Here is a 72089-nt window from a genome sequence, read left to right on the forward strand (position 1 = left end):
ATTCACATCTTGTTCTTCAATGGGTTCTCTTCTTTCACTGAAGGGATTTTGCTCAGGGCTGACTCAAGTCCTCTCAACAGCCAGGCCCTCAGAACCCACTCAAGAAGACTTTATGTTCTGACACGCTGTCAGTCTACCACATTAGAAATCATTCTGGGACCTAAGTGAGGGGGGAAAAAATCTCACTGTTAATAACCAGTTCAGTCAAAGGTATGACCTCTTGTATCCCAAAATTCAATTTCCTGCTGTTTTTAAGGACTTTCAAGAGAGATTCTACACACATACAGACACACATGCATACTTACACAAACATGTAAGTGCACAAAGCATATGTACACAAACACATACACAAACAAACTTGCTCATCCATTAGCCAAAATCATGTGTACACAAATATATACTTAAACACACACACAGATATACATATGCCAACACCAAAAAACATCACACATGCATATACATAGACATACAAATAGGTATACTTCCTGCAAATGTAAAACACAAACACAGATGCATGCACATGCATACAAATGTATGCAAACACAAACATATATATGTAAAAACATGCAAAAGGGCATATGCAAAACATTGTACATGCATACACGTAAGCATGTACACAGATGTGTACCCATGTAAACGCACATCACACAGACACATAGAAACAGATGCATATTCACACACAACACACAGGTAAACATTGAAATACACATTGTTTTCTTCTTTCAAGTCTGGTGTGACAGTCCTGGCTGGACAGGCAGGAAGATGGGCAGACTAAGAAAGCACTGCATACACAGAGCGATTACTGTGCCCCTCCCCTCTGTGCCCCAACTCTGGGACGCTCAAGTTTGTCTCAATCCTCTCTTCATGTGTTTCATAAATGTGGGATTATGGGATTTCCAGAGGAGCCAGGTGAGTGTCCCTGCCTGGGAGCTGGTGACAGCCAGGGTGTTGCAAGGGTTCACCTGGCTCACCAGTCCCCTCCTCATAGAGAGGTACGGAAGGTATGGTGGTGACTTTCCTGACCTGTTCTCTGGGGGAAACTGTGCCTGCACCAGCGCTTTCCTGTTACCCAGCCTCTGGGTTCTCCTCATTTCCTTGCCTTTGTTCTGGGGTGTCCCTACCACACACAGCTGGCAGATGAGGTAAATGTGAGCAGAAACTGAGAGAGGCAGAGGCAGACAGGCAGAGGAAGCATGCCAGGAGGGAGTCCAAGTGCCTGTGAGCGGGAGCCATCCTCAAGTGGCTCGTCCCTTTGCTGAGCAGAGCTGGCTCCACTCTGCTTTCTCCACTTACCCAAAATGTGGAAGAAAAGGAGAAAGCAATGGACATACCCTGTGCAAGCCCCACACTCAGCCAGGCTGGCCTGGCACCCAGTTTCCTAACCAGCTGTCTGTGGACCCAGGGCTTCCCTAAGGCTCCATTTTCTTCCTGTGGGCTGTGTGTGTGTGTGTGTGTAGGGGAAAGGGAGGTAGGTTCAGTTCTAGAAGAGGGCAGGAGCTGCCCCAGCCCTCGTTCTCCAGCTGGGCTCAGACCCACCTGTGCTCTTGCCTGTCTTAGGCCTAGACCAGAAACTGATTCCCTGCTGTTTCAGCATCTGCTCAAATCCTGGGAACTTTCAAAGGATCAGTTTTCAAATTTGACCAAGAATAAATGGTAAAAGACCAAAACCTAGAAAGAAATCATTTAAATGAATAAGCCTGATCCCTGCCTCCCCCCAACACACACGGAAGGGGGATTGGCCATTCATACAGAATAGAACCATACACACAGACATACACCTACACACACAAGTAGGACCATTCACACACACATAGTAAGACCATCCATACACACAAACACAGTGGGACCACACACACATACACACACACACCATTCATATAGTGAATCTAAATTCAGATCATATAGTGAGACTAAATGCTTTTTATATCATTCTCACTCTGACCTGCTTGGTCCTCTCTACCAGGCTAACTCCAGAGAAGCAGAGGAAGGGATCAAAGATGACCCAGGCAAAGGGAACAAGAAAGGACAGCACTGTCCAGGGACAGTACTCCAGGGACAGTACTCTCTTGGACCTACCCAGAAGTGAAGATACAGCTAGCTGGCTTGGGGACATAGCCACTAGGGATAGATGGCTTGGGAGCACCCCCACTGGAGAATGGTCAGCTTGGGAGCACTTCTACTTGCAGGTGGATGGTTTGGGAGGATTTTCTCTCGAGGCTGGCTTGGTTGGGAGTACCCTACTGGTATTCACTTTGGAAGATTACACTACTGCAGGGACCCAAGCGCCAGAGTAGTGTGGCCCAGTTCTCTCAGGGCCAGAGACTCCCTAGCTGGCAGATTCTAGGTCATAGAGCTTCTGGGATGTGGGTGCTAAAGTTGGAGTGTCTGGAACCCTGGACATAGTGTTCCGTGTCTGCAACTAACAGCCCCTGGGAATGCTGGTAGCTCTCTCTTGGGGGAGGTGATGCAGATGCCAGGAGGTGCTAGATGTGGGTAAGGAGCCAGGGTGCCTTCTGACACTTGAGCTCCAACTACCACCTGGCCCCAAATGTGGTGCAGAGCCTGTAGACCAATAGTTCTCAACCTGTGGGTCGTGACCCCTTTGGGGGGGTCAAATGACCTTTCATAGGGATCACCTAAAACCATCAGAGAGCACAGATATTTACATTAATGATTCGTGACAGTAACATAATTAAAGTTACAAAGTAGCAACAGAATACTTTTGTGGTTGAGGGGGTCACCACAATGTGATGAACTGTCTTGAAGGCTCTCAGCGTTAGGGAGGTTGAGAACCATTGATAGAGACAGACTTACCTGTCGACTCAGCTGTACCTGCTCACTACCTGGTCCTCTTAGACCTGGCCACAGACGTGGGCACACACGAGAAGGACAGGCATCCTGAGCGTGCTTTCTCTTTGAGCGTGCCTGCATGCATGTATGTGTTTCCCACTGTCAGCCAGAGCACATGCTGGAAATGCAAGCAGAAAAGAGTGCGTGGATGTGGCCGTCATCGGGGATAAATTAATCCCAGACATGTAAAGCGCTTGCTTTCTTCATTCTCAGCTCAGCTGCAAATTCAATTACTACTCCTTGCCAGCTACTGAAATAAGGGGACAAGGAAGTACGTGGCTGGGTCTGGAAAATGGGGTGGGGCAGGGGACCCTTTTGGATCTACCTCCTTGTCCCCCCTGCTGTTGTCCCAGATCCAGGAAAGAGTGGCAGACATTCCCTAGTTCCCCAGTCAGCTCATACATGCTGGCCTGGAGGCCTGGGGGAGGTGTGGAAGTGGCAGAGACAGGCTAAGGGGCCCCAGGGCCCAGGGAGGCCTCAAAGCTTATGTGCTCACCCATCAGGGAGGAAAACGTGGGTCTCTCAGATGGTGTATATTATCTCTGCAAAGCTTTCCGTGGGCCTCCCTGAGTTCTGCTGAGAACAGTCTGGCTTGTCCTTAGATCCCTCTAAACCGAGGTCTTAGTCTACAGACAGGCCTGGGGAAGCTCCTTAGCTCAAGAATGTCCCTCAGAGATCAAACTGTCTTTGGAAATCCCCTTTCTGTGGGTTGTGTTCATGCCTTCCCTAGACTAGGAAGGGAGTATCCCCCTCAGGCGGCTGCATTCCCTCTCCAGCAGAGACGTGTTATCTTCCTGTCGGGACCAAATGGCTATGGTTGTGCTCAGAGAAAGTGGGTAGTTTGAATATGATTGGCTCGTGGGAAATGGCACTATGAGGAGGTATAACCTTGTTGGAATAAGTGTGTCACTGTGTAGGCAGGCTTTGAGGGTCCCTCCCGCTCCAGCTTTGCCCAGTGCAGGAAAGAGCCTCCTTCTGGCTGCCTGCACAAGAGAGTCTCTCTCCTGGCTGCCTTCGGATCAAGATGCAGAACTTTCAGCTCCTCCGGCACTGTGTCTGCCTGCATGCTGCCATGCTTCCCGCCATGATGATAATTGTTCTGAACCAATGAAATGGTTTTCCTTTATGAGAGTTGCCTTGGTCATGTGTCTTCACAGCAATGAAAACCCTAACTAGACAGTAGTGCTTGAGTTTGGAAGGGGAAGTTTGGGTAGATTGGTGGATGTCATTCTTGTGCATGGAGAGAATGTGGGTTCTGAGTGGTCATTAGAGACAGCAAAGCTCAGGGAAAGGAATGTGAGGGAAGAATGGTCTTGGTGACCTCAACATGAAGTAAAGCTCTTGCTGAGGAGACCTTGGAAGCTCCACTTCAGGTTGAGGTAGGGCTTCGGGGACCTTGCGCTTAACCTTGGCCTCACCTCTTGATGGTGATTGCCCCAAGAATAAGAACAGTGCCTAAGGAACACTTCCAAACATGGAGGATGGGAGGAGGGGAGAGTGGAGGAATAGAGACTGGGATCCAGGGAGTGTGTAAGTAGCGGGTGGCTGTGGCAGTCCTTAGTCCCAGTGCTAAGAGGAGGCCAGCTCCTCCTTCTATCCCCTCTCTTCTCCTGTCTTTGGGAGGTGGGCAACCTCAGGAAAGAGGCCAGTGAGCTTCCAGAAACCCAGCCTCCTTCACCTCCAGAGCTGCTTTACTTTAGGGTGAGCCTGAAGCTGGAGGCCAGTTTCCCTGCAAGGCAGGAGGTCTTAGAAGGAGCCTTGGATCCCTTGAACCACTATGGCACTAGGCATATCTATTACTTAACTGGCATTGGCATCAGGTAGCCTGTTTCAATTAGTTTGTTTCTGAGACAAGTTCTCTAGCCCAGGTTAGCTTCAAACTCACTATGTGGCTGAAGATGTCCCTGATCCTCTGGAGCCTCCTGCGTCTGTCACCCAAGGGCTGAGAGAATGTTCCTTTCCCCAGTTTTGAAGGAGCTGTTTTTTTTTTTTTTTTTTTTAGATATTTTCTTTATTTACATGTAAATTTCTCCATTCCCAGTTTCCCCTCCAAAAACCAAAGAAACAAACAAAAACAACAAAAACAAACCCCTGTTGCCTCCCCCCTCCCCATGCCTGCCACCCCGCCCTCTCCCACTTTCTGGCCCTAGCATTCCCCTACACTGGGGCACAGAACCTTCACAGGGCTGAGGTCCTCTCCTCCTATTGCTGATCGAATTTGCAATCCTCTACTATACACATGCTGCCAGAACAATCAGACTCCTCCATGTGCAGTCCTTGGTTGGTGGTTGAGACCCTGGGAGCTCTGAGGGTACTACTTAGTTCATATTGTTGTTAGTCCTAAGGGGCTGCAAACCCCTCAGCTCCATTGGTCCTTTCTCTAACTCAGAAGGAGCTGCTTTCAGATGAGAAATGTTAAACATGAGGATGTCCCAGAAGCACACATAAAGGAACCCAACTCCTGTGTGGTGCCTGAGCCGCTCTCACACTGTAGCTCCCAGATGCTCTTAGAGCTCTGGTGGGGGTAGAAGCGGGAGGCACGGGACCACTTAGCAGAAATAGGCAGTGTTTGCCTTTACTTGACAATATTTATGGAGTGGCTGCCACGCTCTGGCTAAGAGTTAAGCATGGGAGACTTGCCTGTGTGAGGAAAGGCCTCTCTGGTCATGGCGCCTGAGAACAAGGACTTCAGGTGGACACAGGCTGAATGATGGCTGTAAAATTGAAGGGAGGGGAGATTTTAGAGTGACTGTTCTTTTCAGAGGGGAGACTGAAGTGAGAGGTAGCCATGTAAACCTGGGGTGAATCTTCCCAGCAGAGGCCACAGCGTGTCCAAAGAACCCAAGGAAAGAGTAGGTGTGGGCTGTGGCCTCTGTCTCTTGTGTAACTCACCTTAGACTTCTGGGCCAGTGTCACTTGTTAGTCTCGATTGTCAATTTGATGGGGTTAAGAGTCGAGTGGAAGCAGATCTTAGGCTAAGCCTGTGAGGAATCGTCTAGAGGAATTCGCTTCAGTAAGGAAGGAAGGCCCACCCTGAGTGTGGACATACCATTCGATGTACTGGGGTCTCAGTCAGAATAAGAAGGAAAAGGCTGAGCTGAGCACCGGCTTTCACTTCTCTGCTTCCTGACTGTGGATGCCATGTGATCAGCTGCTCCAGGCTCCTGCTGCTGTGACCTCCCTACCAAGATGGACTTGCAAGCGGAACAGTGAGCTACAATCAACTCTTCCCTGAGGTACTCCTGTCAGCTATTTTGTTTCAGCAATGCACAAAGTAACCAATTCAGCCAGAGAGGGAGCCTGAGCTCTATCCTATGGCTCCTTGTGTGGTCTTTGCTCTGACTGTGACCCATGTAGATGCCCTTGTCTACTGTAGGCTGGACTGGCAATGTGGGTACAGAAGCCCTTGACTGTCTCCTTCCCCATGCTTGGCTGCCTGGAACCCAGCCTGAGCTCTGGGAAGTGCTTTAGAAGTTGATGCTCTTCATTGCCTACTCTAACCCTCACTGGGGATTTGAGCAACATACTCTTTCCAGATGGGCAAAGGGGTCATTTATTTTATTCTTAAAAATAGTTTTTATTGGTTTTTGTCTTATTATAAAAGTAATATATGTTCATTATAGAACTTTGGGGAAACAGCTAGCAAAGGGCAGAGTATAAAATAGCCCCTAATCCCGTTACCCAAAGAGGAGTGTGACTGGCACTTAATTCTAGAATTTCCCATATATAAAGTACATGGTAGCAAGCCTGCTATGGAGGCACCCATCTGCAACCCCATGTGCTGGTGTCAGAGAAAGAAAGTTTTGAGTTTAAGGCTAGTGTGCGCTTTGTGGGGGCAGGAGAACTATGTTTCAAGCAAGCAAACAAGCAAGCAAACAAGTTAGTTTTTCCCTCTGAAAGTTGTTTTATTAAATCCTTTAAGTGGGTGGGCCAGCATGGTGGTATATGCCTTTAATCGCAGCAGAGACAGGTGGATCTTTGTGAGTTTGTGTCTAGCCTTGTCTACAAAGCAACTCCAGGATAGTCAGGGCTCTGTTACACAGAGAAAACCTGTCTCAAAAACAGTAGTGGCATGTTTTCTCTATTTTATTTGATCATAATGAATAAACTTATGTCATTTTTTTAAAAAATGGATGCAGCCAGAGACAGTCATATTAAGCAAATTAAGTCAGACTCAGAAAGACAAATCCTGCATGTTTTCTCTCATTTGTTTTTTTTTCTGTATTTTATATAGATACATAGAATCATGTGTATATGTAACATGATAGTGACACTCTTTAGGAGACAAAGGGGGCCAATGGGATTGCAGAGGTGGAGAAAAGGAGAGTAGGAGAGGGTAGAGCGGAATATGGTCAAAATAATTATATACTTGTGTATATGAACATGGCTCTAAAGCCTAGGGCTACATACGGGGAATATAAATTAACACAAGTAGGGGCTAGTAAGATGGCTCAGCTGAAAAGGTGCTTTCTGTACAACCATGAGGACCTAAGTTTGGATCCCAGTCTAAAAGTCAGGCATGGCAGTAAGCACTGGTAACCCCAGCACTGGGCTGGAGCACTGGGCTGAAGCACTCAGGGCTGGAGCACTCAGGGCTGGAGCACTCACTCAGGGCTGGAGCATTCACTCAGGGCTGGAGCATTCACTCAGGGCTGGAGCACTCAGGGCTGGAGCACTCAGGGCTGGAGCACTCTCTCAGGGCTGGAGCACTCACTCAGGGCTGGAGCACTCACTCAGGGCTGGAGCACTCACTCAGGGCTGGAGCACTCAGGGCTGGAGCACTCAGGGCAGGAGCAGGGAGACAGAGCCAGGCTAGCCAATCACTGAGTTCCAGATTTAGAGAGACCCTGTCTCAAAAAATAAGGCAGAAAGTGGTTGAGGAAGATACCGGATGTCAATCTCTGGCCTCCATAGCCATTCATACACACCCACATGAACATATACATGCTAAATCATAGGCTTGGCCCTTTAAGATACTGGTCATTCAAAGCTGGTCTTATCTTCATAGCTTGAAGAAACCAGGATCCCCCACCCCAAACATTCAGTTCTCTCTCTCTTTCTCTCTCTCCCTCCCTCCCTCTCTCTCTCTTTCTCCCCTCCTCTCTCCCTCTCCCTCTTTCTCTTTCTCTCTCTCTCTCTCTCTCTCTCTCTCTCTCTCTCTCTCTCTTTCTCTCTCTCTCTCTCTCTCTCTCTCTTCCTTGGGCAGAAAATTAAGAAGTGTGATGTGCTGGCCCTGATGTATCTATCCCAGCCCTAACTTATGGTCCTATCTGTCTTCTTCATGCTTCTCATCCTGTAGGCTAGCCCTGATTAAATCACAAGGTGTGGGAATTCCTGCCATGCCCTGAAAGGGTATGAAAGGCAGGTATTTTCCTTTGTTCTGAGGATTTCTCTGCAGGCTCCTCTTCTCTGCACCCCCACCATCCTGTCCATCATGGCTCTCGTTCTTGCTCTTCCTGTAAGCCATCCCTCTTCAGTGTTCCATTTGGAGTGGGCAGAAGATGTCTGCTGGGAATACAAGCCTAGAACATCATTTATAGCCCAGGATGCCTCAAGTTCGAGGTGAGCCTCCTGAATTCTGGGAGGACAAGTGTAAACTATCATGCTCAGCACTGCTTCCCAGCTTCCATGTCAGGCTGGCCCCACGGCAGGACCTGGGAAGCCTGCATGACCCAACCGGTGTGAATGTGAGTGTGCACGTCTATAAAAGGCTTTTATAACTAATTGTTCAACACTGCCCCCACCCCATCCAGAGCACCTGTATCCCTCCACCTCCTCTTCCTCTCCTGCCTATGGCTGTCCTGCCTGACCCTCATTAACTCAAAGTATAAAATCTGTCTGCAGCCCCCTACCCTAGATGAATGGTGGGGGCAGGGGCCAGGCCCTTCTCTCCCATGGAAGTTCAGAGCTTTTATGATCAAAAATCAAATGGCTTGGCCCCAAAGAACAGGCTGGGCTTGTTAGGGGAATAGCCCCAAGGCTCTTCAGAAGCCCTATAAAGAGTGAGTGCTTTCCTGGAAATCCCAGCTCTTCCCCCTTCCTCCTCTAAAGCCAGCAGGACTCCTCTATAAGGTGGTACAGGTTGTCCACTGCCTCACCGCAAGGGTCTCAGTCTTAAGGACAAAGGTGAATGGCAACCCATCCCTGGGCTGTATAGGACAGAATCCAAGCAGCTAGAAGTGCTCAGCTTCACCCTCCAGAGTGCCTCTGTCTCCAGGATCTGACCCTACCTTCCTATCTTAAAGGGTAGATTAATCCAATAGTATAAAGGAAGGGGACTTTTGACAGAAAGGAAGAAGGGGAACATGGATCTGGGTTGAAATTGCTAAGTGTCATAGATTCAGAATCCTACAGGAGTGTTTAGATGCTAAGGATGTGGTGGATGAGGCAAGTGCTGCGGAGTGGGGTCAGGACCTCAGAGTAGGACATGTCCTTTGATGAGAAGGCCTTCCCAGAGTGGGATGCAAACTGCTCATGGGAAGGGAGGCATCCTCCTCTACAGCCCAGGGCTCCTGAAGGCCACACAGAGTGGGGCACTGGGCCTCACTCTCTCTTAGCTTCCATCCTGAAAGGGTTGGTGGTCTGCCTCCTCCTTTCCTCTCTCCCTTCTTCCTTCCCTCCTTCCTCCCCTCCCTCCCTCCCTCCCAGCAGGGCAGGCAGAGGTGAGTGGTCATATGCTGGCAGGGGACCAAAGGAAGCCAGAAGTCAGAAAGGATAGAGGTTGGTGGCACAGAGCCCTGCTCAAGGAGACATTTGCTTTTTTATTAGTCAGGGAGAGCCACAAATGGTTTTGGTGAGTGTGGCTGGGCTTATATAACGTAAGCACCTAGGCACAGAGTGTTCTATCTACTGTGGGGACAGGTGGGGGTGCCCTGTGCTGGCTGCTGGAGGCAAGTAGAGATGGCTTTGCAATTCTCTCCCCCGTCCCTCACATTAAGGCTGCCCAGCCACCACTGCCAAACAGGGGCCCCCAGCAGGTCCTGTGAGGTAAGTGGGATCTTCCCTCTGCCCTTCCTAAATTTTAATACCCAGCATCCTCGGGAAAGAAGACAGAGAGCTGAAAGGAGATGGTCTGTAACTAGAAATGGTGGACAGAACTTCATGTGTCTCCAATTCTGGTCCAGACCGACCCTGCCCACACAGCAAGGATCAGTGTGTGTGTGTGTGTGTGTGTGTGTGTGTGTGTGTGTATGTGTGTCAGAGAGAGAGAGAGAGAGAGAGAGAGAGAGAGAGAGAGAGAGAGAGAGAGAGAGAGAGAGAGAGAGAGGCTCAGCTGAGGATAGACATACCAGTGACCCTGCTGGGGTCTGTCCCTGGGATGTCTTTGCTGGCTCCTAGCAGGACTAGCATACTGTGGCAAAGTGGGTTGCCTGGATGGCCCTCAGCTGCTCTGGCCTGTGCCCTTACAACACATACACACACACCCACATACTCACACACCCCCACACACCCCCATGCACACACATGTACACACATGCACACACACAGACATGCACACACACACATACACGCATGCACCCACACCCCCCACACCCCTCCACACGCACACACACACATATGCATGCACACACACGCACACTCACAATTACACACACACACACGCACATGCACACACGCACGCACACCACACCCACACACTCACACCCCCACACCCCCCACGCACACACATGTACACACATGTACACACACAGACATGCACACACACGCATACACACATGCACCCACATCCCCCACACCCCCCGCATGCGTGCGCGCGCACACACACACACACACACACACACACACACACGCACACACGCACACGCATGCACACACACACGCACAATCATACACATACACACGCACGCATGCATGCACACACTCACACCCCCCACACCCCCCACGCACACACATGTACACACATGCACACACACAGACATGCACACACACACATACATGCATGCAACCACACCCCCACACCCCCACATGCGTGTGCGCACACACACACACACACACACACACACGCACACGCATGCACACACACGTACACGCACAATCACACACACACGCACACACACACAGGCTATCATGGCTGCCCCTGCCTAGGCCCTCTCTAGGCCCTGTGGTAGCTGCTCCAGGACTCACTCTACTCTGACCTGTCCTTGCCTGCCAGGGTAAAAATAGCTGTTTCCACGAAGCTACCTCAGCAGCATCAACTTTCTCCCACTTGAGCACCAGCCAGTGCTGGGCTCAGAGCACGGATTGCAGGGCCGGGCCTGGCATTACAGCCTGCCTTGCCTGGGAGCCAGGCCGCTCATGAATGCCTCGTTGTTCAGGAAGGTGACCCTGGGTGTCCTGCCTCTGGCCTAAGGCCTGCCCTGCTCACCTCCAGGCCTCTGACCATTCCCTTTGCTCTCTGATCTGCCTGCTGCTTGAGACTTCAACTTCTATCCCACTGGGAGGTGTGTGGGTCTTCATGGGTTTATGCTTTGAACAGTAGGCTGGGATCCCATGCTCTATCTACACCCTGCTATAACCATCTTGAATAAAAGCTCTTACATTTGTCCTAGGCTTTGTGACTTATATAGCTAGAGTCTGATGGAGGAGGCCGACTTTGCCTCTATCAGAGCCCCGGGTCTGATAGGGGAGGCAGAACTCCTCCAGGTTGGAGATAAAAACATGACGTCCCTTCGAATGAATCTGCACTGGTGGGAATACAGAGCCATATCCCCTATGAATCTCTGGGTGGTATGAGTGATTGGCTTCTTCCTTGCTCCTTAGGGACCCTCTGTCTGAAGGTAGCCATAGCTCTTGGAACTGGGCATCTCAACATAAACAAGACATGCCAATTTCCTCAGAGAACACTAATTCTGAGGAAGGACAGTGCTCTCAGTAAGCCCGTAATAGTATGCTGGAGACCCTTAAGACAAATGGCTAGATAGGTGCTTTGTGTGGTGGGAAGTCACAGCAGGCATGGTTTCCTTAGGGGCTGGAAGAAAGAGCTCTGGTGAAGCCAGGCAGGAAGGAAAGAAGATAGAGGAGAGGAAAGCAGCTGTGTTGTCCTTGCCGGGGACAGCCTGAACAGGGAGCAGTGCTGGGACAACTGGGAGACTCTTGATGGATTCGGTGGGTATGATACTTGGCTTCTTGACAGTAGCCGTCCTAGAAAGGCAGAACAGCCTGTAGCCAGGGTCAGGGCAAAGGTGGGGAACACAGCAAGCCTCAGGACAGAGTCCCTGCTGGACTCTCCTGGCTTCCCCTTCAGTGGTAGTGCCTGCTATCTGGAGTCTTCAGAGTTAGGCTCTGACTGGTGGCTTGAGTCCAAGGAAGGCAGGTAGGATGGGAGCAGCCCCACCTGAACCTCAACACAGGGGGCTTCCAGGATATGACATACTCAGAAAAGCTGCAGAAAGCTCTGAGAAGGTTCTGGTTGGTATGCCAGAGGCCTCTGTACAGTCTTTCTGGTGAGATAGTCCCTAAGAATGGGAAGAGTGAGAGGTCGGTCTGTTAGATGGGGGGCTGTCCCCCCACTGATAAGCTGACCACAAGAGGTGGTGGAGTTCAGGTGTCCTGTGTGGGTGTGGGTGTTCCACTCTGGAGGCCTCTGCATGGAACTGGAGGATGGCTGTGTGGATACCTCCTGACTCTCCCTCTGGCTGGCTGAGGCAGTCAGCCAGCTGGTGCTCATGCCAGAGGCAGCCAGGCTCTGGGGAAGCTTCCCACAATCCTTTCACCATGAGAATGCTGGCCAGAATCTTGAGGGAGCACCCTTCAGGTGGTCTGGAAAGAACATACTCCATTATGGTCAGAGGCAGCATCCACATCTGTGTTAGACGGGGCTGTGGGCAGCTCACTGCCTTCCTCAGTCAGCTTCAGCCAGCCCACAACCTTCAACCCCGGTGAAGTCAGTGAGAGGCCACAGGATGGAATGGTGGACCTCGTACGTGTGCGGGGAGAGCTTTATTTAGGGCACGGGGCTTAGAGTGTGGACTGGACACCAGTGGGGTGAAGCTATGGCATTTTCACCAGTCTGGCTGCTGGGGAAGAAGGCTGTTGAGAGAAGCCAGGGCTCAGTGTGGTGCCTAAAACAATGCTTATACATTAGCATTATTTCCATCCAGGGAGGTGGAATTAATGGTCTCAGCCGTGCTGTCCACTTAGGTCTTCTGCTCTAAGGAGATAGTGTCTTTCAACCAAAATCCAGGGCAGGACCTGTGTTATGCACAAACACTGCCTCTGCTGGAGTGGTGAGTGGTGTGTCCGACATTAGTAGGGTGGGAGTGGACGGGGGAGTGCACCAGGGCCTATACTTTGTCTTTGGCTGATACTCTGAGCTGCAACTTTGGGGTCAGGCAGCACGAGGGAATACAGCCCAGTAGCAAGAACTGAGCAGTACCACCAATAAAGAATCCTGCACAAGAAATATAGGCCTGTGTGAAGTCTCTCATTCCTGGATAGTGAGAATGGGGCAAGCCCTAGCCATGTTTAAAGCTGTTATGGGCTCGGTGCCATCCCCTCAGGGCAAGGCAGAGTCCTCTCCTTCACCCTGGCTGCTGGCTTTAGGGCTCCAACCTCTGCAGCCCCATAGATGTACTCACCATTCTTATCCTGTGGGAAGTAGTTTTGAGGTGCACCTTGCCCATGCGAAGAGCGGTACCCCACCTTCGACTCATGTACTGGTATCCCTGAGGTCAGAGACACCAAGAAAACTGCCTAAACCTGCATGGTAACCTGGGGCAGGCAGTCAGCAGACCTGACACTTGCCTCTCTGGCCTGCCCTGCCTGTAAGGTCATGAGGTCATTTACTCACTGGGTCAGCGGAAGATGAGCTAAGTGTGGGCAGTAGGAGAGGTAGAAAGCAGAGAGGACAGGGTTGAGCCAGCAGGTGTCCTTGTGACCTTCAGAGGAGGGTGGTCAGTCCTGCTGGAGGATGCAGTCTCTAGAAAGGGTCATTTTGGGGTGCTTGGGCCATGTGGGATGAATCCTGGTGAGACAGCCACGGAGGCCTGTGTGTGCTTGTGTGAGTAAGGGTAGCCGGTGTCCAGCTCTCTGAACTGTTCCTAGGGCTGTTCCTAGGGCTGTGAATCTGACTTTCTGTTGACCCTGAAGGGCTTCCCCAGGGAAGAACCCCCTTCAGAGGGTCCACACAGGCTCTCAGTTCTTTGCCTTTCCTTTCTCTTTCCCTCTCCCCCTCACCTGCTACTCACCCCAATCCCAGCATGTGGGGAGACACTTGAAGGAACAAGGTTAAGGCAAGAGAAAGGAAACTGCCTTCACGGGGCCTAGCCCACAGCTGGATGGAAACCTGGATCTCATTAACACCCTAGTCAGGGACCAGCATGGGGGTGTCTCGCCTCCCTGTCCTCCCACAGGGACTGGGAGGGGCAGGGCATGCTGGGAGACAAAGCTTTGTTATTGGGAGCAGATGGGAGGGGGCAGGGCAGAGAGACAGAGTTGGGGGGGACAGTGTGGGCAACAGGGCAGCCAGGCTAGTGGGTAGGGAACTAGAGGATGGGGAACAGACTCTCTCCCCATCTTCTGGCATCCTGAACCCGTCACAGGAAGGTCCCTGGGCGTGAGGGCACTGCTGAGGATGCAAAAGAGGGAGCCAAGTGTGGGAGGCACATTTGAGCCTAGATGAGACATGTGGAGGCCAGTGTCTGCTGGACTAGACACCGGGTGTGATGGGAACAGAAGAGAGTACCAAGATACAGGGGCATTCTTAAAGCCTTGCCGATCACAAGTTGATGGAGGGGTGACTGAGTTCCCAGTGACCTCGTGTGGCAGCAGTGTTGGGAAATGTCTTGCTCAACTGACTTTTGTAGGGTCCAGGGGGATGTCAGGTTGACAAACATTCACCCCAGCTCATCTCCTCCCCTCAGAAACACCTGGGCTTTGGAGAAGAGCTTACATTGGAGACCTCGTTTAGAAGCTGTTGAATTCTGGGTCACAGTCCAGTAAAGGTACTCCAGCCCCTGCCCTTGCTCTCAAGGGTTCAGCAGAGTGTGGGACCCACTTGCCTACACATCTGTCCAGGAAGTGGCTACCAGGCCAGCCAAGAGGGCTGGTGTCAGGCATGGGAGACTCTGCCCTTTCGCACCTATTGGAGGCAGGGCTGGAAGGCTAGGGCTAGGGCTAGGGCTGACCCCTGCTCTTTAGCCAGGTACCCCTCCCACAGAATCCCCGCTGTTCAGGCAGCTCCAGCTACACTTCCTGTGCCACATGGTGTGGACCCTTATTCCTCCTCCAACATTTTAATTAGATCCCGCACTCATTAGACGCTCAAATGCCTTCCAGACACCCCACAGCTGCTGGGCCCTCCCCACACCTGCCCTGCCAGCTGGGCCTCCACCACACCTGGAAGCCATTGAGTCTCCAGCCAGGACCTTCTGATGCCGGACCCTCCCGTGGCTGCCACCAGAGAGAAGCAGAGATTTGCTAAGGAAGGGTGGGGAGCCTTAGAGCTTTGCCTCCTTAGGCTGAGAAGTTCAGCTTAGCCACAGCAAAAGAGAAGGAAATCTCATGTACCCTGCCTGCTTCAGCCTGGTCCAGGAGACCAGTTAGGGTCCTTGGTCTCTTTCCCCTCATGTGCCTTCCCCCTGCCCCCCAGCAGGGTCTCCCAAGAGGCTCCTCAGGGCCCAGTGTTTGTTATCTGTTTTAGGCAAAGGGGGACAAGCAGATTTGATCTAAGCAGGGCCGTGGGATTATTTGACCATGATTCTCCTGTTGTCTGTCAAGTTGTAGCAACCATCTCCAAGGTTTCCAGTCACACAGAACCAATGAATAAATCCAAGATTTGTTCTCAGTGCTCCTGAAGGACAGCGTGAATGCAAACCCTTCTAACCCTTTGGCTGATGCTGCAAAGGGATATGGTCACAGATGCCCCTACTTGGGCTGGGCATCAGGTAGTTGACAACCTGCTCAAGTCCATTCAGGAAGTTGGTGGCTAGCTGTAACAGGATCCTACCCCTGCCATCAGTCTGTCTCTTGCCCTGCTGCTCCCTGGAGTGGGTAGTGCTGAAGGTCTGCTGCTACTCACCCTGTGGAATAGGAGAGATTCTGATGGTGTGGTCAGAACTAGGCAAGGAATTCTTTTTTTTTTTTTCCAGTTTTCAATGTAACAAATAAAAAAAAAATCCTACTTAGACCTTAGAAATACACACACACACACACACACACACACACACACACACACACACACACACACTGCCCTGAGCATACATTAAGTAAGGGTCAGGGTCTGCCCACCTGTGGCCTTATCCTTCTGACCTTGCCTGGCCCTAAAGAGACATGAGTGTCCATGGCTCCCCGGCTGACAACCCAACCCCTAAGGTGGCTAGTTGCTGAGGAGCATGGGGACCCTAGTTTGGCATCTCAGGCGGGAGCAGTGAGTAGGGGTATGGGGAGGTGGTGCTGACCCCGTGCCCTCTCCTGTCACATGGTGATTGATTCTGCACTGTGTGGATTTGGGTGAACACGTGGCTCTCTGAGCCTTGGCTGGAGTTCACTTAGAAATGGGGAGCAGATGCTGAGGAGAGGCCTGTCCATCAGCCACCTGTGCAAGCGATGTGGGGGAAGTGCGGTAAGTACTATTCCACCCTGCCTCCCTCTCCAGGTTATGCGCCCCCAGCAGAGGCTAGGAGTGGCTGGCTGCCAGGTCCTCCATACTTAAAGGCCTGGAAAATTCAGCCTGTGCCTAAGGTCCCCATGCCAGGTGGGAAGATTGTGGGGCTGGGGTGCAGATGGTGGGAACTGCCTCCACGGTCCACCTCCTGCACAGTGGCTCTCCTGCTGGATGGCCCCCAGCCCTCCCAGATCCAAGCCCTTCCTGGCCACCTTCATATCTCCCTTAACTCTAGTGCTGTTGGGTTGGGACCCAGCTTTATGTCACCTTGAACCTCAGCTTCTTCCTAAACGGACCCTGTATCTAAATCCAGTCACACTGGAATACCAGCAGATGAATTTGGTGGGGTCGACTTAATTTAGTCTACACCAGCTAGAAAAACAAGATGGGTGTGGTGGCTCAGCCTGCAGTCCCTGCTGTCGGGTAAGATGTGGTAGAAGGAGGATCCGGAGTTCAAGGCCAGCCTGGGCTACATAAGTAGTTGAGGTCGGCTTGAGATATATGACAGCCTATATCAAAACAATAACAACAAAAAGAAAAAGGAAGGAAGGAAGGAAGGAAGGAAGGAAGGAAGGAAGGAAGGAAGGAAGGAAGGGGAAGGAAAAGAGGAAGAGAGGGGAGGAGAGAAGGGAGGGAGGGACAGGTTTCACAGTCAGCAAGTTTGGGAACAGATGACTAACTTTGATAGGCAGGACTCCTGCTTGCCCTGTGAACCAGGGTGACCTGAAGGAGGGGATGAGCTGTGCGTGGCCCCTGAGCTGCTGCTGCTGCTGTTGGAGTCCTCTGTGCAGATAGTGTTCTCCATCTGTGGGACCTGCTGTCCTGCCGGGCAGCTGCACAGCTCTGGCTGACCATGTCCTCCAATCACCGCTGCACATGGGGAATGGGCAGCAGCTGGAGGAGCTCTGCCTGGCTGATTCATGGTCACTGTCAGCCTCAACCTGCTAGTGTCATCCTATCTGCTGGGGTGCAGAGCAGCTGGCAGGCTCTACTCTCCTCCTCCCTCTCCTCCCACTCTTTTCCTCCCTTTCTTTCACCTCCCCCTCTCCTTCATTTTCTTTCTTGGGAGGGCCCCAACGCTGACTGGCAGCTATGCTCTCATTTGGCACTCCTGGCTGATAGTCCCTTGGCCTCGGAGAGCAGCTTTGCCTGCAGATGTCTCCATGCTAGTTGGTGTTTATGTCCATCTGAAGCTTGAAAGCCTGGTCTTTACGGCTCACACTTCCCACAGCATTCTGGTCTCTGAGCCCTCAGCAGGTGGCCCCTTGGGCCCCCTCCTCTGAATGTTCCTGAATTCCTCTGAGAACCAACTTTAAAGTTCTGCCCCATCCAGGCATTGCTGGAGACAACAGCCCCATTTCTCAGTAGACGTGTTCTCTGTCAGTCATAAAGACAAGTTTGTCTTAGTTCACAGGGTTGGAGTTCCACTCTATGACAGGTTTGTTCTGTGGCTTTGAGTTTGTGGTGAAACAAAGCTACTCATGCCATGATCCAGGAAACACACACACACACACACACACAGACACAGAGACAGAGACAGAAAGAGACAGAGAGAGATGGAGAGACACAGAAAGAGATGAGACAGAAAAAGACAGGAGGGAGTGGCTGGGGTCACCATCCTCCAGTGACCTGAGGACTTCCCACAGCAACTCTCTCCTCAGAATTTCTAAGGACATTATCATCCAGGGACCAATCCTCTAGGGGACAGGGCAGGTTTTCACAGAATGCTCTTCAGCCTTGTCTGGAAGCCCAGAGAGAAGAAAGCTCACAGCAGGGTTACCCTTCACATTCCTCAGTGACTTTTCATTTGTTGTCTTCCAAGATAATTGGTTCTCAGAATGTCACTCACCTGGTAAGGGCTTTAGATTTTTGAGGTTGTTTGAAGGGAACTTTATGTATTCTGAGTTGTGACACCCTCATCCAAAAAGTAGGAAGACACTGGTCTCTGGGCAATCACAGATGGTGAGACAGGGACTGGCTGTCGTGACTTCTGTCTGCCCTCTCCACTGGTCCTTCTCAGCCACCCTGGGTGTCCCGTCCCTGACCATACACACCTTGTCACTATACCCTGTAGTTTGGGCTTCAGGGTGTGGTGAGGAAAGCTAGAACCTGAGGGTGACACTTTGAGTTGATTCCTCTGTAGCTTGCTTCTCCTTTGCCCTTCATTTTGATTCCCCTGGGCCCCACCCCTTCCCCTCTTTCCTCCTAGGCTGGAAGGCAGAGCTAAGGCCGGCTCACTTGGGGATGGAGGTTTCTTCTGGGAACACTGTGAAGTTTCCTGCTGAAGGTCCCTTCACACCAAGGACTCAAAAGAACCTTGCTCACTCTACACTGCATCAGGCCTTCCTACTGCTGGCAGGGGGCCATCAGCTCTAGTCTGCCAGAAAAGTCTATTTGATCTTTGAACCTAGGGCTGCCCTGGAGACAGACCTGAAGGCTGCTAAAGGCATTAGCAGGACTGCGGTCACAAAAGGTGCAGGGAGAGGGCAGGAGGCCTGGCAGGGACTGGAGGGGAAGCTGTCAGGCCCACTGGGGGTGGTTCCTGCTTTCATTCTCAGCCTCTGATCCAGCTCAAGAGCAATACCTGAGAACAGGCCCTTCCCTATTGTGTGGCCACCATGGCTCACCTCTATGGATGACATGAGTCAGCTGGGTTATCCTACGGCCCACTTTGCCTGGAATGGTTGGAGTTCATCCCTACAATCTAGGGAAGGCCTTGTGAGGAAGCCGTGCTCGCCTCCGCACAGCTCTTGGGGGTCAGCTGACTCTCTCCCAGTCCCTTCCAGGCTGCTGGGAGCTGAAGGAGCCCAGGGTCTGAAACCTTGGCTTTCCCCTCCCAAGGTCATTTCTGCATGATGGGCAGGGCTGAGCTGAGGGTGGGGTACTGCCCTGGGATGTGGGTTCCTTCCTCAGGGTGGTCTTTGGTTTTGTCCTGTGTAGGCTTGCTCAGACCTCTAGCTATAGAAAGCTTGAGCTTTGTGAGGGTGAGAGACACAAGCTCCATTGTCTCAATCCCAATGAGGGTCTGTGTAGAGGGAGGAGTGGGCCAGCGGGCTGAGAGGTAGTAGGGGCCAGGAGTGTGTGTGCTTGGCTTTTATCTGGGGCCAGAACAGCATTAACTGTAGGTAGTGTGTTCTCACAGGGACTTCGTGAATGTGAACTTGGCATTAAGGTAACGATTTTGAGACATAAGGGTACCATAGAGGCCCCAGGTATCCTTGTTCTTCTAAGCCACCCATGAGCTTGAGACTACTGACAGGCTTCTGGCTCTGTTAAGACAACCTGAGACCTTGTCCTTTCAGACCCAACAAGCTCTGATGCTTTGTTCTTTGGACACTGAAGCAAAAAAACCAATCTCACAGGAATTACTGGAGGTAGCAGAGTTAGGGCAAGTGGGAGGGGATGCTGTGCCTGACAGGAGAGCCAGTGTGGAGGGACAGAGGCCAAGAGGGGATGGTCGCCAGCTGCTTGCTTCTGGGATAGGTAATATTGATTGTCAACTTGATGGATGTCCAGTAACCCTGTAGACAAGCTCTGCATATGCATTAGTCCAGGTGAGTAGACCCATCCTAAACATGGTGGTGCCATCCCATAGGCTGGGGCTCCAGATTGAATGAAAACAGTGTTAGTTCTGGGGCCTTGCATTTGCAGGACAGAGTCTTTTCCTCTGAATCAGTGTGGAGTAATGGTCAGGGATAGTTTTGCAGCTGGCCTAGGGATGGCCTTTGGATAGGGTCATTTCTGGGACCAGTGTCAGGCATGGGTCTGTGGCCTTGGCTGAGGTCAGTCTGAGGTTGCAGTTTGTGACAGAGGTGGCTGAGTGTGGTTGTGAGCCATTCATTCTCACTGTGACTGAGGTAATGGAGATTGGCAGCAGGATTGGTACCCGCCCCCTATGTCCAGACAATTAAAGGTCTCCTTGGACACTCTACCACGGCTCAAGGACCCAGAGTCAGCATCAATAGCTCCAAGCTCTCAGACCTTTCTGAGGCCTGGGAAGGGCACAACAGGGCCACCGAGGCTTGTGTGTCAGTAGACAGAAGGCCACAGCTCCCAAAGGACAGGACTCCTGAATTTGGCCACAATCTTAGGGTTCTGGAGGTCAAGCTTCAGCTTAGCATTGCCCATGGCCAGAGCTCTTCTGATGGCTATGGGCTGAGTGGCATCCTGCATCTAAGCTAGAACTCTCCTCAATCCTTAAGACAACTAAGAAGCCCACTTGGGTCCAAGTCAGAACCTATTTCTCTGTCCTAAGTACATGTTGGCTTGGAAGCCGCCTGTTCTGGCTGTAGTGGGGACAGGGAGAGAATTGGAAGCCTGTCATAAAGCCAGACACCTCTCTGCTCTGGATTGGTCTGTGTCAGAAAAGCTTGCTAGGGAGGGAAGCTTGGAATTATGGGTTTCTCAATTGTGGTGCTGGAGACCCCTTTGAGCGCCAGGTCTGACCTGGACTCTGTAGAGAGTTCATAAGCAAAGCTACTTTCTATTCTCTGGGCTCCATGTTCAGAGCTTGAATACTACAATCACTGTATGGGCTGACAATTAGCAGTGTGCAGAGCTCTGAAGATGCTGGAGATGCTGTGGTACCCTGTAGTCCTTGACCCAGATGGCATATTATCTTTACTAGCAGAGATTAAAACAAACAAACATAAACAAACAAACAAATCTAGGATATCCAGACATTGTGGCTTGGTCTTGTGTCTCCAGTCGCAGGATGGTGAAGACATGTGGATTCCTGAAGTCAGCCAGCCTAGCTTACTTAGTGAGTTCCAGGCCACTGAGAGACCCTGACTCAAAATCCAAGATAGACAGTGTCTGAGGAACGACAGTTGAGGATGACCTCTGGCTTCTACACGTAGATCCAAACAAGGCCACACATGTACATGGACACACATACACATTTGCAAGCATACCAATCAACACATGTATAACCAATCTATACTTGAATACAAAAATACACACACTTGTGCACACACATACATAACACACACACACACACACACACACACACACACACACACACACTCACACACACCTTAGTGACATCTGCCCAGATGTGGTGCTGCACACCTTTAATCCCAGCACTTGGGAGGCAAAGGTAAGCTGATCTCTGTGAGTTCAAGTCCAGCCTGATCTACAAAGCAAATTCCAGGCCATACAGGGTTACACAGTGAGCCCTTCTCTCAAAACAACAACAAAAACAAGGGCTTGACCAGTTTGTAATAGCACCTGTTGTCAACTGACCCCAATGGAGGAGGCAGGATGTCTCCTGAGCTCTGTGCGCAGTCTTTTGTCAAGCATCATTAGACATGATGCTGGTGAGCAACAGTGGAGATAATAAAATAGTCACTCTTCAAAGAGTTCCTGCCATGAGCCCCCAAATCTTTACACCTGTGGTGTATAGAAAACATGTTTGCTGGATTCTCTAACCTTGAATCCAATATGTCTGCATCCCCCTCCCCCACCTCCTAGCCTGTGCTCTGTAACAATTAGCTTTAATATGGTTGTGATAGTTAATTTGATCGTCAACTGGACACAAACTAGAATCACGTGATATGAAAGGGTCTCAGCGAGGCATCAGGTTGGCCTGTGGGCATGTCTATGGGGGATTGTCTTGATTACTAATATTAATTGATGTGGGAAGACCAAGCCCACTGTGGGCAGTCTCATTCCCTAGGCAAGGAATACTGAAGTATATAACAGTAGAGAAAGCTAGATAAATATGAAGAGGTATGCATCTATTTCTTGGCTCTTGACCATGGATAAGATGTGACTAGCTGCTTTAAAGTTCCTGACTTGACTTTCCCCAAAGCTGAATTGTGAGCCAATTAAACCCTTTCACCCATAAGTAGGATTTTGTCAGACTATTTATCCCAGTAATAGAAATAAAACTAGAATAATGGAAAAGTAACACCTCCACTTGTGCTGGTCTCAAAGGCATCTTTTTAGAGTAGTAGCTCCTGCTCTTTTTGGTTTGAGAATGTTTGTCCTTGGGATTCAGAGGTCATGGTGTGAGGAAACCACCAAGTCACACAGACAGGAACTTGTAGGTGTTCTGCCAACAGAAAGCCTTAACTAAAACTAGACAGACAGTGCCTACCCTAGACAATGAGGCAATATATACCTTGATCCAGCTTAGAAGACACTAGAAAGAGCAGTGGCAACACATGCTGAAAAGTTTTTAACCAAAAAGACAGTGGCTGTTGTAAACCTGGGGTTGGCAAACACCTCTGTAAAGCATGAACTAGTAGTTGCTTCATGCTTGGTGGGAATGAGTGGGTGTGGCCCAGTTCCAATGCAGCTTTCCCCCTGTACACCAACATTTCAATTCAATATAATTTTATATGTCACGAAATTGTATTCTTCACGTGATGCTTTTCCTCTTGCAAATTTAAATCATGCCTAACTCATGTGTTTTACAAAAACTGGGCAGAGCTATGGTTTGCCAACCTCTGCTCTAAGCCATTTTGATTAGTAAGGTCATTTGCAACTGGAGGCAACTAGACCAACAGCCCATCATGGAGATGGCTGAAAATGAAGTATGGGGCATTAAGAAAGCCTTTTGAGTTTATAGCTGCAGCACTTGTCTATGAGGGGCACAGGTAAGGTGGGCTGGATTGAGTTAAAATGGAAGAGACCAGAGAAACAAGAGATGTTTAGTGCTTTCTAGATGTGGTCAAGGACAAGATACATGGGGGCCGATGAAGGAGTTTCTGATATGGAGTTGGGTTGTTTTACTGAGTTTCTCTAGAGCAAAGTAAAATCTCTCTCCAAACTACCCTGCCTCCCTTCCCAGCTCCAGATTCCCTAAGCAATGTTCAGAATCATAATTTATCTCCCTGGAAAGCAGCAGTTGCTCCTGTCAATGGTTACTGGGTGCTTAGCACAGGTCATGAACCTAGAATCTTTGTGTGAATGGATTCTCTAACTCCTCTTGATAAATTATTGCTACAAATTTATGTGAGGAAATTGAAATCTAGAGATTAGAAATTATCTTTGGGGACCTAAAATATGGACGCAGAAAAAAATTAAGATACAAAAAAATCATTAACAAATCAGAAACCCTGGACTGGAGGAGACAGTTCATTGCTTAAGAGCTTGTAGGACCAGAATGCATTTCTCAGCACCCACACTGGGCTGCTTACAACCACTTGCAGCTCCTCCTCCCAGAGGAATCTGATGCCTCTGGCCTTTGCAAGCACCTGAACTCATAAATAGATATTTTTTAAAAAATGTTATCCTTGTATGAAATCAAGGAGGCAATCAATTCTGTGATGGGTGCAAAGAAGATTCTGGAGGAAGAAATTTAATCAAAGCTTTGAGAGATACTCTGTAATGAAAACTATAGAACACTGATGGGAAAAAATTGAAGAGGACACAAAGAGCAGAAAGACATCCCCTGTTCATGGACTAGAAGAATCAATATTGTTCAAATGTCTACACTTCCAAAATGTACACACAATGTCAATGCAATGCCTATCAAAATGCCTATGACATTCTTCGTAGAATTGGAAAAAATGTTACAACTTGTTTGGAACCATAAAAGGCAACCAACAGCAACACAATTCTGAGCAAAAGAACTAAGCAGAAATACTACAACACTATAATAATCAAAACAGCATGGACACTGAGAGAAAAACAACCAGAGGCCAAAGAATAGGACAGAGACCGTAAAAGTAAACTCTGTGCACTTGTAACTGAGTTTTTACAAAAAGATCTAAAGTAACAGCATAAATGTAAGATGTGAAACTTTAAAACCATGAGGAGAAGCCAGAGGAACAATGCTGAGGAGTGCAGGGGTTTCCAGATAATTCCTCAGAAGAGACAAACTCCAAAAGAGACAAATGGGGTCCCATTGCATGGGGAGTTGTCTGAAGAGGGGCTCTGAGAAGGTGGGAAAGTTTGTAGGTGGTCACATGGCAAGGTTAGGAAGTCTGTACATGATGTATCAAGAGCCCAAATAGCTAGTTAAAAAGAGTAAGTAGATATCCACAGATATTTCTCAAAAGAAGACAGAGGGGTGGCCAGCAGGTCCTCCTTCCCCGCTAATCAGTACTGTGTTATTTAGTTCATTGCTGTGATACAAGCCTGACAGGAACAACTTAAGGAAGGAGCAGTTGACTCTAGCTGTTGATCTGAAGGTTTAGTCTACCATGGAAGGAAACTCACCATGACAGCTGGTCACATAGTGTCTGTAGTCAGAAGGCAGAGGAGGACAAAAAAGAAAGAAACTCTCTGTTTAACTCACAGCCACTTTTCATTTAATTTTATTAATTATTATTATTATCATTATTTTTGAGATGGTCTCGTAGTATAGGCCAGGATGGCCTAGAAGTTGCTGTATAAACCAGATTTATTTCAAATTCATAGAGATCTGCCTGCCTTTGCCTCTTGAGTGCTGATATTAGAGGTCTGTGCCACCATGTCCTGGCTCTCTCCTTTCTACTCTGTTCTAGACTTCATTGCATGGAATGGAGCCGCCCATACCTAGGGTCTGTCTGTCTACCTCAATTAGCCTAATCTAGAAACTTCTTCACAGCCATGCCCAAAGATATGTTTCAGTGGTGATCCTAAATTTGTCAATCAAGGTTAACCATGATAATCTGAGAAATGCAAATCAGAATTACAATGAGTCACTATTACCACCCCCCCCGATGGACAGACAGACAGAGACAGACAGACAGACAGACAGACCAAGCACTATCAAGGAGATGGCAACAAGGTCACAACACTCAAACTCTGTGAGCCGGTGTGTAGATTAGCACCCCCATGAAAAAGGTCCCTCAAAAAGATGGGAACTAGCCCTTTCTCATGGCCCAGCTGGCTGTGTGCATCATTATGTCTGCCCTTCATTGTTCATTGACTACTCACAGTAGCCAAGCCACTGAAGCAACCTATGTGTCTGTCAACTGTCCAGTGGGTAATGAAAAGGTGGGACACGAACACAACAGAATACCCTTCATCCACAAGGGGAAGTCCGCAACAACAGGGCTAGAATTAGCGATACCATGTTAAGTGAAATAAGCCAGGCCCAGAAAGGCAAGAATAGCTTGACCTCACCGCGATGCAGAAGCTCCAATCCTTAATCTCTTACAAGCTGATAGGAGGGTGGTGGTTATCAGAGTGTACAGAACAGCTGGCAGGGAAGAGGAGGAAAGACCAGTCAATGGGCACTAAATCATATGTAAGCGAGAAGCAAGCAAACGATGCGGTGTAGTTGCAGAGTAGGGTGAAAATAAGTAACAGTTCTACACTGTGTACTTTATAAAACAAAACATGCAATGTTCCCATCACAAAGAAATGACCAATGTACAAGAGATGGTCATGTTTGACCTGATTTAAGTATGACATAATGAGCTAGACCTGGTGCCTTGGGAGGCCGAGGCAAGAGGATCACAGTTCAAGGCCAGCTTGGATAACTTTGTGAACTTGTACTTCAAAAAGTAAAATGAGGACTGGGCTGTGGCTCAGTGGTGGAGAACTAGCCTTGAGTGCATAAGGATTTAGGTTCAATCCTTAGTACCATAAAAAAAATTAAATTGAAGCACAATGCATACATATCCCAAAAATCACATGGCACCCCATAAATATGTATAATGTTGTGCTTTATGTAGCAGTTATGACAAATTTAATATAGAACTGTTAAATAATTCATGTAGGGCAAGGTTATGAGCCCAGGCAGACTGTCTCACAATACCATAGACCTAAAGGACTCTGCTGTTCTGTTCCCCCAGGAGAGTGTGCCCCACATGAGGACACATCCCAGGCACTAGGAATGACAGGCAGTCATTGCAGTACTGAAGAAGAGCAAATAGCACCAGGCTGGCACTCTGGCTAGTTTGAACTGAATTCATTCAAAAATCTGTGCCTAATTTGTTCTGAGACCCTTCTTCCCTGAGCCAGGCCTGTAAAGTCAGATCATCCTCGAGGGAGGTGGAGCCCTTGAGGCCTTGCTAGCTGCAGGGGATTGGTGCTGGGGGGGACAGGCTGCTGGTTGTCACCCTGTGCTCCTAGGAGCCCCCGGTTCACTTGCATTTCACTGGGATGTGACTTGGCCTGTGTAGTGTTTCTCCTAACTTTTCCATATCTTCTAAAACTGACTCAGCATGTGCAGAGAGTCATTTCTCACCCTGATGCAGGCTGGGGCTTCAGGCCCATTTTCCCTGCTCTCATTCCCAGGAATGGATGTCAATTTTATTAGTTTTTAAAAAGAAGACTCAACGCTTGGCTCCATCACATCAACTGTGCTTGCTTCATCATTTTGTGAGCTAACTTTTTAACTTCTAACTTTCAACAGTGTGTGTTTGTGTGTGTGTGTGTGTGTGTGTGTGTGTGTGTGTGTGTGCATGTATTCATGTGTGTAGGCATATGTATGCCAAGGCACATTGTTGTTAGATGGTTAGATGACAACTCTGCATGTCCGTCTTTGTCTTTCACCTTGCTTTGTGACAGACTCTTGTTTCTAGCTGCATAGATGGCCTGCAAATTTTCAGGCAGTCTCCTGTTTCCACCTCTCATCTCACCACAGGAACCCTGGGGTTACAGATGTGTTTGAGTTTATATGGGTTTTGGGAATCTGAACCCAGGTCTTTATACCTGGATGTCAAGTGCTTTGCCCACTGAGCATCTCCTGAGCCCTGTACTGTATCTTTAGAACCCTAGCTTAATCTATGGAAGGCCTACCAGTTGTGGGGAAGGTTCTAGACTTTCGTCCTTCATGTGGGTCTGAGATGTATGAAACTCATAGCTTGGTTTCCGAGCTTTCCCTCAGACTGACAAGTCTTAGGTAGGATTGGGAACTCCCCATGACCCCACCCATGGGAAACCTTCTGGATTTGACTCACCATTTCTTACTGTCTTGTGAGCTAGTCTGTGCTCTTATACGCTTTGCAAACATTCTATGGGTTTGTGTGTGCCTGCTCACCAACAAGTTCAGGTGTTGTGGAGACCAGGGAGGCCAGGAACCCGTGCAGCTGGAGTTCTGGGTGTTTGTGAGTCACCCTCCAGTCACTAGATTGTGTTCTTAAACATGACCCATATTGTTTTCGTTGTCCTCAGTGTAACTGATCCAAACAGCATGGCTCACTTCTGCAGACCTACTAAGTCTAGTTGAATACTCTGCTCATTTTGCAGGCAAGGGAGCACAATTCACTCATTTTTGAACTTGGCCTCCCTAGGCTCATGAGGCATCCCTACCTCCAGGTCTCTGCTGTCTCTTTTCTGTACACTTCACAGTTACCCTGGCTTAGGCCTTGGATGTCCTTAGATATCCATGGTACAGGGACATAGGCCCTCTGTTGCTTTTCTTCTTCCTCCCTGTGTTCCAGAAAGCTGTCTTCTTGACTTCTACCACTGCCTCAGACACTTCAAGCTCCTATGCCAACAACACCTTCTCCCTTGGCCTTCCTGCTGTGAGCACAGGTGCTTGCTTGGGCATTCCTCAAAATCAGGTTCAAAGCTGAACTCATCTGCCCCTTCTGTTTGTCACCAGTCAAAAGCATCCCTACCATAAGTGTCCACAGGCCCAGGAGGTAATTCTCTGAGATTTCTTGCATCAAATTATGCTCTGCAAACAGGAGATGGAGCTCACCTTCCATTTCAAGCTTAGCTTTTGGGGGATCTTATCTTCTAGCATTTAGAATGTAGACTCTTTTGAAGGGAAGATCTTAATTAAGAGGGAGTCTTAGGATAGACCCAAAGCCGGTGTGACTGGTGGCCTTATTAAAATGGGAAGCATGAGGTCACCTGGAAAGGGCTTCTTCCTCCAGTTGGAAGGAGGTTGAAGGCAAGGTGCATGGAAATAAACTAAGTGCAAATGGCAGCTGCAAGAGAAGGTGTGGGTTCTGTGGAGCTGAAGCGCATGGACAGTGATGTTGTGGGTCACGTTCAGTATTAAGGACAGGATTCTCCAGGGCACCCCAGTGAGCAGTAGCAGACACTGGCTGAGCCTTCCATCTCTTGCTAAGGCTTCTATAGAAGAGACCTTGGTGTTTCCACAGATTGAGGGAGGAGGGCACTGGGATCCTGTCAGCTGGCTTGAAGAATGAAAGGACCTCTATTTCCTGTCCCAGCACACAGCTACACTCCCTTCATCATACTAACAGTTCTAGAGAATGCCATCTGAGCCTCTGTCCTTGCATCTTGATTTGTTTGATGACTTCTCCAAAGCCCCAGGGCTCATGGTCACCAGGGTCCCTCTGGTTCCTCTAGACCTGATCTCTGTTCTCACTTCCATTGAGAACAAGGGATCTTAGCCCATCTGGGAAGGGCTTGTGGCAGAGGGGTCTGGCATAGCATTAAGTCTGCATGATGTCCAGGTCGACAGGGCTATATTTAACTGTCTATATTTGCTGTCCCAACTCACTTGTCCCAACCCAGCCCCTCCTACCTCCAGCCTGCCCTGCATCATCGGGTCCCTGTTGTCCCTGCTCACCCTGCTCCAGCTGTACAATTGTGGTCTGGGCCACAGGCTATTTTTTGCTTGGTGCCAAAGATTATTCAGTTATCAGGAATGTGTGTTTAAGTGGCCGTCTCTGGAATAAGGATTATAAATAGGAACTTGGGGTCAAGGCTGGGGCCCCAGTGTCCTCCTCTTTGTCCTAGTTCCTGTCCCAGCTCTGGGATTTTATGTGGGGTGGCCACCATAAGGGCTGGGTGAGATGGACAGGCCCAACATTGTCTAGGGGAAAGCACCCAGGGTGGAAGGCCAGGGGCTCCTCCCAGAGAACATCTCCTGCAGGAAAGTTGCCTGGCCTCTCAGAGACCAGATTTCTCTCTGGTCAAGAGGGACACTCAGAACCAGTAGCTCCGTGGCAAACAGGTGCTGGGCCTCTGTCCATGAAGCAAAATCCAAGTTGGATGAATGGCTGTCTGGGAGGAGGGCCTGTCCATTGTCAAAGGCTAGTTCTTTCTGGGAAGAGATCACAATATGTTAAAAAAGAAAGGAACAGGAGGAAAAGAAGCTTGGGAGAAAGGATTAGAGTGGAATTTGCCCCAGAGAGCTCTCAGTCTGGTGGTAGAGGCCAGGCTCATGCTTTACCTCAGCACCAAGGGGGCATGGTTGAGCCCAGATGTTCAGAATGAGGCTGGAAGCTTCCCCAGAAGAGGGAGAGAATGCTTCCAGAGGTTCCAGGTCTCCTGGAGAAGATCTAATCTCAGGCTCAGGTCAGGCAGAATAGCAGATGGGAATGGGCAAAGGAGCCTGGGCAACAGGGCTAACCTGCTTCCTAGTGCCCTTTCTGCCTGGAGCTACCTTCTCAAGGCCTGGGCCATGGCTCCCTCTGATTTCCTTCATTCCACCTGGGGGGAGGGGAGAAGGACAGTCTTCTACTCCAACATAGCTGAAACTAGGCTTTGGGACACCACACACGCAGTTCTCGCATCAACTTCTCTATGTAGGAACCATCACTAACTTTCCTCTGTGGATTGTCATGTGTGAAGCTGGGTCATGCATTCCAGGATAGCTCTGAATGCAGCCAACACGTTTGCAGATGGTAGCACCTTTTTATGATGTCAAAGATTAGAGATCCTTACTCTAAAGAAGGGTTGTAATCAAAAATGGTAACTTTCTGCACAGAGTCGTATTGTCACTTGACCTATTGCCAGTCTCCTGATGCCACCAAATCTAGACAAGCTCACCAGTTCAGTGGCCTCTAGCCCCACATTCTGTATGTAGGTCTGTCCCAGGGACCCAAGTTTCTTCTGATTTCCTGCTTTGTCTCTGCTCTCTCTTACCTTCCCCTCACCATTGAGAAGTCTCCGGCACAGACGACTAGTTGTTCTAGAACATGGTTATGGATTTGCTCCATCCTCATCACTGAACCTTGGAGACACTTAGCTGCCCCTCCTCTTCAGGGAGGGATGAAGTGTCTAAAGGAACATGGAAAATGCTCAACATCATCTTGATTGGGTCTAGAATCACCCAGAAGCCTGTATTGGTTACTTTCTGTTGCTGTGATGAAATACTATAACCAAGGCAATGTACACACACACACACACACACACACACACACACACACACATCCAAGGAAGGGGTTATTTGGACTTACAGTTGGAGAGGAAGAGTCCATGATGAAGCATGACAGCAGGCAGTCAGAGCAGGAAGCTAAGATACCACATTGCCAGCCACAAACATGAAAAAGAAAAGTGTGACTGGAAATGGCTAAGAGTATAAACTTGAGAGCTGCCCCAGTTATGTACTTCCTGCATACCCTACCTTATGAAAGCTCCCTAACTCCCCAGTGCCACCAACTGGAGACCAAGTGTTCAAATACATGAGCCTATGGGGGACATTTCTAATTCAAACCACTATAAAGACTTAGCTCTGCCTGTAAGGGATCATCTAGATTAGGTTGGCTGAGTTTGGGAAGCATACCTTCACCATGGGGATGACCATCCCATGGCCTGGGGCTCTGGACTGAATTCTAAGGCAGTAGCTGAGCACTGCCATTTGTCTCTTTTTGCTTTCTGACTATGGATGTTTTGAGACATAGTGCCTCATGCCCCTGCTGCCATACCTTCTACCATTGACGGTCTATGAACCCAGAGAAACCATCCCTTCTCTCGATTCTTTTGACAGATATTTTGCCACCATGGGAAAAAAAAAAAAACCTATACATCTGCACAAGTCCACACCTTAGTTCCTTCCACTGCAGAGATAAAAGGTGTTTGTTAGGGGCCTGAGTCGCTAACTTGGGATGTCTTCTTCTAACTGCTGTAGCTCCTCTTATGTAACTGGGGCTGACCAAGGACAGCAGCTCCTAGCTGGGATCTCTAGAGGTTGGAGTGAAACCTGGGTGGGCCCTGTTCTTGTTTCTTCTACTGATCTTCAAGCCCCATGTGTGAGGTCTGCCGTATGCCATGGAGGGTGGGCCTCAGGCCTGTGGGGTCCTCGTGGGGCCTATAGCTACACTTGGTTCTAGCCGGGAGTCTGGTGTGTAGATGGCTCCCCTGGTGGGGTGGAGTGTTCTGCGTGGGTGTTATCACACGAGACTGGGCTTTCAGAGTGGCACTGACATCCTAGTTTGGAATGACTCAAATTGTTTATATCAGCAGGAGCTTGGCAAGGAAATTCTTCTTGCTCCGATTCCAGTCACCCTAGGGGTACTTCTGTCACCCCCTGACATTAAGCCATCTTGCTGCTTATTGTATTAATTGATTTTTTTCTTAGTTGCCTTAAAATCTCTTTTAAAAGACCCACACCAAGGGAGAGCTCCCAGATTCCCTTTATTACCCCTTCCCGCCATGTTTCACAATCCTTAGATTTTAAAATTGGATCCAGACTTGCCTCCCAAGCCTAGTCCTCTAGTTGGAGCAAGCTCCTTTTGTCTTGGCCCAGCAGACACGATTTTGTCCCTCTCAACCTGTAACCTTCTTGAAAAAGAGTCAAGAAGACAGCTAACACCCCAGGGTGTTCATGAGACCAAAGAGGTGATCATTCTGCCAGGGGCCTTAAGATGTGTGGAAGTCAGAGATGGCCAAGGGAAGGCCTTCATTCAGCACAGGGCCTCCCAGGCTAGGCATCCTTTTCACCAACTGTCTGTTCTTCTACTCTCTTCACACACATTTGCCCAGGACCTGACCCTCTGACTTCATTGAAGCACACATGCTGGCTAGATCTCCCAGTGATGCTGGAATGCTGGATTGGAATAGAACGGCCAAAGGTCCTACATCTGGGCAGTGATTGGCCTCTGGGAGTTAGAGGTGAGCAGACCACTCCATGGCCCAGAGGGGTCGGTGCTCTGAACATTTCCTTCCCAGAAGCATCTGCCAGGGGGCCTGCTCTGAGCCTCTTTGTCTCTGCCTTCTCAGCGGGGCTGTCAAGAGCCCAGCCTCACAGGTTGTGACTAATCACTAGCACATTTTTTTTCCATCCAAGAAGAAGAAAAAGTCGAAGGAGATGAAAAAAAAACCCAACAGTGAATAACTCGGAAGACTTTCCAACATGTGGGTGTTTTTCTGGGACCAAAGATCAGGAAGAGTCCAAATGTAAACAATCCCAAAATAACTCAGTTCTCCCAAACCCCAGGCATTCCCAGGACTGGCTGTCCGTGCTCCCTCCCTTCCCCACTGGGAACCGGGGTCAGGAAGAGGTGGTAAGGCTCAGGCACTTCGTGAGGTTGCTGGGGTAGGACCTTCAGAAGTGTGTGAGCTCTGTGAGAGCATACATGGGTCTTCTCATTAGAGAACTTTGGTGGCCTTTCTCTTGGGAGAGGGGCTTCTTCATGGCACCTTGGACCAGCTCTCCCTGAGATAAGGGGTTTCTTTGCCTGGTTATATCTCATTGTGCTTAAACCAAACTCTTGGGACTTCTCACCAGCTCAGTGTAATGGAAAGAATATGGACTTTAAAGTCACACAGGGTTGGAATCTTGGCTCCACGGCTTATTAATTGTGTGGCCTTGCCTGCGAGTTATTTCGCATCTGGGAATCTCAGTTTCCTCATTTAAAATGGGGGTAATATTCCTTATCTGAAACCTTATCCGAAAAAAAAAATGAAGATGAAGTGTCTACTGTGCACGAAATACCTGTGAAGGGCTTGCCATACCATTTCTTTGCCTCTCCCATCTTGCATGTAGGATGCTTGAATTGGAGACATCATTTTTAGCCTTCCCAGAAGAGTACTGTATATGTTCAAAGACAGAATCATTCCTCCATGTTTTTGCCTACCCCTCTTCACCATCCCTCCCCGTGTTCTCTCTTTTCCTTTCTCCCTCTCTCTCATCTTTTAGATGGAATCTCACTATGGTTCCCAGGGCTAGTCTCACATTCTTGTACTCAACCAATCTTCCTGCCTCAGCTGTCTGAGTAGCAGGGATTACAAGGCCCACAGCACAGCACCTGGTTGATTATGGACCCTGTGAATAGAGAGTGTATTACTATTTCATGTAAAACATCTTTTGGAGGGAGATCACTGTGGGAGAGAGAGGAGATCTTGGTGCATATATCAGAAGCACAGCAGGGTTGATAAGACTTGTGATGATGGGGTAATGACAATGGAGGGTGTGGCTGTGACAGCGGAGGAGATGGTGGTGATGGGAAACATGAAGAAGCTGATGGAGAACAAGGTTAGGGTGATGGAAGAGGTGGTGGTCGTCATAGTGATGAAGGCTAAGATGGAAGTACTTGTGATGTGAAGGGGAGGGTAGCAGTGGTGATGGGGATGAAAGCCGTGGTACTGATGTTGATATAGGCCACGTGGAGGTCACAGTACTGGGGTTGTTCAGCATGACAGATTAGGTTAAACTTGATGTGGCCTCATGGTGACAGATGGTGCTACGTGATGAGATTGCTCCCAGCCAGTCATCCACTCAGTAGATGAAGGCATGGAGGAGGCAGGCAAAGCAAGGTAGAAGAAGGCTATATGATTAACTGTTACTTTGGCTCTAAGCTGTAATAGAGAACATTAGACTGCTTAATCATAGTTGATTGAACACACATGTTTATCTTGGCTACATCCAGAAGTCCCACTAAAATGTCATTAATGGAATGTTAAAAAGAAGAAGAAGACATAAACCCACAAGGAAAGAGAACGGGAAAGGAAACGGCAGTGCAAGAGGCGTTAGCAGTTTGGGAATTACAAAAGTATGTGGATGTATGGCGCCAGACTTAGCAGACCACAAGGAACAGAGAGACCCAAGCCACAGAAGATGGAGGAGACCCCAGTGGATAAGGTGTGGGAACAGACATCAGGACGAGACAGGTAGCAAAGTCTCTGGGGCCTCAGAATCCCAGAGTGGCTGGGAAATGAGGCTGGAAAATGGAGCGCCGGTAATGAGTTCTTACAGGAAACAAGAAGAATGTCCCTGTCCCAGCAATATTCTTCACCCTACCTAATCAGTCCTATGTAAGAAGGTACCTACATAATCAGTCCCTCTCATGCTCAGAAAGCAGAAAGGTTTTCTCTGAGACATTGAACCAGGAAGGTTCTTGACACAGAGGAACTACGATGAATGCATTTCTTGAAGGCCAAGGCTTTGGGATGCTGAAATCACATAGGAAGACCTTGAGAGAGTTCTTCCTGGAAAAACTAACGTTCTCAAAGTAAAAGGCACTTGATCCCCTACTAATAATATGTCCTGCTCCACCTCTTAATAACAAAGTCCACACTTTTCTCTCCTCTGGCCACTTCCACCTGGAATTTTAGCACCTCCCATGCAAGTATAAAAGGGCAGCTGAGAATCATTTCATAGTTAAGGAAAACCTTCCAGGGATCACAGAAACCAGAGGAGACAGTGAGGAGAAAAACAGCACAAATGAAGATTAATATTTTCAGGATGATCAAAGGTGGCGCCTCCTTTAAATGAGAACTGGAGACTATTTTCTTAAAAGGAATAAGAAAAATAAAGTTCCTGGAAAATATACATATAACATCCATATTTGATTTAACATCAAACCTAAATAAAATAAAGGAGATAAAGTAAAAATAATTTTTCCCAAAGAAGAATAAAATTCAAAAGAAATATGAGTTCATATAAAAATTAGATGTTTGATCTATGAGTAGCATCTAATCATAGAATCTCTAGAGAGATATAAAAGGAAGGATCTAAACTGCAAAAAGGGGGAGGGGAAGGGAAACGGGACAGGGAGTAGGAGATTGGATAAGGAGGAGGAAGAGGAGAAGAGGAGGAGGAGGAGGGAAAGAGGAAGGGGAAGAGTATTTCTTAGAGCCAGAGACCATGAAATTATAGAATGAAACTTTTCTGTAAGTAAACTAAATTTTAAAACAAAAAGCAAAACCAATCTAGTCAAAACACACTGAAGTAAGATTTTCAAAACTAGAGAAGAAAAATTTTAAGTCTTTCCATATAAGAGAAAAATAGTCTACTTAAAAAATATTAATTATACAAGTTGTTTCAAAGTTTTCTCCTCGACTGCCATATAAACTAGAAGAAAGTGAATGCTACTTCTAAGTTCTGATGCTAAGAATTATCATACTCATGCATTATCACACTCAGCCACTGTGTCAAGAAAGGTTGGCAATGAAAACAAATGTAACTTTGGACACACATGATTTTTACTTTTTAAATAGTTTTAATTTAAATGTTTTATTTTATGTGTCTGAATACTTTTTGCATGTATGTATGTACACCATGTGTGTACAATGCCCTCAGAGGCCAACAAAAGCCCTCTGGAACTGGAGTTACAGGCAATCGTGTGGGTGCTGGGAACCAAACCCAAGTCCTTGGCAGGAGAAGTCAATATTCTTAACTGCTGAGCCGTCTCTCCAGTCCCTCAGAAATTTTTCAAGGTGTAATGCCAAAGTATTACCTCCCAGTCAGACCTTGGGAGAATGTTGTCCACTTGAGTTAGGCAGTAACCAAGGAACAGAAACAGACAAGAGGTATAGAACTCTAGGTGAATTCAAAGAGAAATCCAGGAGTCACCCCATGAAGGAGAGCTTTGGAAGGAAAATCTTTGAAATGTGCCCAGAATAATTTTGTCTACATTGTCCTAAATACAGAGGGCTCTAGGATTAAGGTCCCCTAGAAAAACAAAGACAACATCAATGTATAGTCAAAAGATACACAGTTTTAGTTTTTTGTTTTTCTGCTTTGCTTTGCTACAGTGGTTCTCATTCTGTGGGTTGCAACAACTGAATGACCCTTTCAATGGAGTCGCTTAAGACTACTGGAAAACACATATATTTATATTACAATTCTTAACAGTAGCAAAATTAGAGTTATGAAGTAACAAAGAATATAATTTTGTGGTAGGGGGTCACCACAACATGAGGAGCTATTTTAAAGGGTTGAAGCATGAGGAAGGTTGAGAACCACTGTTTTAGAGTGCAGGGATGAGTGAACCCGTTCATATACAGTACCCAGTGAGGACAACACAAGGCAATCACTAAGTGAACCACAAAGCTGTAACGAGAAAATGAATTACATGCATGTAGGGTAGTACGGTGGTCAGAGCTGAAATGGTTATGCTGACATTCACATGTGTGTTACGTGCAAGGGGCACTGTGATGGTTTGAATAAGAATTGCACCATAGGTTCATATATTTAAATGCTTTGTCACAGGGAGTGACACTATTTGAGAAGGATTAGGAGATGTGGCCTTGCTGGAAGAGGTGTGGCCTTGTTGAGGAAGTGTGTCACTGGGAGTAGGTTTTGAGGTTTCAAGCCTATGCCAAGCCCAGTCTCTTCCCTCCCCCATCCCCCCAATAAGTAGCTCGCAATTACTTTTCCAGCACCATGCCTCCCTGCATGCTGTTAAGCTCCCTATCATGATGATAATGGACTAAGCCCCCAGGTAAATGCATTCTCTTGGAAGAGTTGTGTGGTTATGGTGTCTCTCCACAGCAACAGAACGCTGACTAATACGGGCTCTGTCTGGAGAAAGGTGGTACGACAGGGACCTTCCAACTGATAAGATCCACAGAAACTGGTGGCAAGATTTATGACAAATGTCCACTTCACCACGATCCTTGGAAATATGGAAATAAAGACAAGATGAGGTTAAAATATTTCAAAGTGCTTGTCAGGAAAGGACCCAGAAGCAAGCAGGACTGGCCAGGAACTGTGCTTTTCATTAGGAACCTTGTAGAACATTTTACTTTCAAAATATGTACATGTATTGCTTTGATAAAAAAAAAACCCTAAGATTTAAATAGAATATACAAAGAGAACGCTAGAGAGGCATTCTAGATGACGTGGAGAAATGTCCTGACCAAATAAATCAGTCCAAATGGCCCAGAACCAGAATCCTCTAAAGACCTGCTCCATCTACTGCCTTCAGGTCCAAACCCAAGTCTTGGATGTGTCCACACTCCCCAGAAAGCCACAAAAGGAGCTCCAGAAACACAGGAAGGTCTTACTTTTGCTCCACTGTTCAGACCATTCCAAGACCATGTGGCTACCACATGGGAAAGGGGGAGCAGAGGGGAAGGCTCAAGACCAAAAAAAGGAGAGAGAGATGATTAGGCTCTCTGTAGGGGAGCAGGCCTCCGCTCTCCTGTAGCCACATGAGCCAGACAGACTGCCTCAGTGCACCACAGAGATGCTTGGGCTGGGTAACCATTCCAAAAGCTCATGAGGGGAGAGCTGTGAAAGATTCCCAAGAATTCAACAAGAATAATGCTAGAGAAAGGGACAATGGCACCTTTTCTAAGGTGTGTGTGTGTGTGTGTGTGTGTGTGTGTGTGCAGGTGCCTGTGAGGTCCAGAAGAGGGCACCAGATCCTTTGGAGCTGAGATTACAAGTGGTTGTGAACTGCCTAATCTGAGAGCTGGGAACTGAACTTGGGTCCTCCAAAAGAACGTAATGTGTTCTTAACCATCAAGCCACGTCCCCAGACCCATCAATATTACTTTTTGTGTATTTGTGAGTGCCTACATGAGCATATTAGGCACTGTATGTGTCTAGTGCCTGTGGAGACCAAAAGAGAATGTCAGATCCATTGGGACTGGAGCTACAGAAAGTTCCAGGAGGATGCTGGGAGTTGAGTCCTGGAGCTCCTAAGTGCTGAGACATCTCTGCAATCCTGACAATAGTATTTTGTATAATGAGAATATAATGAAAATCATGATGGGGTCAGAATGGGAATACTGAGGAAATGGCAAGAGAAGGGATAGTGGAGATGCTGGTGCCAGTTACAGTAACAGAGGCTGGAGGGAATGGCAGAGGTGCATTGCCATGCAAAGATGAACATGGCTGCATGAATAAAGGCAGAAGTGGAGGTGGGAGAGCAAATCACATGGAGAATAGGAGTAGAGGTCCTCTGGTGTGGAGATGGCAGTGACTGGGGTCACTAGGAGAATGTGATTGTCCCCATAGAGCAGGTATCTAGGAGTGAGATCCCCAAGAAGGAAATGAAATTGAAAGTAATTGAGTTATAGGAAATATTTTCTTCTATTTGGGAGTTGAAGGGGTGGACTTGTTCATACACAATATATAGAAAATGAAGCAAGTGATGGGGAAAGGGAAGGAAAGGAAGGCACCCACTAACTCTAAAAGAACTGAAAATTTGTAAAAGAACAGTAGCTCAATTATGAATGACAGCTGTGTGGAAATGGGAAGGACACTTGTGATGATGGTAGTGAGGGCAGAGGTAAGGAGCATCCCTAGTGGTGGCTCTGGTGGGACAAGAGGCATCACTGTGACGTTGCAAGTGGTAGGAGAGAGGTGGTGGCAGAGATGATGGATTCTGTGGTAGTGGGAATGATGAAATGGAGGGTGGGTGGGGAGGGATGTTGTCAGTCTGGGGACTAATTAAGATAAACGATGGCCACATAAAGAGCATCTGAAGATGTTAATCTGGGTGGGCTAGTGTATGCTGCAGTAACAAACAGCCCCTAAAGGAGCTTGCATAGCAATAGCTCTGTCTAGCTTTGTCTCCTTCTGTCTCTGTCTCTGTCTCTGTCTCTGTCTCTGTCTGTCTCTGTCTCTGCCTCTCTCTCTCTCTCTCTCTCTCTCTCTCTCTCTCTCTCTCTCTCTCTCTCTCTCTCTCTCTCTCTCTCTCTCTCTCTCTCTCTCTCATAGAGGCCAGAGACCCATCTGGGGTTTTCCCTTTTAGCTCTCTGCCTTACCTTTTTGAGATGAGATGGTGTCTCAGTGAATCTGAGCTTTCCATTTCAGCTAATCTGTCCTGTCAGTGAGCTTCAAGGATCGTCCTGTCATAGCTGCATCCCCAGCCCTGGGGTAACAGGTGTATACCACTATGCCCTGTTTTTTGTTGGGTTCTCAGGTCCTTGTGTTTGTGCAACAGACACTCTTTTCCACCATCTTGTTAGCCCTCTCACAGACTCAACTTTTTACACTAGAGTCTGAGATGGCCTGGAAAGAGCCGATAATTACTCTTGAGCGCCGTATTGGTAGATGATTGCAATCTATGTGTTTTCTGATTGCCAGGGCAATTGGAAGGTCCCATGATGTCCTCTGTGTGGCATCTGTGCTTGTCTGCTTGGGTTGGGTAGGTGGTGGCAATGGTGGACTTCAAAGTTCTATAGTATGTGATGACAGAATGTCTCACTCATACTCACTCTCCATGCTTCATGGATTGGCTGTGGCTTTGCTCTGTGGCTTTTCCTTTCTGGGATTCAGGCTAATGCTGGGCCCTCCATCTGTACCTCTGCCAGGTTTGCAGCAGGGAGGGAGACTGGTTAAACATGTGCTGCTTTGTCAAGCTTCTTCTCAGAAGTCACCATTTGTGACAGCATCTTACTAGAAAATGTGGATGATTTGGACCTAATTATTCTTTCTCCCTCTCCTCCTCCTCCTCCCATCCCTTCTGCCACCCTGATCCTTCCTTTCCTTCACCTCCCCCCTGCCTCCATCTTTATCTTCTTTTTCCCTTGGTGTTCTTTTCCAGGACCCCATCCATGCTTACAAAACAAGCAGTCTACCACAAAGCTATATTTGGCATCCCCAAAACTAATTTAAAAAGACCCAGGGGCATGCGGTCTTCTTATTTGCCTGAGAAGAGAACAAGGTTATCCATGACGTCCTCATAGGCTTTGCGAGGCACTATTTGCTCAGAGCATGCAAAAAGCACAGAGAAGTAGTGAGGGGAAAAGCATATGGTCACATGGGGCCTGGGACAAGGGAGGACCACTGAGAGGGAGGGAATTCCAGAAGCAAGACGCAAGGACCTGCTTGCCAGTGGTCCTCTCCTGGAATTTCTGGGTTCCCAGAATTCTGACAGACTTTGGGAAAGTTAGTTTGCAGCAGGAGATGCGAATGAAAATGCTATCAAGCAGGGCACAGAGGGCTTGGAATACCACACTGAGAGATTTTGCAACATGAACCACAAATGAAACTGGTCTTAGTCAAACAAGCTTGGGGGATACCGCATGCCTCTTGGATATTAACTCTCTACCCGAGGCCATCTATGATGGTAACTGCTTTCTTCAGCACACAGCTTCCAGAGTCGTCCTGACTGCCAATGTCTTGGCTGGTAGAACTGGAGAGAGGATAAGGAGCCTCATAGAGGATGCTCAGATAGGAGGGAGGCAACTTAGCCACGTGGAAGTCCCTTGCTGTAAGAGAAGCTGGCGAGGGTGGTCTGGGTGTTTGTCTTAAACAAGAGAGATTGGGCATTTGGAGGATAGCCAAATGTCCAAGTCTGTGCCAGCTCTTTCAGACTGAGTGTGGTGAGGCACACCTATAATTTTAGCACTTGGTGGGTGGGGCCAAGAGGATTAGGAGTTCAAGGTTATCCCTGACTCCAAAGCAACCTGGACAACATGAGACCCTTTCCCATATGTATATGTATATATGTGTGTATATGTGTGTGTATATGTGTATATATATATATATATATATATGTATACATATACACACATATACACACATACACACACATACACACACACACAAACACACATACACATACACACATACATATTTGAAGAGCTTGAGTGAGGTTAAGACTGAGCTGTTCCCAGAACTTCTCAGAGGGAGGAAGCCATCAGAGGCAGACACTGGCTCAGTGACATGAAAGACTTTCTCAGCTACCTAAAAAGAATGATGGGCTCTCAGGCATGGGAGTGGCCTGGGGGGGTCCAACCCTCTTCTGAGATTTAAATTCTGATTCCGAGGACACTCTATATGTACCTTTCTACCCATGAGGAACTCCTATGGGTGCCTACTATATTTTTAGAAAGTTCTAGTGGCTAGAAATGTCAACCACCAACTTCCCACAGGAATCTGTGTGAGGAAGTGAACAGACTCATTAGGTCAGTGTCCATAACTCTTTCAGGCACCTCACAGGTAAGGTTTTGTTCATGGTTTGAGGCTACAGTCCATCACAGTGGGATGGCGTGGCAGCAAGACCTTGAAGCAGCTGGTTCCACTGTGTCCACAATCAGGAAGTGGAGGGAGATGAACATGGATGCTCACCCTACTTTTTTTCTTTTCTTTTTATTCGGGCTGGGACTACAGCCTGTAGAATTGACTGACAGTCAGATTCAATCTAGAGACTTCCTCAGTGACATGCCCAGAGGTGTGTTTCCATGGTATTTTAAATCTCTTCCAGTTGTCAGTGATGAGCCATGACTGCACCCAGCCCATCTCAGATTCCTTCAGCCTCCCAAGCCCTCCCGATGCCAGGAGATGTTTTAGAGGCAGAACATTCAGCTTCATGAGAGCTTTAAGAGAGATCTCTGACACACACTACACTAACATGTCTAGCATCCCCACTGGCTGCATGGAGCAACCTTGCTGGGGCACTGCTCAACCCCAACCTCTCTGTCTGATTGCTAGGCATCATCTCCTGGGCTCTTGGGTTCTCTTCAGAAACTGTCCTCTGTCTGTTTTCCTGATTGAGTGATTACTTTACTTTCTGGATGGCTTTCTGGAATTGATGTTCTCTTGCCAGTGAGGGTCTTTTACTAGTCTGGAACTCACTCTCTTGGAATTGTGGTTCCAGAGACTGACTTGGGACACCAGGTGTGTGCAGTAAGTATTTTAATCTTCTGAGTGACCTGTCTGTACAGAGGAGATTCTGTCTCTACGAAGAGCACCTAAGGACACCTTTGACCTAAAGAACCCATGGTTGCCAATGACCCTTGGCATTCACAGTCTAATAACCCCTGTGACCCCAGGACATTCTGCCTTGTCTTTCCCTTTTTATGGTATACTTAAAAGTATATATGTATAGGTACACGTGTGTGAGGTTCATGTACAAATGTGTATGTATGTGTGAAAAGGTCAGAGAACATCCTCAAGTGTTTCTCTGGTGCCACTCACCTTTTGTGTGTGTGTGTGTGTGTGTGTGTGTGTGTGTGTGTGTGTGTGTGTGTGTATGAGAGGGGGAAGGGGAGAGGGAGAGGGAGGAGGGGGGAGGGGGAGAGAGGAAGAGGGGAGAGGGGAGGGGGAGAAAGAGAGGGCCTTTTACTAGTCTGGAACTCACCGTTCTAGCCTGCTTGCTATTGTGTGATAAACACCACAAACAAAAGCAACTTGGGAAGGAAAATGTTTTCATCTTACAACTTCCAATCCATCATGAAGAGGAGCCAGGGAAGAAACTTGGAGTCAGGAACAAAAAAGCAGAAGCCACAGAGGAAAGCTGCTTAGTGGCTTGCTCTCCATGGCTTATTCAGCCTGTTCTCTTATACAACCTAGGACTAGTTGCTAAGGAGTGGCTCTGCCCACAGTGAGCTGGGACCTCCCAATCAATCATTATTAAAGAAAATACCTTGCAGACATGACTACAGGCCAATCTGATAGGGAAACATTATCCCCTCTTCCAGAAGTTCCCTATGCCCAGACAGCTGAAACTGACTTGCACCACCACCCATTTGGCTAGGGTACCTGTCAAGAGAGCCCCAAAGATCTCCCTATCTTCATCTGCCCAGCACTGAGATTATAAGCACATTATTAAGTCGAGTTCTCATGTTTCTAGTGTTTGCAAAACATGCACATTCAGAGACGGAGCCATCTCCTCAGTCCAGGATTCCCTGGCTTTCTAGTTGATAGACTTTCAGGGTTGTCATGGACAGGGTAATCCTCCAGGGATGTCAGTCAGGTGCCAGATCTGGAGGAGCGTCCCTGTCTCTTTATTGTTTGTGAGATGGTAATAGGCTGGCACAAGCCAGCTTCCCCCTGCAGCTTCCTCTTTCAAAGCTACACACACTCATTTAAACAAGAGTGTCCTGGAGCAGGACTCATCCCCTCCAGGGAGACCCATATGCATCCCAGTACTCACCCAGGCACCCTCTAGACAGTTACTTTTTCCCTAAAGATTAGACCCACAAGTCTTTATCACTTCTAAGATGACTGATCACACTACAGTTGGAGGGGATGCCATATCTAAAGGCCACCATGGGAATGGTGTCCCTTGGGTTGTACAATGACACAGCCACAATTTAAAATGTTCTGAATGGATATTATCTCTCTTTGAGTGCAAAGAGCTGTGAGGTGTTGAAGCATTCACCACCGGGCACTCAAGGGATCTGAGAAGTCCTCGAAGATTAGGTTGAGTTGCCATTTCACAGATTGGAAACGGGCTTGGATTAAGAGGTAGCTTTCTCGGCATCACACAGCATCAGTGGAGAAGAGCAAGCCATGGCCACATCTTCCTATTCTTAGCAATGGCACCATCTGCATCATCCTGTGACAACTTCTTGCCTCCCGCAGCAAAGCCCAGACCCTAACAAGCTCTTGTCACCCCCACCAGCTCCTCTAGCTCCTGCTGGTTTTGTGTCCATGTCTCTCAACTGCTAAGCAAAGTTTTTACAAGTGTGTTCTAAGTGGCGACCTCCGGTACAGTACAGTTCTGGGTGCCTTAGTGGGAGGCGAGGGTGTGTGCGGCGGGGGTATAGAACTTCCTTGTCTAGCCCAGGGTTGAGAAGAAAGGAAAGAATAAGCCCCTACAGTCCCACATCCACCTTGCATCTGGATCCCAGCCCCCTTCTTGTCCTCTGAAGATGCTCCAAACTTCCAGAAATCTGAGATGCCTAGAAAAAGAGGGAAGCAACAAAGAGCAGCTATGAGCTCATCCACACTGGCGCCAAGCGCCCCAGGGGGACCCTTTTTCCATGGAGAGGTCTAGTCTCCTCTGGTGGTGATGACTTCGGAGCTGGAGGTTCCCTGCTGGCCACCCCAGGGAATGGACACTGACTTGTGGTACATTCCAGCCATGCTCCCCTCAACCCCGCTGACATGAGAACCGGAACCTGTCTCCCAGCTACTCTCCACGGGAGCTGCTGACCCGGCTGGTCCCAAGCTGTCTACTTCTCATGTCTTCCCGACCTTTCCAGTCCACACACTTTTCCTGGTCTGGGGTGGAGAGCTGGATGCCTCCTATATTTGTTTTACCTACCTGCCTCATTCTCTATGCCTCCTTTGCCCCCGAGCCTCCTTGGCCTTGCCTGGTAGACATTGGCTCAGACAACCCACATCACTATTGTGTGAGTGGGGACCCCATGCAGACTGTGACTTCAAAGAGGAGGTTGTGGGGAAGCCCTCAGAACCACCTATGTGTACCGACTTTGGAACTTTCTAGCAAGTTTGCCTATCTTTCCAAACCCTTCTAGGAGTATTCCAAAGACTGGACTGGCTCTCCCTTGACCTCTGTGCCTCCCATCCAAACCAAAGACCCTCAATCACAGTTTAACCAGGGTTTAACCAGCTTCAATCTAGTAGAAAGCTTGACTCATGCAGGCAAACATAGGGAGGAGCAGGACCACGGAGCACCCCTCTTTTTGCTGTTTTGTTTTAAGGCACCACTCTCATTTCTTAGTTTGGAGTGTCTGCTTGGAGTCTGCTGCCCCCAGAGAAAAGGAGAGGAGGAAGGGGCATCAGCTCTCTTTACGGGTATGAAAGTAACATGACAGTAGCTCACACCAGCTTGGCAGGACATTAGCACGTGGCTGCTCCTGGCAATCACCTGTGAGCTGATGCCAGGCAGCCATGTTCCTGGTTATGCTAGGAGAGAGCATACACCGAGAGGCCACTGTGTCTGAGGCTCCCAGCCCTTAGTTTACTCGATGTTTCCTCTGCCAGCTGCTCCAGTGTTGGTAGTGCTGAGGGGTCTGGATCATTCCCTTCCAACCCTGCATGTTCTCCCCTGGGACATGGAGTCTCTCCATGGGGTCACCTTCTCTCCAAAAGATGGCAATGAGTCCATCCTTAGTGTGCATGCATGTTCCTCCTGACTGTGGGCCACACGCTCACCTTGCAAGTAGCTTAAATCCCTGTGAAAATCAAAAGCAATGTGTCCCCAACCTACCTCATTACTTTCCTCACCCCTTCACGTGACCTTTGCATCTGTGTGAAGCAGCCACACCCCTAGTCTCTCTCCAGTATTTCTTGAGTAATCGTCTTCGAGTTCCCTTCAGAGCTCCCTCTTCCTCTCCAGGTCACTTGCCTCAGTCTGTGTCTTCTTTGCTCCTCACTTGGCCTCACAGCCACCTGTCAGCTGTCTCCTTACCCCCTCATGGCACCTGCCTCTCCCTTTCTGAGGGGTAGACAGACTCAACCTTCTGACCATGCAACATGTCGTCTGCCAAGTTCATGTTCACGAACCATGCCATTGAGTTACAAAACAAACAAAAGATCACATAAAGACCTCTCAATGTTTGTGTTCATCTATAATCTGTTGGGCCACGATCATTGCTTTCCCCAGCCATGAGTGGAATCAGTGGCTTGGTTTGGGCACATCTGCCAAAGCATGAGTTCATGTACATAGGTCAATCCCAGACCCCTTCCCCTGTCAGTAACCCCCCAGCTCCCTTTGTCTACAGGGCATCCTGTAAGCTGCTTCTCTGTCTTGCTTCCTCTGCTCTGCTTCTTCAGGCTCTGGAGCTCTGAGATCTGCATACCACGTTCCTCTGTTGGGCTCCCCACCCCTTAGCTTGTCTCTCTTTCTCCCTAACTGCCTAGCACATATTGCACATATTCAGCATTCAGGACTTGCAAGACAATGGCAGTCCCAGGGGATCCATTTCTTCTACTTTTTGGGAGACTAAGACTTTCGTGCAGGACTCTGGCTTCCACAGCCTTGCCTCTTTGTCTCCCATACCAGGGGTTGCAGTAAGTTGATCTTCTGCCTGTCCAGGAGCTCTCACAGGACAGGGCCATGTGCTGCCCTCCCTGTCCGGCTCCCGGCATAAGGCCGGGATAAGCGTGTCTGTCCTCGGTAAGGTGCTTGTTGAAGGAGTGATTACACTGCTTCACCTTGACTGTTGAATGGACTCTCAGCTCTTTCTAAAGCATTGCTGGTGACACTTCAGGCTTTTCAGGCTCACCCTGCTTCTCTCAACCTGGGGAACCATTTCTTCCTCTTTTGCTTGCTCAGCACCCACAAATCCTTTGAGGCTTGCTTTTAGCCCTCGTCCCTGGCTCCCCACCCAGTGCAGGATTTTTAGTCTGTGTCCTCTCAGCTTTCATTTACTATGGGTCTTTCTTGTTCCTTTCTGTCAGGTACAAAGTCTAACTGCAGTGTTACTGTCCAGCACCCTGACCTTCATCTTTCCCTTCCTGCAGCCCCGTGCTTGTTTGATGGAAGATGGGGGGACGCTCTGGTCTTTGAGGACCTTGCCCTTGTGGTTACCACTAGTGGACTTCCGAAACGAGGCTCATTAGGCTCATCTTAGTTTCTTACCTTTCTAGTTCTAATTTATTGACTCAGGCCTAGCTTTCTTACAGGCTAGTAGGTGCCCCTTTGCTGGTGTATTTTTTTTTTTTTAAATAAGATTTATGCCTGTGCATATGGTTGTTTGCCAGAAGAGGGCATTAGATCCCCTGAAACTGGAGTTACAGATGGTTGTTAACTTCTATGCGAGTGCCAAGTCCTTTGGAAGAGCATCCAGTGCTCTTAACTGCGGATACATTTTAAAAGTAGGAACAGAGACAGAGAATGCTATGGAAAAATATAAAGTGTAACACTGGAGAGCTCATGGAGGCCTACTGTGTGTGTGTGTGTGTGTGTGTGTGTGTGTGTGTGTGTGAGAGAGAGAGAGAGAGAGAGAGAGAGAGAGAGAGAGAGAGAGAGAGAGAGAGAGAGAGAGAGAGAGAGAGAGACAGGGAGACAGAGACAGAGAGAGACAGAGACAGAGACAAGGAGATAAAGAGACAGGAAGAGTGAGAGAGACAGAGAGATTGATGGTTGTGCTTATCACTTTCTTGACACCCAGTATATCCCTGTGACTTGGTTGGATTTTTCTAAATTAAGAATATCCATTTTCTGGGATGATAAGCTGGCTCAGTTAGCTGTACAAGTAGGGAGACCTGAGTTCCGTCCCCAGAACCCATGTAAAAAAGTCAAGTGTGGCAGTGTAATCAGTTCTGGGGAGGTGGAGACAGGCAAATCCCTGGGGCTCACTGGCCTGAGTTGGTGAGTTCTGGTCCAGTGAGAGACCCTGTCCCAAGAGAGGAGGAAGAAGCTCCCTGAGGAAGACAGTGAGGATGTCTACTAGCCTTTATATACATACATATGTGGACATGTGCATGCATACCTGCACACACACACACACACACACACACACACACACCTACATTTATGAACATGCACATACAAATGCACGCATATATACATACATACACATGCACGTGCAAAAATTAAAGAATAGCCACTTTCTACACCAATATGTTGCAAGGTGCAAACAAGAGTTTAGAGTTCTTATCCGTGCCCACATGTGTCTACTTCTGCCAGTCCTATCACTCACTATAGCCAAGGGAGAAGCTGAGTGTGCCCCACCCCTTCTCCAAAGCGAGCGAGGGTGTAGCCTCCACCAGGTTGGACAGAGTCCAGGCATCTTCTCTCAGTCAGACTCATATCTCAGGACCCCTACTCTTGCTAGTTCAGTGCCTGAGTACCCAGCTAGCGGAAGTCGCTGTGCCATCTAATCACAATTTCATTCCTATGTTCACTATCAGCAAATTAATATTCCGTGATCTATGGTGGGTTATCCCAAACGTGCCAGCTCTGGGATGAGGAACCCTTTCTTTCTGTAGGTATTTTCTGGAGCAGGGCTTGATTTATTCTGTTCCTCTTCCATCCCTCCTACAGGCTAATTAGTGTTTTTGTTTACAAGAGTTGAGCAAACTGAACTCTACATTCTCCCTGCAGAAGTCTCAATGGCTGGCAGCCAGCAGGTAGTGGACACCAAACATCTAGGTACTTAGGGGCCTCCAAAGGCTGCTAGACATCACATATCAGGGCTCAAGGACACTGCCGGAGACTAGCTTAGCTTTTGACCCAAGCCTTTGCACAGCATGCCAAGCAAAGTATTCAGAAAGAGAAGTGGTTGGGGAGACAGTTCAGTTGGTAAAATGTTGCCTTGCAAGAAGGAAGATCTGAGTTTGGGCCCCCAGAACCCACATTAAAAACAAAACAAAACAACAACAACAACAAAACCCAAACAAACAAACAAACAAAAAAACAAACCAGGTATGGTGAGGTGACGGTGAAGACAGGAGAACCCCTGACATCCTACCTAGTCTCACCTGTGAGTTCCAGGTCTCACAAAACAATATGGACAAGAATGAAGTTACCTCTGCACTCCCCACCCCCATGCAGGCAGGAGGATGGTGGCCAGTCTTGGTGTGTGTTCTGAGGGAGGAGTCTTAGGGAGAAGAGAGGTGTCCCATAAGGCAGATCACAAAGCCAGGGGATTGTCCCATGCTGCTGGCTGAACAGAGAGGGCTATGATGGAAGAAATGAAAGGAAGAGAGAGGAGGGGAGAGAGAGGAGAAGAGGAGAAGGAAGGGGAGATGAGAGGAGGGGAGGGGAGGGGAGAGGAGAGGAGAGGAAAGGAAGGGAGGGGACAGAAGAGGAAGAGAGGGGAAGGAAGGGGAGACAAGAGGAGAGGAGAGGAAAAAAGGGTGTTTTGGGATGGGATAGTCATTGGGCTCCTGAGGCAAGAAGGAAGTGTTGCTTTCTTAGAGCTATAGTTGAAGTCTGGGCTCAGCAACCCATAAACACTGGCCTCTTTTTGATGTTCAAACCCAGCCCCCAGTCCAGGCCCATCAGCAGGGTGTCCTCAGCAGGGAGGCACTGCCATAGGCTTTCATTTACCTCCCATGTGGCTCCCAGCTCCTGGAAAGCTGTCTGGGTGGGGGCTACCAACCAGAGCTTGGCTGCCCCCCAGCCCTTGCCCTGGGCCTTGACGTCATCAGTCCAGACATCTGGCCGTCAGGTCTGATTGAGCTCATGCTTCAGGGGAACTAACTCTATGCATGTCCATGTCTGCCCTCGCCAGCAGCTCTCACATACCGGCTCTTTTCTTTGTGCACAACACTGAACTTCCCAGCACCTTGTAAGCACCCTGGGACGACTGCAAGCAGCTACCTGGAAAGGCTTTGAGGATTAAGAAAGTGTGTGGAGGTTGGAGAGCTAGCTCAGTTGGCAAGGTGCTTGCCACACAAGCATGAAGATCTGAGTTCAATCCCCAGAACTCAGGTTAACAGAGGGAAAGGGTGATGCACACTTGTAAGTCCAGTGCTGGGGAAGCAGAGACGGGAGGATTCCAGGACTGACCTGGGATTCAGCTCAGCTTAATCTGGGAACCGCTGGCTAGCAAGAACCCCAGTCTCAAAAATACAAAGAAGATGGCTGCTGAGCAATGGACACTCAAGGTTGATCTCTGGTGTCCATTTGTGTGTGTACACACACTCACCTCATTCCCTCAATAAAGACCATGTGCTGGGTGCCGGATATACCTCAAGGCAGGCCCTGACACTCTGAGCACAGATGACTAAGGGCAGCCTCTGCTAGACTAGGTAAGCAGATGTTGAATGGGAGTGGGGGCAAGCCCTCAGGGGTGGGCCATCTGCCTAGTATGCACAAGAAGACCCAAGATTCTCCTCTGATTCTTTTTGGTGCTAACAAGCTCTGTGACCTTGATGGACCTCTGTGTCTTTCTGGAAGCCCCGGGTTCCTGCCTTCTGTTAATCGACAACATTCCACCGAGTGTTGTTCTCTAAGCTCCATTTATTTTTCTTGTCTCGATTGGGATGCACAAGTAGAGGTTCAGCGAGACACAGCCATCCCGATAAAGGCTTGTAAATCAACACTAATCATTTCCTGTGAGCCCATTTACTCATAAAGAGAGGGAGAGTTTGGCTGAAGATGAAGCCTGGCAGAGAGACTCTGGAAGAACATGAATTACACAGGCATGTGTTGGAACCACACTTGGGACATCTCCAGATCATTAGGTGAGGTTTGCAGAGACTCTCTAAGCCATTCTGTCTCAGTCTCACACTATCCACTTCCACATGCCCACTCTTCAGATAGAACCAGAACCCTGGAGAGTCCCCAATCTTCTCAGACACTCAAGCTTCCTGTGAGAGAAGAATCTGGATCAAGAAAGGGCCTAACCTGGGGTTTGATGTTAGGGGTGAATTGTACAAGAGGAAAGGCAAACTTTAAAAAAGAATTGTATATGGGTGCATTGTCTGCATGTATGCTTATGTATATATAGTATACACACAGTGCCCATAGAAGTCAGAAGAGAACATCAGATCCTCTGGATCTGGAGTTACGGATGGATGTGAGCATCCCTGTGGGTGCTGGGAATTGAACCACTGTCCTCTTCAAGAGCAGTGAGTATTCTTAACTGTTGAGCCATCTCTCCGGTCCCCAGGGTAAACTCTAACTGACTAGTGACTCTACCTTGTCACCTTGCTACATGCTCTCACTTCAGTCAGTGTGTTCTTCGGAAACCTCATAGGGTCCGGATTAGGGTGCCCCCATCCTCAATGCCCTCTTTGAGTCATCTTTTCTGGAAAGAAATGACCACCAAATTTATGTATCTCAAAAGCAGTGTTGCCAACCTTCGATTTCCATGCCTTGCATTTTGAGCATAACACATGTGGCTTTTTCAAATGCTAACTTGGGTTATGTCTGGTGTCCCTTGCACGGTGTCCTAGGATAGCTTCAGAGACATAGACTCCGGGAGAGTACAGAGTGAGAAAAGGAGGAAAGAGACCCATAAAGGGTGGTGCCAGGGGAGGGGAGGGTCTACTGAACAGCTACCTAGCACAGCCACAGGGACTCCGCTCAGCATCACAGTAGGCAGAGCGGAGACAGCCAGTGAGAGATGTTGCTTCAATCGCAGAGAATGAAGATGGCATTTAACTGGCACCTCCTCAGTTTCCTTTGACTGAGGCCTGCTCTAGGGAGCATTCAATCCCCAGACCCATGACCGGAGTCTCAGGGGTGTAGCTGGGTTGCTTTTGCCTCAACCTCTTGATACTCTGAGATACAATCAAGATTTGGGAGTCCCTGGGCTGGAGCACTGTACCTGAAGTAGTCACTAGGAGACAAACACAAGGTGAGACCCTCTTTGGACACAGGTCTGCTTGGGTCTCCCACCTCTGGACACAGGTCTGTCTCCTGTCCGCTTGGGACTCCCATTTCTGTCTTTCCTGTCAACTCCCTTCCCACCAAGCTCCCTTTCCATTGTTTTTGAAGTTAACAGCTTCGGAAAGATAGAATAGTTTCTGTTTACCAAAGTTAATGTCTTCCCCCGGGGGTCCAAGCTTAGACTTTGCCTATTGATACAAAAGACCCAGGCCCCACAGCTGTAGGATCCTCCCATGATGTGACTCTCAGTTTACACAGGCAAGCATCCCTGGCTCTGTAGGAATTAAGATCTATGGAACTTGTAAAAATAAACAAACAAAATCTATCCTTTGTTTCTGAAGCCCAGGGTCTTGGGTCTCCCCTGACATCCAAAGAAACTGTGTGGCTACGTTTACCAGCTTGTTCAAAGGGCAGAGTCTCAGTGTGCAGTTTTCAACGTTTCCTAGGCCCATCACGTGACTGGTCATTGGGCGAATGGTAAAATGAGTTCTAAGACTATTTTGGAGCTACACCTCTGTAAGAAAAATAAGAGGGAAATATGAAGTAGCCTGCAATTCTGTCTGGTGCCTGGATCTCTGAGGAAGGAGGGAGGACCTAGGGCATGGGGGGAAAAGTAGGGTACAGAGACTGAATGTGGCAGTCCAGGGTTGTCCTGCAATGGCTGAGGATGGGCCCAACACAGGCAGTGGAGAGAGACAGACTGGGTCCTGTGGGTCATGGACGCCAGTCACACACCGTTCTCTTACTTATTACATTTCACCCACGTTTCAACCTATTCTTCTCTGGGCCTCACTGTTATGACCCCATCTTCTCCCCCAATTTTGCCTGTGGGAAATCCCCAGAGAAACTGTGGCAGGTCCTTGGGCACAGAGTCGCTTGTGTGGCCAGGGATCGGAGTCGGGAGTCTGGAAGGCCCCCCACCCAATCTCCCAGCAGCTGCCAAAGACCACCAGGAACATCCACCAGGGAAAAGATTTACGGCCAAGCCAGGAGGAGCGTCCGAAAAGATACCTACACAGTTGTTCTGACGGCAGAATTTACAAGCTCCTCCTTCATTTGCTACTGAGTGGAAAAATACATTGGGCCCAGAACCGTTAGCTCCCTGCCAAGGCCTGTGACTCACTCCCAAGTCATAAATAATGGGTCCCTCATGACAAAGCAAAGAAGGGAGCCGGGCCCAGGGCCACGTATTTATTAGAAAAGAGAGTGGGACCATTAGTCGGGGGCTTGGTTTCCGGGAAACTCTCAACCACTCCTCACTGAAGGGCAAGAGATCCTTCCACGGGGATCCAGAGCTGACATTTGTCTCCAGATCCCTAACATCTCATGGGGAGCTGAGGCCAGCCAGCAGAGGCATCCCCGGCCACCCAGTTCCATGGGCAAAAGGAAGCGTTCCTGAGGGGGCCTCTGCTCAGTGCTGCTGCTCCTGCCCATGTGGATGGTGTTGGTAGAGCAGTGGCCTCAGTGGCCTCTGTCCCGTGTGTATCAGGAAAGCTTTAGTGCCTTCAAGTATGACCTGTGACAAATCTCTTTCTGCCACTGCCCTCAAAGCACATATTTTAAAAACCTCCAGGGCAGCCGTGGGAATGGTGTGGAGGAAGCAGATGAAGTCACAGTATAGACACTAGGTGCCACTCATGTTAGTGACAGGCATGACATAGGGGCAAGAGAAGGGCTCTTCTCCTGACTGGCTCTCTCCTGGTCTCTCTCCATCTCTGGGTGTGCAGGAGAGAATCCAAATGGTAAAACATACGGAAGGGGGCTGTAAATCATTCACAGATTGCCGATGATACCTTTTTGTGCTAGAAGGAGACAGAGCCAGTGTGATTGAAAGTCTGAATTAATCACTAATCTTTTCCCTCCACCCTGCCCTATGTCCAACATTATCTTTCCAGTGACTCACACCAGAAACAGGGTTATCTAGATGTACACCACACGTTTCCTAATACCCTGCAGCAGGGACCAAGGCCTATGTCTGCCTCTTATTCCATCTTCAAGCCTGCCACCACAGTGCTGGCTCAGGGCCCCGCCATCACTCCCTGTCATTTCATTTCCAACTCCCCCTCAGTCTCCTCTTGCCGTCTGATGGAGGGTCTCCTTTTCTAAAGCAGCCTGGGCCTCACTGGCATATAGAGCCATTGCTGCTGTCTCTGCTGCTGCTGCTGCTCCATCAAGCTCCTCTTTTCTCTTGCTTACTCACCAAGGCCCAGGCTAACCCTCTACCATGCTCCTTCTCAGAACCACCATCACGCCTATGCCTGTGCCAATACCCAGCTCATCCTGAAGGCTCGGTGACCCCTCCCATCTTCCCCATGGCTGTGCACTCCTCAAGATGGCTATTCTGGCTATTCAGATGCTGATCTACTAAAGGGATGGGAATTGCTGAAGAAGTGAGAGGTGAATAGCCAGAGGAATGAATGCAGCAATGAATCAGTCTTGCCTTGGTGACAGCCCTTGGCACATGCAGGGATGTGTGCTGAGACCGCTTCTCCTCTCTGAACTCTGCACTATTTTCATTGCCTCCTTTTTGGCCTCCAAAGCCAAAGGCCTTAACTACTTGCTTCAAACATGGATGACTAACAGAAGCTCCATGCATGGGTCAATGTGTAATCTTCACCACCTCATCTCTTTGGGGTGCTTTTTTATGTTCCACCACCCTGAGCATTTCAGGCCCAAGTGAGGTTAGGAGTATTGAGTGACATGGATTCCTAAGGCCCTGGTTTGGGGGTATAGGGGTCATAAGTGCACTTTCCTGTTGGGTTTTCTTGTACTCTGAAATCACAGCATGAGAAAGAGTACCCAAAGTCAGATTTGCAAAGCCTCCTGGGAACTCTTTGAGCCAACATCTTCATGAAGCTGACATCTTCAGAGACATGGCCCTGAATCTACCATCCCCAGGGCTGGAGGGGGTGTGTGTGGAGAGGTAGACCCAGGACTTTAGATTCCTAGGGCCTAGGCCAGCACTCACCCGTGAGCCCTCCCTCTCTGGTTGTTACTTTACCCCTGTCTCTCCCATCAGTGTCCCCTGCACCCACAGGCTTTTTCTCATTTAGCTGATGCTCCCATGGCTCTCCTAAACCCTCTTCCCATTGCACCGCAGACTTGTCACTTCTCTTTGTGGGTGATGTTCTGCCTTGTTCTTGGCAGGGAGCAAATGACCTCAAGTCCAGGGAAGACAGCTCTGGGTTGCAGAATCTCAGGGTTTAGAATTAACTTGAGCCTGACTTGGAGCAGAAGTCACTGCTCTGTGCTAGACCTATAAGCTTTGCCACCCAGATTCTTGGAACCAAATGGAATACCCCTGAGGAAGACTTTTGGGAAGTGGTCTACACTCTGGGAAGGCTCAGGATGGTGATGGCTAAGAGCAGATGGGGGGCAGAAGAGATACCCTATGAACTGGGGTGGAGCGCCACCACATGGACTTGGGGAATGGAAATCCTCATCCCTGTGGACCTCTGGTGGACAGGGCAGAGAATGTTCAGGCTGGCTCTTGGGCCTCAGCCAGTGGGGTGGAGGCCTTAGTCCTACTTTCTGTAGGCTCCATATGGACTTTACTCCCTTGAACGGTTTTCATCAATAGACTCTCAACTCACCGTTGCCTCAGACCATGCTGTGCGGTGAATGTGCAGGTTGCCTCTTCATTACCATTTTGTTACATTAAGACGCAAGACGAGGTCAAGTCATGGGGTAATGTCATTACACACAGAACTGTGGAACTGTTCCTCGGCCAGATGGAGAGTTGTCAATGTCTCCACGTCATACACCCCCAGTGCCTGGCACAAGGAGGGCTGAGCCTGGAACACAATGTTGCTGGATGCCCGCTCCTCAAACTTGGACTATCTTGCCTCCAGATGACAGAAGGAAATTCTGTCCTCTATAAATGATCCATTCTCATGCGTTCTATGACAGTAACAGAAAACAGAGAAAGACTCCTGAGCCCACACCCTGGAGATGGACAGTGCCTACTGAGAGCTTAGACCAGCATCCCAACCGCCCCTCCCATCCTGTTAGACAGAGTACAATTATTTGAATGCAGTCAGAGGCAACAGGGACAAGGTGGACAGGATCTTGAGTCTTAGTCACAGGGCCTCTGCTCATGACAAGCCTGCAGATGCCACTTGGAGGCCTCCGGCTTAGGACTGTGACTCTCTGTCTCTGTCTCTCTCTGTCTCTCTCTCTCACTCTCTCTCTCTCTGCCTGTCTCTCTGTCTCTGTCTCTCTCTGTCTCTCTGTCTCTCTGTCTCTCTGTCTCTCTGTCTCTCTCTCTCTCTCTCTCTCTCTGTGTTTGTGTGTGTGTGTGTGTGTGTGTGTGTGTGTGTAGGCAAAGGGAAGACTCAAGACATTACTCCACGAGATCTGTCCAGCCATCAGGCTAGGCTGGAGCTACAGGGACCATCCTGTCTCTGCCTTAGTGCCAGAGCCTGGCAAATCTGGGGACTAAATTTGGGGCTCATGCTTGCAGCAGAAGCACTTACCCACCTACTAAACCATTTCCCCAGATCAAGACTCTTGGGTTTTAGGCACACTTCCTGTCTCTTGCTGCTTTCCAGCTAGTCCCTAGCTCTAAACTCTCCCTACACATCAGACTCTTACCTGTTCTGTTCTGTCCTGCCCATGACATCCCTCCCACCAACTTTCTGCCTGCAATCTCAACCTCCATCCCCTGGATAACTCCTTCTCCATCCTCCAGAACTCACTCCTCTAGCAAATATTGACAACTGCAGGATGAGGCACCCAACGCTTATGAGGGGCTTGTAAGAGAAAGCAGTATGCACTGATCAGGTGCTTGTAGGAATGTAGCTGATACAGGCTCAGTTCTGTGTGTAACCAACCCCACCGCATCCAGTTCACTCACAACCCTGGGCAAACCACCTCCCTCTTTCTGGCCTTAGCTTTTTAATCTGTTTGATGAGGCGTCTGGGCCTGTGGGGGCTCTGACACAGCCTGGGTGGCAGCAAAGCCGAGGTTCAAGGTCACGGCCCCACGTTCTCCCACTGGCTTGCTTTACTCTCCCCAGCCGGGAGGAACATCCTGAACAGCGTTAAGAATAATAAACACGGGCTGATAAACATCAATAGGTCTGGTTGGTGCCAAAAAAGAAAGAGAGAGGACTGTGCTGTGCTGGCTCCCGCTCCCAGGACCGTCCCGTAGCTGCCAGCTCCTTAATCATCTGGAGACAGCCGGCCGGCTCCCCTGGCCCCACCCCAGGCCAGGGCAGGCAAAGGCCAGGCCAGGCGCGGGAAGTGGCCACCACCGGGTGCTCAGCCACAGGCCAACCCCATCCAGGACCTCCCTTTGGTTGGGCTCTTAAGGCATTTCTGCTTGTAGCCTCAGTGACTCTTCATGGCCCATGAGACACAACCTACATATGCTGTCCTGATGTGAATGGGCAAACCCAGCCCTCAGCCCATTCTGTACCCTCATGGCCCACCCGATCCCACATGACAGCCGTGGAGGATACCCTTTTGCTCTCTGGGAACATCAAGACCTTTATCCTCTAACACCTGAGTGCTGGGCACTGAAAGCCTGGGCAGATATGGCACCAGAGCTGGCAGAGCTGGCCGAGCAGTGCTAGAAGCTCAGGAGATCACTCTCATAGGTGAAGAACTTTTGAGAGAGGAGAGCTCTCACACAGAGTGGGCTCTGCATCTGCTCAGAGCGTGAGTGGAGTCTGGAACCAGGCAGTCTGGGTTTAAAATATGTCTGCCACTTGGCTATGTAGCTTCAGTCAAATGACTAAACCTCTCTGTGTCTCAGCTGTCAGTAAAATAAAAACAATGTGAATACAATAATTCTAATAATAATAATAATAATAATAATAATAATAATAATAATAATAATAATAGTGTCTCCCCTTCCAAGTTGCCCTCAGATTGACATGGGCTTACTCATGTGGAGTACCTGGAAGGGAATAGCCATATTTTCTCCAAGGTGCCACACTATGAACTGGGACTGCCCTGGATATTTGTTGAACAACTAAGTGACTCACTCAGAGATAGATAAAGGGCTGTAGACTTACTCCTTCCCACGAAGCCTGGCCACTGGTGTTATGCAGTGAATGTGGCCTATGAGACACAACCTACATATGCTGTGAATGGGCAAACCCAGCCCTCAGCCCATTCTGTGCCCTCATGGTCCACCCGATCCCACATGACAGCCTTGGAGGATACCCTTTTGCTCTCTGGGAACATCAAGCCCTTTATCTTCTAACACCTGAGTGCTGGGCACTGAAAGCCTGGGCAGATATGGCACCAGAGCTGGCAGAGCTGAAGGTCATGGATCAGGCAAACTTCAAGGGCAGAACAGGACCTGTGCTTCTTGCAAAAGGATGTAGCATGGTTTCACCTAAAAGTAGGAAGGATAGGGAGCCTGGGGACTCCTGTGGCCTTGGCATCCCAGAGATACTGGTAAACTCAGTTCGGTGGCTTTGAGCATGTACTGAGCCATGACGTTCTTGGAGTCAGCAATGGTCTGGAGAAAGAAGAGTGGTCAAGGCAGGAAGTGACTGATTATGACCAGGACAGACAGATCTCTCATCAATGGGTCTCAAGGATATTTCCCAGAGCTGGCAACCTCACCCATGAATGAGATTGCATGTCCAAGGGAACCCCCTCTGAGGTCCTCTGGAAGACTCTCATCAGTATCTTCCAGCCTGCCCGCCTCCCTGGGGAAGCAGTGTCTCCCTGCTACAGTCCAATTTTCCATGTGAGATTTCCGGAGACACCAGACCAGGTCATGTGACAGGAGACATGGTTCAGGGACTTCATGCATTTCTAAAATTCCTAGCTCTATTTTCAGAAGTCTGCTCCCCTGTGCATACCCATTCTGCTCCTGGGCCCGAGCATACCCTTTTATTATGGATAACAGGCTCCTTGCCAGTGGAGAATAAGGGTCACTGGAAGGCGCATGAGTCAGAGTTTTAATGGGTTGATTAGCCCTCCTGTCTGAGGTCTTTCTTCTAGAGCACAGTTAACCTCCCCCCACCCCCCATCCAAAGTGGACTAATGGGAAATGTACCTTGGAGGCAAATACATAGAAGATGTCCATACTTGCCTGTTGGCTGAAGATTGGTCACTTATTATCTGCTGCCTTAGAGTGACAGGATGCCTTGTGTTGACAATGAGGGACCTCAGAGCAAGCTTGAGGCAAACTGTCCCCTGCGGAATCCCATCCACAGTCCCATGTGTCTGAACCTTGGATGTGCTGGGCAGCTTTGGGCTTCAGTTCTCAGTAGCTTAGAGATGCAGATTCTAGGGATGATGGTACTCTGAAGAGATGGTAGGTGTTGGGTAGCCCCTGAGCTAGGAAGGCTGGGAAGTTCTAGAAGGAGACAGGATTAACCTTGTGAACACGAGAAGATAGGGCTGGGAAGGATGTTGGAGTGTGTGTGTGTGTCTGTCATTGGGATTACACCTTTGAACAAATCAGAAGCAGGTTCCCCTTGTGGTAAGGACAGAGACCTGAGCCAGTTTAGGGTTTAGTGGGTGATGTCTGAGGTGTGTTTCTCAGCCCATGTACATCAACACCCTCTTTCTAGAGACCTTATGCAGTGAAACCAATGACCTCTGCAACCTGGCACAGAGTGCCTGCATTTAGGAGCAGATTGTGGCTGGTCCAGTGTTCCCCGTATCTGTGCCCTTCTGTTCTCCCTTCCAGAGGCTCTCTGCTTTTCAGGGCATTGCTGTGAGTCTAGTTGGGGAAAGGTCAGTGGTTGTAGCCTTGGGCCTTATTAATGGAGTCCTGAATGTGGCCAGGGTGCCCTCCTTCAGTATGCAGAGGTACCTCAGGGACAGCAGATTAAACAGCCTGGCACAGTGTCTGTAGTGATTTACAGCCTGCCCCTGCCTGGGAGCTCAGCTCCTGCATTATTCATGGCCCAAAGCCATAAATCTGCCCAGAGCTGGCTGCTGGCTCTGCCTAGGAGGCTGAGGAGGAAGAGAGGAGGCAGGAGGGAGGGAGAGTCTGGATAGACAAGGTGCTCCAAGGCTTTTCAGAAGCACTTGACCTTGCTCCTCAGGTCCTGTGTCACCTTGTCTACTACCCCAGAATTTGAGCTGTGAGATTCCAAGCCCCACTTTGGCTTCTCTGGTCCAGGATCTTCCTCTCTAACCTGGAAGCCTTTATAGCTGCTGAAACCTAAAACAGCGGCCACAGAAGCTTTATAGGACTCGAAAACACCAGGCCCACATTTTGTTTCCTTAAAAAAAGGTTTTTACTTTTATTTTTTGAATAGTTTACATTATTCTTTGAAAACTTTGTACATGTATATCGCATAACTTAATCCTATCTACTCCCAACTCCTCTCTCCCACAACCCTCAGACGTCCACAGTGCCCCTTTCCTAGCTTGCTGGTCTGTCTCTCCATTCCTTACTTTTCTTTTTTCTCTTTCTTTTGTAACACACTGAGTGTGATTAGTGCTGCCTGCTGGAGTGTTGACTGGTCTTACCGACTTGATCTTGTGTGACAGGTAAACCACAGGTGTGAGCCAGGTAACCACAGCTGTGTGACAGGTAGCCACAGCTGTGTGACAGGTAACCTCGGCTACTGAGGTTACCATGAGTGCAAAGGCCAGCTATGCTGAGAAGAAGCATTCGTAGTATTTCTCCTCACCCTTGGGCTCTTACATTCTCTCTGCCCTCTCTTCCATGGTGTTCCCTGAGTCTTAGTGGGGTAGCTAGAGAGATCCCACGTAGGGCTGAGTGCTCAGTCACTTATTCACAGGACTTTGAATTTGGGAGTCTCTGTATTAACTGCTGCCCACTACTGGTGAGAACCACATTTCTCTAGAATAGGCTGCCTTGAGTCCAGTCATCAGGCAATGGGGTCCCCACTCTATCAAGTCCAGATGGAGCCTCTGGTGGTCTCTTGTTGTGGTTGCCTCTGCCTGGCTCACATATAGCCACGTGTGAGAAAATGTAGGGCTAGACACGGCCACAAGTGTGAGAACTGGACAGCTGCTCAAGTTTGAAATGTCAGAAGTACCTGGAGGCTCCTCAAGGATAGATTGCTGGGCCCACCTCCAGGGTCTCAGAAGGGTCCTGAGAATCTGCAGTTCTACCAAGTTCTTTGTGATGCTAAGGGATCATGTGATAAGAAGGGCCATTTTAGTGTAATTTAGCAAAGACTTGCTTCTTCAAAACCACTCAGCAAAGACGAGAACCATTCATGAAGCTTGTAAACCATTTGATCCACTCATTTATTTAGCCTACTAAGTGGCCCTGCAGAGTCTTGAATTAGGAGTACAGTTATGAAGAGCCAGACAATGACCTCAGTAGTCAGTGTGAAGATTCAGTTGCATGGCAAGAGTGCTGTGAACAGACTCCAGGTATTGGCTGGGAGTTGAATCAAGAAACGTGCTAAATTCAGCTCCAGTCCTGGGGTGAGGGGTCTATAGCCAGCTCCTCCCAGCTGTGACCTAAATAAGTAGAGAAGTCTGTATACTTTGTATCTGACTGACTGAAGAAACAGAGACATGATGAGCTGTAGTCAAATCTGAAGGTATCACTGCTCTGAGAGATTCTGAGACTCCTACAGATTCTGAGGTTATAAGCTCTCAGGTAAGACACAAAGGTCTTACTTAATAATTTTTAGAGTTTTGTTATGGCTTTAAATTGTGCTTACAGTTGACACAATGGTGTACTATAATTACAGTCCAATCTTATGATTGGACTGAAGTGGTAATGCCTTGGTTTTTTTTTTTTTTTCCTTCATTTGCTTAGGTTCCTTTGGGCACCTAAGGTATTTCAATTTTTTCCAAGATGTGTAAAATATATTTCATACAGCTTTCTGATTGGTCAAGCCTACTAGGTAATTTGTTGTTTTCATTTTGTGTTGTATCTGTTTGGGACCTGTGCTTCTGTTCATCTTGTCCTACTCTTCCATGGCTTCTGTACAGCTTCATCCCACCTCCCTCACTAAGACCCTGACCTTTAGGTCCCTCTCCTATGCTCTTTGCTTTTTCAGCCACATAAGGCTCTTCCTCCTTGGAGCCTCTGGGTTTGATAGTGTGAATATTCTGTTAGCTTTGTGAGAAATGGAGCCACAGAGGGAAATGTGGAGAGATGCAGAATGCCAGGGGATGTTTTACTCCTACTTGTAGACGAGATTGAGCTTTTCCATCCTTTGGATTGTCTTTGTCTCAAGGAGCAGTCAGGATCCTTTCTATATTTGTGTTATTCTAAAACACAGCAGTGGGTCCTAAGGTGGATTTTTGTTTGTTTTTAAACTGAACTTCAACTTGGAGAATTACTTTCTTCTATCATAGAAAGTTTTCTAGTGGTCATGCCGTCTCATCCTTTCCTTTCTCCTTTCTTTCTCCTTCTCTTTTGTACTTCTCTCCTCTCTACCTCTATCATCTCTGTCTTCTCTACACACACACACACACACACACACACACACACACCCAGAGAGAGAGAGAAAGAGAGAGAAAGAGAGAGAGAGAGAAAGAGAGAGAGAGAGAGAGAGAGAGAGAGAGGAGAGTGCATGTGAGTGCACACACACACCCAGAGAGAGAGAGAGGAGAGTGCATATGAGTACACACACACATACACACACACACACACACACACACACACCCCCAGAGAGAGAGAGAGAAGCATGCATGTGCATGCGCATACACACACACACACACAGACACGAACACACACACACACACACAGGCATGCACACACACTTTTCCCTGTCTTTTCCTCTCCTCTCTCCTCCTTTCTTCACTCTCTTTCTTTTTTATAGTTACATTTTTACCATTTTCCCTCTTTACCCTATACCTACATGTTGGAAATGGCATCTTCTGGATTTGCTAATTTTGGGGTCTTCTTCTACTATTGCTGCTGCTGCTGCTTTATTGCAAAAATTACTTTAAAAAATGAATCATCTGACTATCCCGATGACACCTTGTTATGCACTCAGCCCTCAGTGACTCTGCACCATTCTCTGGTCACCTCTTTGCACAGACCCTCTTTTCATTTCATTGATGAAGTATTTTCTTTCATTTCTTGGAGAATGTTAATTGTGTGTTTCTGATGCTTTCTTTTGCTTTCCTTGTGAATTTTGTTTCTTCTAAGTTCTCTTTTTGTTTGTTTACTTCTGGGTTTTACATGGGGAATTGCCCCCAGATGTCTGGCAATTGCTAATCGTCTGTTCCCATTTCCAAGTGAAGATGAAAAAACAGACCCACATCTGCGAAAGGAAGGAGAGTGTCATGTAAGGGGGCGGGGTGGGATGGAGTGTTAGATCAGAAAGAAAGGGAGATGGAGACAGCAGTGGACCATCCTGGAACCCCAGCTACTTCCACTGGTGCCCACTCAGGTGTAGTTATCCCAGTTGACCATCTCAAATGTTCTGGCTCAGAAGAACCCTCAGATAGCTAGAGCACCAGCCACTACAGGATGATGGATGATGTTAACTTACAGAATCATAAGCAATAAGATGCTTTGTTGTAATCTTAGGCCACTTAACTTTGGGCTGACTGTTATGCAGCAGTAAATGACTAAACAGTGTCAGGGAGCGCATAGGCTGTATCATGTGGCTGAATCCTCGGGTGGCTTCCATTCTTTCTGTACTTAATCCTGGCACTCCTAGGCTATCCCACTTTGCTTTCTACTGCTGTGATAAATACCACAAGCAAAAGCACTCGAGGAGGAAAGGGCTTACTTCATCTCAAACTTCCAGGTCACAGTCCATCATCAGGTGAGGTCAGAGCAGGAACCCTGGCAGGAATCTGGAGGCAGGAACTGAAGCAGAGACCATGGAGGAGTGCTGCTTACTGGCTTGATCTCCATTCTCCATGGATTGCTTAGTTTGTTTATACAGGCAAAGACACCTGCCCTGGTTTGGAACCACCAATAGTTAGTTGCCCCTTCATATCAACTAACACTCAAGAAAATGCCCTGCAGGCATGGCCACAGACCAATCTGTTGGAGGCAATTTTTCAGTTGCGGCTCCTTCTACCCAGGTATATCTAGGTTTGTGTCAAGTTGATGAAGACTAATTAGCACATGGGATTTGGAGATTAGCAGCCTAGAGTGAACAACTGATGAGAACCTTAGCATCCCAGATGGGAGTGATGCCCTCCACCCTCATGTAGCTCAAGAATGAAATTTGGCACCATCCTGACCCTAGCATCCAGATCCAGGTCATGGCAGTGGAAACAGGCCTTGACCAAAGTGTCACCCTCACCCAGGATATCATCTTTCTCCCATCCTTAGTTGATGTGTTGGCTTTTCTTTGGAGGACTGTAATTAAAATTCTTTGTGTTAAATGTCCTTTTTAATCGCAGGATTCCTCAGGCAGACCTGGCACAAACCTCTTTCAGAGTCTTTCTGGTTTGCTAAAAGAGATTGAGTTAGAATTCACAGATTCTATTACAATGGCTTCCCAACTACAGCTCTGCTGTGGCCTCTGTGACCTATATTCTAAAAAGCTGCAACTTAGAGGCAAAGATGTGTGATAGCGTTGAAAGTGGAGGTGTTGTCAGATGATGAAAGGAATTGACTGGACAATACAGGTAAAACTGTGTCACAAAACTAGGGTCTGGGGAGTTGGCCCAGCCAGTAAAGCATTAGCTATGCAAGGATGAGGTCCCAAGTTCCATATCAGTTGCTTATAAAGAAGCTGGGCTTTGATCCAGTACTCTCTCTCTCTCTCTCTCTCTCTCTCTCTCTCTCTCTCTCTCTGTGTGTGTGTGTGTGTGTGACTATGATCCCAGTACTAGGAGAGCAGAGGCAGGAGGATTCCTCAGGCTTGCTGGCCAGATACCAGCAAGCTCTAGTCAAACCAGCAAGCTCTGGGTCCCTTGAGTGGGTCAGTTTTTAGCATTCTGTATAAACTTGGGCCCGCCAAGGCACCCCCTCCCCCTACGCCTCACCAGAACATATTCTTATAACTCTTTCTCCTCTTATGGTCACAACACCAGTCACCCAAAATAAGACAGAGAGGGACTGAAAAGAGGCCTGGCATTGACCTCTGACCTTCACATGTACGTGGTATACCTGGACACACACACACACATGTCTGTGTCATATTAGAAACAAGTGTATGGCATAGACACACTCTTGTTGAGTGAGACAAAGCCTCCCCAAACACATACTGAGACAGACGTGTTAAAGAAGTGAGGATACTGACCCACTGGGAGTTTACTCTGCCTGGCCACTAATGTTTCTGTATTCTTCAGGAGGCTGAAACTCCTGGAAAACAACAGAGTGTTGTTGATGATCCCAATGGTGGGAAAGCCTTCCCCAGGTAAGCACAGAGGTATTACCATGTCTGCTAGCCATTTATAATAGAAATCATAGGCTCGTCATTGCTGGAAGTGTCAGGAGTGGAACAAAACATCACCATAGACCAGTAGCACATGCAATAGCATGTAACCAAAAGTTTAGGAAATCAGGCTCAGACTTGGGCCATGACCTTGCAAGATATAAAGCCCCAGAACTGCCTATTGCTACAGTTAGAGAAGGCACCACACTGACTCCAAATGAACAGTGGTGGGGCTAAGGAAAACGCACACATTTGTTTTCTGTTTCTAGAACAGTGTCTCAGTGTATTTCTTTTGTTTTGAAAAGGAATAAAAGGGGAATTAAAAAAAAAGACAAACTGCAGAACGTGAGAAAGGAAACCTCATCCTGATGACTCAGAAGTGCAGAGAGCAACCAGTACAATTTTAGAAGATTCATTGGAGCCCTTGACAGTTTACAGAAACTTTAAAAAAATGTGGTCTTCATGAATAACTGAATAGGACAAGGAGGAATAGGATCAAGATGAAGCAAGAGATGAGAGGAACAAGTGAGAGAAAGGGAAGCTGGCAAGCAGGGAATGTGCCAATGGCCGATCAGGACACATTGAGCTGCCCTTTGCTCACACTCTGAAGAAAGGATTATGGCAGGCTTAACTGGGCAGTTCTTCCTGTGTGGGTGAGGTCTGCTCTAAGAGGTGGTAGCATGCAGCTGGAAATTAGAATTCTGATTTTCCACACTGCCACCCCTGCTCCTCACCTCCCTCTACACACGGACATTAACTTGTTCCTTTCTCATCCTTTGAACATTTTGTTCCAAGCTGGGTGGGCAAAAGAGATGGCTGTCAAGGAGCTCTTTTGAAGTTGGCTCCCCTTAGCCACTCGGCCCCTGGTGGCTAGAGAATTATGATCCACCCCTACTATAGTTTGGTCTCTGTAGAACGTCTGGATCTCCAAGTACTAAGGGAGCGGCTTAGTGGGAAAGGTTTTCTAGTTAGAGTGAGGATGGAGATGTTAGATAGAAAGATGCCAGGTGGTTGTAGGGAATTTTATGTCAAATGACATCAGGGTTGAGTTTCCCAACCAACGCTATCATGCCAGGGATGCAGATGTCAATATCAGTTAAGTTGGAGCTAGTAAATTTCCCAACCATGGGAGCTCCAGAAGCTTAGTGTGCAAAGGGGAATCTACAGACCTCTGAAGACCAAGAAGGTGATGTCTGTCCTCTGACATCTGCTTAGTTGCATCTTATTGGTTCAATCAAGTCACATAGTCAGCTGAGAAGACCCACTCCACCTTGACAGGAAACACATGATAGGTAGTTTCAGGAGAACTGGTTGGCAGCCATCTTTGTGTTTAGTCCATACACCTGAAAACTCAAGGTTCAAGGACATATGGGGAAGGAACTTAAAAGTTAATACTCAAAAGAGGTGAGATAGAGGTTAGCACTGGAGAATTATACAAGAGATATGATAGATAAACACAAACAGTTCTTCCATTAACATGGGCTGGATAGTGTTGAAATATCTACTGAGAGATAAGCAGAGAAACAAGGTCCCCATGCAATCTCCCTTCTGCTTGTGGAATTCCTTGTGCTGGGCATTATTGTGACAGAAATAGCCTTATACAGAGAATCTAAGCAAGCCAGGATTCCATTCTCTCATGCTATGAAGAGATCAACATATGACCCCCATCAACCAGTCACATCCTGAGGTTCTGAAGGATGACTCAGCTCTATCTTATTCAAAAGGAGAATCCAACTGTATATCCAGATGTGTTTCATTGTGTTCTAAGCAAGATCATAAAAGAGTTGCCACTTAGACAGACCATGATAATTACATTTGAGTGTATGTGTATGTGTGTGTATGGATAGTAGGGGGTAGGGAAATGCACTGTGCACACCTGAGTACACACACTCCCAGAGATCAGCAGGGGATATTGGGTGTATTGCTCTATCATACTCCACAGGTCAGGTCCGTGATGGTTTGAATGAGGATAGTCCCCATTGGCTCATGTATTTGAGTATTTGGTTCCCAGTTGGTGGACTATTAAGGAAGTATTAAGAGGTATGGCATACCTGTAAGAGATTTCCTGCTTGGTTGAAGTGGGTGGATCCACTTCTAATCTAGACCTTGGAGGTAGGAAGACATACACTTTTGGTTCAGATCTCGAGGATGGAAGATGCAGGCCTTTGATCAGGATCTTAAGGGTAGAAGATGCGGGCCTTTAATTCTTATCTTGATGTGGGAAGACACACCTTTAATATAGGCCACACCTTCTGCTGGAAATCTATTTAAGGACACAGAAGAAGGAAGCTTTTGCTCTTTGCCTGCTTGCCTTGCTTGCACATCCATTCCTTCACTAGCATTGGAGCCTACTTCTTCAGAATTCCAGCATAAACAGAAGACCAGCTGAGACATCCAGCCTTGTGGACAGAGCAACTACTGGATTCTTGGACTTTCTGATCACAGCTAGCCCATGTTGAATTAATTGGACTGCAGCCTGTAAATCCCATGTATGTGTGTGTGTATCTCATATATTCCCATGTAAATCCCATGTGTGTGTGTGTATCTCATATATTCCCATGTAAATCCCATGTGTGTGTATCTCATAAATTCCCATGTAAATCCCATGTATGTGTGTGTGTATCTCATATATTCCCACATATACATATTCCATATATATGTATATCCTATATGTATGTATGCACACACACACATACATATACACACACAGATGTCAAATATTAGTTCTTAAGTTTGAGCTAGTAAATTTCCCAAGCACTGGAGCTCCAGAATCTGGGTGTACCTAGACTGACTGACTATCTATCTATCTATCTATCTATCTATTTATCTATCTATCTGTACCCAGACTATCATATATATGTATATGTATACATATATATGATATGTATACATACATATGTATATATGCATATATACATATGAGAGAGAGAGAGAAATTCATTCCGTAAGTTCTATGACTCTAGAGAACCCTGAACAACACAAAATGTTCAGAAGAGAACCAAGAGATGTGAATTTCATGCTTGAATTTTGGTTTCTCAAGAGTTTTTGTGCATGTCTGCCTTAGGGCTTCGACTTTCCATTCACACCTCAGAATGAATTGTGTCTATCAATGAATTTGTTAGGATTCTGATACCAATTGCATTAGACCTATGAGTCAGTTGGGAAGTAACTGCCTCCTCATTATGTAGTGCTGTCTAATCCATGAGTACAGTATGCTCGTGGGTTTTCTTTTATTAAATCAACATCATAAAATTTTATCGTACAGATTCCTCATTACAGATCTATAATTTCTAGCCATACTTGTTTTGGGAAATACAAACCCAACTATTCCATTTTCTTTGTGGCTACAGTTATCCTTTCTCATTAGTGACATACAGACATGGTTTTTTTGAGTTGATCTTTTGTCCTGTAACCTTCCTATATTTCATGCAACTCTATGGTTTTTATAGAATGCACAGTTTTCTGTTTAGACATCCATGTTGCTGTGAGTAGAGACAGTTTGTTCTAAGTCCTGTGCCCTTTAGCCTTTTCTCTTGCTCCACTTCAGGAGTGAGAACCAGAATCACTGTGTTGGTGGAAGCAAGAGTACACTTTGGGTTGACCTGAGGATGAGGTAAGGGGCTGGAGAGACGGCTCCGTGGTTAAGAGCACTTGCTGATCTTCCAGAGGTCCTGAGTTCAGTTCCTAGCACTCACATCAGGTTTTTCACAACTGCAGGTAATTCCAGCTCCAAGGGATCTGACATCCTCTTCTGGCTTCAGTGGCCGCTGCATTTATTTTTATGTAGACATAAATATGCACAGGCACACATGCAGATAACTGTAGAGTTTTTAAAATAAGAACTTTTTATCAAGTTACAGTAGTCTTCCTGTCTGTAATCTCAGAATCTTTGTCAACAGTGAGGCGTGGACTTTGTCAGACCTCCACCTCTGACCAGAATGTAATCACAGAACTACAAGACTTTTAGAACGGGAGATTTTGAGATCTGTGGCCAGGCAAAGATCTCTTACGTCTGATGCCAACCCACGAGTGAGAAGATAAAACTAACATGTTAATTCAAACCTTTTCAAAACAAGCAGCTCATGTGAAGAAAATGAAGAGACAAACCAAGAATTAGGGAAAAATACTTAGGAATCACAGTTGTGAATATGCAAAAAAGTCCTTGAAGCTCCACAACAAAAATTCCAATTACAAAACAAGGAAGTTGTGAAAGGCATTTTACACAGAGAGGGCACAGATGACACAGGGGCAGAGGAAATGGCTTCTCCACAGCACTGGCATCTGTATTCTAATAAGATGTGCTTCAAGGTAAATGCTGACACAGACCTCAGTACATCCATACAGTAGAGTACAGAAGAACAAAGGATCAAGCCGCCAGGGAATCATGGTGAATCCAAAGAGCCAGTCCAGAATATTACACATGGTACGATTCTGTTTATAAAACTTTTTTGAAATGACAAAATTCGAGTAATGGAGAACAGAGTACAGGTTGTTATCCATTGGGAACAGAGTACAGGTGGTTATCCATGGGGAGTTGGGGGTACAGGACACAGAGTACAGGTGGTTATCCATGGGGAACAGAGTACAGGTGGTTATCCATGGGGAATGAGGGTATGGGGACACAGAGTGGAGTGGTTATCCCTGGGGAGTTGGGGGTACAGGACACAGGGACTGTGTAGCTGTACAGGACCAATATGAAGTGCTTTGAGAGGATGGATTTTTCTCATGGCTTCACTGTAGTAGTAGATGGAACAACCTACACAGATTGGAAAATTCCACAGAATTAAAATACACACAGACCAGGGGCATGGCTAGGTTGGGGAAATCATCATAGGATTAGGAAGCTGGTGCTGTCTCACTCCCTGGCGGTGATGCAGCTCCGTGGGAAATTGGGCAAAGGGCACATGAATCCTCTGCATAGATTCTTACAAGCAGAACACTTAGAGTCAAGAACAAGACCGAAGCTCCCACTAATGCAGTTATTTAAGACACCAAGGAAGCTCAGAAACAGGAAATGAAGTGAGTGAGTGTGGATGTAATAATTTTGTAACTTTGAAACTTCCAGGGAAGACGGCTCGTAAAGGAAGGAGCTATGAATTTGGTTAACAAAAATCAAGTATGTTTTTAGTATCTGTAAAATAGCAATAGTTAGGATGAAAATCTCCTTAGCTTGTACTATTGAGAACAATGTGGGACCCTCAGGAATAAAACTTTTATAGTTCTACCCAAAGACATAAAACAAGACTTGGATAAATGAGGGTACATGATGTGGTGAAGATTCAATATGTGAAAATGTCACTCCACCACAAATTAATTTATATCTTTAATAAAATTCTGATAAATGTCCCCATAGGATTTTTTCTGAACTTGAAGAGAATACGAAGTTCTTTTGGAAAAATAAATGGGCAAGAAGTACTTTATTATTAAATAAAAAAATTAAGCACTCAATTGAAGAAACTGCAGAACCAAGTGCACCAAAAGAAAAAAGGAAGGAAAAAAACTAATAAAGAAAACAATGAACTCAACAAAACAAAACAAAAAAAACCAATGAGCTGATAAATACATTCAATAGCTCTTTCTTTGAAAAAAAAAGCAATAAAAAATTTGCCTTCACACCATTTGTCATAAATCATGGCAGAAACAAAGTATAAGAAAAGAATAAATCTAATTTTCATCTTAAGTGTGAGCTACATACATGTGCTTCTCCTGCTAAGCTCTTCCACTGAGTCCGTCTTTAATACCAGGTTGTTTTAATTTGTCTAGCTTTTTTTTTTTTTTTTGATGTGTTTAATCAGCAGAGCAGTGAGTGAGGAGGGGTTGCCCTGCTCATAAACGGGTGGGCAAATGAGAAATGTCAGCCAGGGCTGTTCCTCACTCAGAAGGAAGAGAACAGCCAGAGGCGTCTGCAGGAGTCCAAACTGAACCCAGCCATGGGTGGTGGGGGTGGGGGGGTGGGGAGTGAGAGAGAAGGAGGAGAGGGAGAAGCAAAGAGAACCCTTGAGAGTCAAGGGACCAAGAGCCAAGAAGGCTTGTAGTCGAGATGGCCAGGGAAGGGGTGTGAAGCCAGGGGCTGGATAGGTTTCGGGTAGGGAGCAGGCTATGCCAAAGGGATGACTCTGGGAACTGAGAGAGCTGCCGGGAGAACCTGCTTTGATATATTAAATAGGCACCTCCTAGTCCTTTATCTTGGGTTTCTTTGAGACTCAACAGTGGGGTCAAGCTAGAGGGAAGACTTTGTGGTTAAGAGCACTTGCTGTTCTTCCAGGAAACCTGAGTTTGATTCCCACCCACTGTGACCACATGTAACTCTAGTTCTAGGGAGCTCTAGTACCCCTGGCCTCTGAGGGCACCTATACTCCTGTGCACATAGACATAATTAAAATAATAATTCTTGAAAATAATTATAATCTCAAGAATAAAAATTTTTAAAAATCTCCAAATTTACAAAATATGTTTTGGAATAAATAAATGGGTGGAATTGGTTATCTAATACTAAATAGTTATATATCTATATCTATATCTATATCTATATATATGCATGTAATAAGAATTAGTGAAAGAAGAGGACATAAACTTGAAAGAGAACAAGGATAGGCATTCAGGTATATCGGTATATGAAGGGAGGATAGAGGAGGGAGGAATGATGCAATTATATTATAATCTCAAAAAATCTTAAAAATATAAGAAAATGTGTGACATGAAGTTGGACATCATAGTCTTTTTGTAATCTAACCTTGAAAGAGAACTTCCTTCCCCTACATTGTGTTCTGCTTATTAGGAGTGAGCCTCAAGATCTGGATCATAGCTGTGAAGAGGAGATTGCCTATGAACCAGCACTTGGGAGGTGAAGGGAGAGGGTCAGAAGTTCAAGGTCATCCTCAGTTAGAAGTAATTCTAAGGCCAGCCTGAGAAACATGAGATTCTTTCACAAAAACTAATTAACTAACCACCACCAACAACATACAAACCATCATAGCAATGAGTGACCTAGCTGCAGAATATATGTGCACACACACACACACACACACACACACACACACATTTTCCACAGAATATTTTTAATGTGAGAACTCTAGTCAGAGAAAAAGAGAGTCCCTGGTCTCCAGTCTCTTACAAAGTCCTGATTGAGCACACAGATGAAGTGTCATTTGACTGGGTCAGACTTTCTCTTAACTAATTGAAGTCATGTTCTCCCTGCAGTGGCTAGAAGGTGTGGAATCACTTTGATGTTGAGGGAACACCAGACCAACTCAAATGGAAGGAACATGCACACATGAGTGACTCACGTCCTCAAAAGCTGCCAGGACTAGAGACTAGAGGAAGGGATGAGGCCCTTAAAGAGAAGCAAGGAGACACAGCTAAACGAGACACAGGACATGGCGCTGGCCATGAGGTCAGACCTCTCAGTCACTGGTTTCACAGAACAGCTACCCATAGATTTCATGGCTGTAATTCAGTGCTGTTATTTTTCTGGTCCCCATGGTCTTGTTGTGATTGTTCAGAGGACATCCTATTTTAGGGAAAGACACCCAAGTCTTAGGAGGCTCAGGGGACATCCCATTGGCAAATTATCCCCAAGTGGTTTAGGGCAAAAGCTCTTTGTATTGTCCTTACAAAACTTTAAATT

This window comes from Mastomys coucha, unplaced genomic scaffold (genome assembly GCF_008632895.1).
Source record: "Mastomys coucha isolate ucsf_1 unplaced genomic scaffold, UCSF_Mcou_1 pScaffold20, whole genome shotgun sequence".
Lineage (NCBI taxonomy): Eukaryota > Metazoa > Chordata > Mammalia > Rodentia > Muridae > Mastomys > Mastomys coucha.